We start from the raw sequence: 59,596 nt of genomic DNA on the forward strand, positions 1-59,596 counted from the left end.
ATTGACATTAAAATATGGACTTCATCAGTATAATCGATTGACTGAGTTGCGAGGAGAAGGAGGAGGAGTAAAGAGACAGAGAGAGAGAGAGAGAGAGAGAGCTTGCGTGAGTTGAGTATTCTCAAATTTGTGTTCAACACTTGGGGAATTTTTTTTTGCATCTCTTATCTTCTCTCTGGAAAAGAAACATGGCAGTGTAAGAAATATGGACATCAAATATATTTTGTATCCATTTGCATCACAATTGCACATGTTTCAGTTCAGTTCAGTTCACTTAACAATTAAGTGTTTTCTTTTTTCCACGCTTGCTTCTCTTTCTTGCGACATTTAGAAACAGTACGATTTCAGGCAGTAAATCAGGCAGTAAAGTGTCTGACTACCAACATAATTAGTCAAAGAGGTGCCATTATAATATCCCTTTTACCATATAACATGCCATTGTTTTTGCTCGCTCACAAATTGTAGATACATAATGCGTCCGCAAGTGTTTACATGGCACTAGACGTGTACCAGAATGATGGAAAATGAATCTTCTGTATTGAACTTTGGGAGGGTGACGCTAATTTTTTAATTTCTCGAAAGGGTGCCGTGACTTTAAAAAGGTTGAAAAACACTGGCTTATAGATCTATATAATATTGACTGAAGGCCTATCGATCTCTTTTCGTTTTCATGAGATATAGACCGTTTCACAATATGAGACATGAGGTCAAACATTCCTTCATGTTCGTTTCCAAGCAACCTGACAGGTTTTACGATAAGATGACATTCGAATCAAGGAGTCATTGTTTTACTTCCTTATACTCTATACCTAAGTCACACGATGGACCTACTATAAACAAGACCGACTTCACATCACCAGCGTACTTAAAGGAGGGGCAAGGGGGGGGGGTAATTGGCCCTCCTGACAAATTTCTGACCAGGAAAATGTAATGCAAATGTAAATGTATATACCAGAACTTAAGAGGTTTAGAAATAAATTTAATAAAGCCAACTTTGTATAGAAACACACGAAATCTAGACACATATTCCCCAATATTTCCTTTCGGAGGAAACCCCCCCCCCTCCCCTCCCCCTCATGAGACACAAACATGGGGTCCCCAACAAGTAGTGACGCAACTACTATACAGTACGAAACCGAGAATTATCGATGTTTTATCATGACTTAATTACAATTATAATTAATAAATGACACATATTTGGAAAGCTTAGATCCTCCTCTTTCATTTGATGCAACTCATATGATAATATCACTCATGAGTGATTAAAAGCAATTTGAAGAGAGGAAACCAAAAAGTCATTTGGCGGGCGGTATCTGAATTTTAAAAAGAAAATCACATTTCTAGAAAGTTCAATTTCTGCCCTTTCAAATTAATGATACCCCAATCAGGAAAACGATCAGCCATGCACAGAGATGACGAAAGACCTGATGCATGGCTGATCTTCAACTAAACGGAGTTAAGTCTTTTGTCAACTCTGTTTGTTGCTACGGCAGGTAGCCAGTGAAAACGAACTGCAAGCATTACTTTAAACAAACAGAACTTTGATATTCCTGGCTAATTATTCCTGATTGAGGTATCATATGAACGAACAGAATGGAACTTTCTGTGATTTTCTCCTTGAAATTCAGATACCGCCCGCCAAATGACTTTTTGGTTTCCTCTCTCTTCAAATTGCTTTTAATCACTCATGTGTCTAACTTTTGTTTTTAAGTGGCCCAAACATTGTGGAGCGTGTGTGCAGCGCTTTGTAACTGCAAGGAAAAGGCGCTATATTAAATATCTTATGGATTGGATTGGATTGCGTGAAATACGCATCATATACGAGTTGCATCTAATGAAAGAAGAGGATCTAACTTTCCAAATATGTGTCATTTATTAATCGTAATTGTGATTAAGTTATGATAAAACATCGATAGTTCTCGGTTTCGTTTTTTCTGGGAAGCACTGATGGTTTGCCCCTCTTGTGGCCAAGGTCTAGATACGCCGCTGTTCCACAAAGACTCCTCTAAGCCGACCGGTTCGTTACCATTCAGGCTGATGCAATTTTGGTTCGATCTCTTATCAGTCTTGTGTCAGTCTTGTAGGTCGGTTTGACTGGGGTAGTAGTTCAATCACATCGACGAGACCAATACCAGACCGACATGGCCTACAGAAACACCAAAAATGTACTTTATCTTGAATGGTAAAGATGTTGTCCGTTAATAATTGAGATCAATTTGGAGTTTGTTTGGCTATATGGAGTCTAAAGTGCTACCTCCTTGGAATCTGAGATGCTTATAGAGGCCTCTTATCCAGAATGCAGTTTTGCTATATGGCGATGTTAAATCCAACAGTTTCGCAACCCCCCCCCCCCCTCTTTCTCTCCGTTCCCTCTCTGTTACCGTTATTGGCATCACGTCCATGGTCCAAGTCCAAGTGATTTGCACGCCAACTTTCCCATCCTACCAAAACGGCTCTTTTCAGAGCCACCACATACCCAGGAAAGAACACTTGTCCAAATGCACTCATGAGATACTATGATTATGTGTAATGAAGAAGAAACCCCCCCCCCCTCCTCTTTCTCTCCGTTCCCTCTCTGTTACCGTTATTAGCATCACGTCCATGGGTAGCCATTGATGGGGCATGGGGATGGGTTGTTGTTGTTGTTGTTGTTGTTGTTGTTGTTGTTGTTGTTGTTAGATTATGTTTTAAGGCAATTCAGTAAAAAAATAACTATTTATGATGGGGCGGCACCGGTTTCACTATATAAGAAGATAAATGCGAGAGAACATGGTTATTAAGTAAGGAGAGTGTATTTTTCCTTTAAACTCATAATTAATATGGTAAGATGATGAATACTAAGGGAATGACTTCATATTCTGTATTGTTCATTTACGTCAATCAAAACAAATAGCACGTTCACCTTTCTGTTAGATAACCAAGACATTTCTTTTTCTTTTTTGGAAAGGAATGAAATCTGCAAGTGTTAAAACCATGACAATTGTCAGTGAGGTTCGAAATAATAATTGTTGACACCCTAAACATTTAATTGTATCTTCTCCCGTGGAGTTAAAAAATGAATATGCAAGAGAAGTAAAATAGAATCCCGACACGCTCTCTGTTTGTTCTTTAAAGTGGCGTTATCATCCAGCTAGAGTGACCGATTATAAATAATACGTTTTTAAAAAGCTACTACTAATGCAGTAAATGGGTTTATTTTATATCAAACATCTTGACTTATATGCTTTTTATCTCAGTGTCTATATAAAAGTACTGACAATGATGATTTGAATTCGCTGGACTGCAAATCGTTAGCGTACAATTTGAAGTATGGAAGTAAATTAAAAATGGAAGTAAAGTTAGATGCTGCTTGTAAGTATCGGCTTGCATGGTGATGTAGATATACAGTAGCCTACTGTAGAAGTAAAGTTGTGTTGGATAAAATATTTGTTCGTTTCCAATCAACGCCATGGAGATAATATTGTCGTCATAACCAAGTTAAGGCCTAATTAAAATGTGCGACGGTGCATATAGATATATGGAAAATAAAAACGCTAGCAAAATTAATATATGGTAAAGTATTGTTGTGTTTCGGATTGAAATTTCAAGGACCTAATCAACTTTCTTTTGTTAGGCCTATGATACGAAAGAGTACAGAGAGTCTGAGTTGCCTGATTACTTTAAATGGGAAGGAGAAAGAGGAAGAATAGGAGCGAGTGATTAAAAAATTGCAACAATTGCAAAATTAACATCATTACACACTTCACCATGGTAATATAGATCATTTTTTAAATCAATCCAGTGAAGGTATTAATTTATATTTAAAGGTTCCTTCAATCCTATAACTTCGTCTTATACCGTCTTTATATGTGATGAATTTGTTACACAGTGGCATAGATACATGATAAGGGGAACGTACCCCCTTCCCCACCCCATTGAGTGGTGAACAAATAAAAAGAAAGAAAATGAAAGGAAAGGGGGCTAAAAAGAAGGGAGAATAAACGAGCATAGTAGACATTCGGACCACCTCCTGCAACCCAATCAGTGGCCATGAACATTTGCATTTCATTTACCGAGTAAGAGCGGTGCCTCCCCCCCCCCCACACCCGCATAGTTCCAGCACCCCCTCAATGGATTGACTCCCGCTTTACCAATGATGGTAAAGAAAATGAATTGTTTGAGTAATGCTGTGAAAACCTCTATCACTAAAGACCTGAATAGAAGAATTAAGTTTCTACTTTCGAAATGATTAGCTACAAATGATTAAAATCTCAAAAGGACAGGTTGAATAGTCTACGTAAACTCGGAATTTTGAAATTCGTTTTCAAGATATTCATCACAATAATAACCCAAAATTACATTAATTCCCTGATATGGATTTTGGCAAATCAATAGTAATTTCACTCCACTGCCGTATTGTTTGTTCACGCGTGAACTTATTATGCACTCTTCCAAGTCTAGCAATTCGGTTAATTTCATTTAGCAGAAGGTGTAGCGCTCAACCACTTGATTGCGAAATCAAAATGAAATTTCATAATTCCAAAACTAATGAATGTTTATTGTATCTACGTCATTGTCTGGTACTGTAGGAAATCAATAGGGCATTGGGAACCTGAGGGAACAAACCAACAGCATGCAGCACAAATTAATTCGATGCGTATTGGTATCTGTTTTGGGCCGTCTGATAATGAGTACGGATCACGGTGTTTTATGACGAAAGTGGCCATGACTTCTTATAAAGAGAGAGTAAAAATTGTTATCATATTAAAACGCTCGGTGAATAATTATGGTTATATCAAAACATATACGCTGAATATTCATGGTTATGTAAATTGTCATGAACATTGTATGGTGTTGACGAAAATCAAGGTTGTTCAGAGTAGAAGAAATGGAATGAATTTAATTTATATATATATGAATTTAATTTAATATATATATATATATATATTTATATACTTTCAAATAAAGTATAAACATAAGTATATGAAACGAATTACCGGTAGGTCGTTATATAAAAAACGCATTAAATGGGATAGGGAATAAAGAGAGTCAGAGAGTCAAAGAGTCAGAGAGAGAGAGAGAGAGAGAGACAGAGTCCATATATTTTGAAGTGGTCCTGTTTTTTTCTGGGGTAGGTCGGCTCGGCTAATAGCACCCATAAAAGTATAAGCTGAAATATATCTCCAAATGTACAATTCTCTTCGCGTCCAAATCACATAATGCAGGCAACCCCTTTAGGAGTTATATTTGGATAACCCCCAAAGTCAATACATTTTTTCTTTTCTCGAAGTGCCCCTAAGCGGACACCGCCTCGCCCTCCGTGACGCGATACATTCATCCTCGTTAGTGCTCAAAATATTGCCAATTTTACATCATATGTAAAAGCCCTAGGCGGTGTGCAAAGAAACGCGATAGAATGGCAATTAATCAGAACTAAAGGCGTGTAATGGTGTTTGATTTTTGGTATACTCTTTCCGTCCCAGTCATATTTAATAGCAAAATAATCAAATATGATGGAAATCAAGCATGGGTGTCGATCCCGGGGGGGATGGGGGGGATATATCCCCCCCAATAATTCAGGTGGGGGGGATGGCCTGTACAATCATCCCCCCCCCCAATAATTCACCCTCAAAAAAAAAAAATTAATGATGAGAGCCCGATTAGAGTAGTTAATGATTATTGCTCGCAAGATGACTATCAATATACACATTTTGCTATCTCATTTTCATAATACATACATATATACGAAGTAAATGAGACAACCGTATATGAGACAAGAATAAATTGAATTCTCGCTCATACGGCTTCATCAGGAATTTATGAATTCATTCAATTTGTTCAATCAACAGCATCATAGAAATGCAATGCGCCAAATGCAAAGACGCAGCGTTAAAAAGCAACGAGCTAAATGTTAAGCGCGAAGCGCAAAAGTAGCAACTGCAATGCACATCGGACAATCCTGGACAGTGTAAACATAGATGAACTCTGTGACGAATTCGTGATGAGATCGGAGACAAGTAGAAAGATTTTCGGACATTAGTATGACTTATAAGATAGTTCCCTAGTTCTTGGTTATGTTGTTTCCGTTCACCCTTTTTAAAATTCACGTCATTGTATCTTTATTTTTTGTTTCACTCATTTTATTTCCTGATATTTCCTAAAACATTTTACATTTTTTGAGGTAAGATTATTATGTCACAACTTATTGTTGTTTTATTGAAAAGCTGATGTAGGCCTATATCACTGGCGAACTGTTAGGAGGGCTTGGGGCCCCAAGCCCCCCCCCCCAATAAAATCCAACCATGACTTATTTTCAATTTCATACAAGTGATTTATAAATGTTCGTGATATCACATGATTTTCAAAAAAATTCGCGTTTCTCCATTTCTGCCTTGAAAACTGACACATTCCCAAATAGCCAGGAAGAGCATAAATTTTGTATAGATCTAGTCACTAATCCTAATTACTGGCCGTTAACACCAACAGTAGTATATAATTCCTTTCCAGAAGCTATTGCGACAAGCACTGCCGGGAGATAACATGCTACCCACCACTCGGGCTGTGCATGCAAAGATTTGCAAACGAACGTTCTATACGTACATCATGTGGGGAAACTGAATTCAGACAAGGATTCATATAGAGAACAGTACAACGAATCGTCTTCTTTCTCTAATAATTTAGTGAAACGGCAAAGCTTCCGCGCTTTGCGCGGGAGGGGGGCAACTGAATTTAGACTAGGATTAAGAGTTATAATGAAATGAAACGTCAAAGTACACGATACAACGAATCGTCTTCTTTTTCTAATAATTTAATGAAACGTGAAAGCTTCCGCGCTACGCGTGATGGGCGGAAATGATTTCAGACGTGGATTAAGAGTAATCAATTGAAACGTCAAAGATTCTGCGCTTCGCGCGGGAGGGGGAAAACTGAATTCAGAGAAGGACACGATACAACGAATCGTCTTCTTTCTCTAATAATGTAATGAAACGTCAAAGGCTTCCGCGCTTCGCGCGGGAAGGGGGGTGAACTGAATTCAGACAAGGATTAAGAGTCGAGAATGGACATCAAATCGTCTTTTTTTCTTTAATAATCTAATAAAATGTCAGAGCTTCCGCGCTACGCGCGGAGCAAAGGGAACTTGATTCAAACATTAAGGATTAAGAGTCGAGAATAGTACATGTAATCGCATTCTTTCTTTTATAATCTAATGAAACGTTAGAGCTTCCGCGCTATGCGCGGAGGAAGGGGAACTTGATTCAAACAAGGATTAAGAGTCGAGAATAGTACATGTAATCGCATTCTTTCTTTTATAATCTAATGAAACGTTAGAACTTGATTCAAACAAGGATTAAGAGTCGAGAATAGTACATGTAATCGCATTCTTTCTTTTATAATCTAATGAAACGTTAGAGCTTCCGCGCTACGCGCGGAGGAAGGGGAACTTGATTCAAACAAGGATTAAGAGTCGAGAATGGTACATCGAATCGTCTTCTTTCTTTAATAATCTACTGAAACGTCAGCGCTTCCGCGCTACAGCGGAGGAAGGGGAACTTGATTCAAACATTAAGGATTAAGAGTCGAGAATAGTACATGAAATCGCCTTCTTTCTTTTATAATTAAATGAAACGTTAGAGCTTCCGCGCTACGCGCGGAGGAAGGGGAACTTAATTCATACAAGGATTAAGAGTCGAGAATGGTACATCGAATCGTCTTCTTTCTTTAATAATCTACTGGCTACACGCTTGGGGAGGGGGTGCAACCTGCCACACGCTTCTACCTCTTGGTTGCTTTGATCCATTGCCGAAAATATTTTGGCACCTATCATCCCCCCCAACCACGGATACAAATCGACACCCTTGAAATCAAGTGATTGTCATCAAAATTCGCAGAAATGTCAAAAGTCTTTACAAGTAATTGAAAAATACCGAGGGGATCCTCACTGGATCTATAAAAAAAAAACCTGTCATAGTTCAAGTTAAACCATCTGATGACATAATTGACTATAACTTAGAAGAAGTGGAAGTAAGTTGTGTCAATTGTTAGTGACCATTATATTCAATCTTCTTTTTTTTTTAATAAGAACTTATAGTGTTGAAAGACTATTTTGAATGTGACGAAAACTTGAAACTCACAAGCAGGGTTTTGTAATGGTTTATAATTTTAGTGGCTTGTCCATAATATAGTTTCATCGCGTAGGCCTAATATTTAGTATAAATGTTGATGGAAATGTCTTTAAAAATAATATTCATATTCTATACAAGACAGTAATAAGAATGACAATAATCAATATCATCATGATCATAACATAGAGGGAGCTGTAGTAAAGCCCCCTCCCCATCCTCTCTCCATCTTGGAGGCCATGAAAGAAGATATTTATAGATTTTTTGAAATCAAGTAAAAGAAATGTGTCATCGTACTCCGAAATTAGAACTAAACTAATCAGCAGTCATTCGTATTTTGTAATATGTACAAATTATGTAAGCATGTTTTATTTATACGTAGGATGTTGAATAACTACTCCGAATATTTATAGCCGTTCCCTGCATGCAGGCTGATGAATGCATATGAAATATTCATCATTTACGCCTCGTCGCAATCAATCTCAACTATTGAATATTAAAAAAGGAATCACTTATGTCATGTTCTTTAATATTTTATTTCTTTAAAAAAATGGACGGTACAACCTTTTCTCTCTGTCAGTTCTCCAACATCGATAAATAATTCTAGTCAAATGATTCGCAAGGGGTATTCGGTCGACCTTCATTTACCAAACGGTGATGTCATTAAGCGGTGCAAAAGAGCAATCGATTTTCCCTGAGGTAACCAAGGAACTCGTTCTGTTTTTTTGTATTTGTCTAAAGTCTACTGGTTTGTTTTATACCGCCAAGCAAGACCTTGCTTGCTGTGATACTAGAGGAATGAAAACACATGAACATGCCCTCCCGAGTGCGTGATGGTCTCTTAATGATGATTATGAATGGGTGGAAAATATTGCCGGTGATAATGTTTGTTTCATTATTGTAAGAGCTTGGTTGTGTCAACTGGGGATCAACCCCATTCTGCAATCAATCGGGATAATTATTGTATTGGTCGATTTGGGCGGATGACCGGAGCACGGGGGTACAGACAAAAACCAATCTGACATACCCCAAGCATGCCAAGTTTTTTTTAAAATCAAGTACACACAAATCGCAAATATTTAGTAAAACAATTCAAACTTCGAAATTGCGATTCAGTCTCTTTTTTTCTGAAGAAATATATACATGTCAAAAAATGTAGGCTATGGCAATCTTATCATTTTGTGTTGCCCTAAAAAGCAACAATGCACGAGACGTCTGTTTTTCGTATACAGTTTCCTTCTGCTATAGAACGTGAAAGAAAAATCCTATCACGGGCGCAAGTATACATATTATTTTGTTATAGGAGAAATATCAAATCGGACAGGCGAAAGTTACAGAGAAAATTCAATAAACACCTATCGAACAAATATAAAAAGGGAGCGGTCAAGGTCACCGATTTCGTAAAATGTTTTTTTTTCACCTTGATTATTTTTCGTTATACGGCTTCGTTATCCTACAACTCGAAGAAGGCCTTTTTTCCTTCCAAAATCCGGATAGCCCTATCACGGGCGCAATTTGTACCATAGGAGAATATCAAATCGGACAGGCGAAAGTTACAGAGAAAATTCAATAAACACCTATCAAAGATATAAAAAGAGAGAGTGGTCTAGGTCACAGATTTCGTAATCTTTTTTTCTTGATGCAGGCATATAATAATGCTGTCTCAACCACTTTTACCACAATAACGATTATCAGTTTTTAAAATGGCAAACTTTCTTTAAAACCCCTTGCCTAAAGCTTTATTTGTACCATAGAGCGTCCATGCCGACATTCCCTCATGATAAAAAGGAACTGAATTTAATGTCCTTTCTTTTTCTCAGAGGTATTTTTTCTACAGATTTTTCTGAAAATGCGTTAGATATTTTGTTGCCTGCTTGTTTCATTGGTTGCAGTATCCATGTAGGCACTTTCTGAGACCTACATGTATACACCGGTTGAAGAAAAAAAAGCTGTGACCCCACCCCTTGATGCAAGCAGTCAAACCTATCTACAGCGACCGCATAAGGGAAACACAGAAAGTGGTCTTTGTAGACAGGTTCCTTTAGGACATGTTTCAATGAGAAACCATTTTCAAGGGAAACAACATTATTGTGGTCTTTGTAGACAGGTGGTCACTAAAGCAGGTTTGACTGTAATTGAAATGAATAGGAATACTGCCACTCCTACCACATTCAAAACTATTTCAGTCCAATTGATTATATAAAAGCAAGAAAGAGACCATCAAATCATTGATTTACACATAGAACTTTAGAAGACACCCTCAGACATTATAATGATGACCTATTGGTTGGGTTCGGCCTTGACTTCTCGTAGACGAACAGTGTGTAATTTAATTGAACGTATCGATCGAAATTGGAATGTCTGTAATTAAATGACAAACCGTGTTTGAAGATGGTTAAACTATTGAATTAACCTCTCCCGTCAAATTGAGCCGGGCCGCTCAGTGGCAGGCGGGTTCTCTAATCATAAATGGTGGATAGCAATTAGGGGAAGGGGTGTCAAATATCCGCTAACATCGGTGGAGATCTAGAAATTTTCTAGATCTCGTTTTAAACGAGATCCCGTCTAATTTGGCAAACAGTCATTATTTTGCTGCATGGCGAGGGCAAGAAATCAATCAGACTGAATTCGAACGCAGTATTTGCATCTGTTTGTATAAGGATACTCAATGGCCCAAAGGAATGTTTATTTGATAATTCAATTCAGATTAATTGGGGGGGGGGGGGGGGTAAGTGGACTCGTATGTTCTGCAACATAATGCCGTTATATTAGGCTTCTATAAAATGTTAAAAGGTAACAACAACAACAACAAAACAATAATCAAAGAAAAACGGAAAAAGAAAAATCCCCCTTTCAAAGGGCTTAGGTCTTTCTAAGAAAATATCCTTCTGAGGTTGGGCAATTCCTCAGTACTTGTTAATTATTAGGTTCACATGCAATATTAAAAATATTAGCACATTATTGTAATCACCCATTTCTATATCAAATTCTTATTGATACCGCTTGTGTGAACATGTTAATTGCAAATGTGTGGTCGTTAAGGTAGGAAGTAATGAATTCAAATTACTTTGAAGATTTCTTGCTTTTGTCCTTGTCTGGAAATAGAATGTTGATCTTCAGAGGTATAGGTTTACATGTTAAACCAAAAGGTATGGTCAGACAGAATTATGATTCACTATAAATCAGTTCTTGGATCAGATATATTTATTTAGCTTTCGATATGCAATATCATATCGCATTCATCCCATAAATAGATACGCTTTTCTTATTCGGCAAAGGTATTTCGTCTTTGTTCAGCTCTTGAAAAAGCTGTAGGTTATTTGAATAATGCTTGTTTTGCTTGCATAGTTACAGCGTATCCTTCGTAAAGCACCATGGTCAATACAAAAACTGGCTTGACGAGATTTCAAATACGGTGAACGTTTGAATTGATAATATTCGAATTAAAACCACCAATTAATGAAGAAAAAACTGATAAAATTGAAATAGCAATATCAAGAATGAAAACGAAAAGTCAATTAATCCAATACTCGAAATGGATCTAGTAAGAATGGGAGAACGAGGTATTAAAACGTAAATACCGGCTTTAATCAGTGAAGTTAGTAACATCGTGCAAGTCAGATCAAAGAAGACCACAGATTAGTAATCCAATTTTAACCGGAAAGTAATTGGACCCTTTGTATTACTCTGTGGCTTTTGATCATGCCAAACGGGTTGAAAAATTGTGATATGTAGCGTTTTCAAATCTATTACTAAGTCAGCTCTTGACAATTTATGGAACTAAACTCATTACAATATACACCTCTGATCATATTGTGAATCGGGACCATTTACAAAGGTCGCAGCAGGCTATATAAAAACCATTCTGTTGTCATTATATTAATTTGCTCGCCTCCCGTACAGGTAAAGTCTCTTGAACGCTTCACTTACCATTTTAATTTCCATAATTGATCCCCGGGCTCTCAATCATTTTGCGGTCGCGAGGATGAAAATATGCATCCCCCTTTTTAGCGTTATCATGATGACGGCTGCGCAGAATTGCAAAATGAAAACGAAATAATAGTGCAATGATCTGCATCAGTTAGAATTGGGATAGAATGGAGGGGAGGGGGAGGACAATCGGCCCGCCCCCCGCCCCGCCCACGCTAATGACATGCCTTCAGTACAAAATACTCCACATTATTTTGTGCTTGTCAGATAATTTTTGAATAAAAAAAAAGCACAGCATAAACTTGGTCGGCCTTTACATTATTTTCCGTTTTTAGGCAGTGGAGAACATGGAAATTTGCACATTTTAGAAGTATTGGAATTTTTGGCCACATTTTATACAAGTTTCTGGAGCCACCCCTGCACCGTGTGAGGGATAAAGCTTAATGGGTAAGGGCTTTCATGTAAAGGGTTTCCATGTTTCTAATAAATCTTTAGACAGGATATTGAATATGCATGATGTTTGAATGAATAATAGATACATTTAATTTCGTAGATCCTTTGATAAATATTACAATTCCTAATACGCGTACTTCTGAACACACGAATGAAGCGAATTTTTACAACGAAATTAGAGAGTTCAGTCAATTTGAACTAATTTCAGTCATTCAAAAGTGCAACCTTTATAGGAAAAGCAAATCCTCCTAAAAGAGCTGCCCCAGCATGGTAACATTGGTTCGGTATCAAGCCCATATGCTTTTGTCTTCTCAACGACATTCGGGACTTGTCGATTTGCACGTCGACATAGAAGTCCCTATTAATATCGGTATTAATCTCTAATACCTATATAGGTCAAACATGCTCTTCTTGTTTTTTCCTTCCCTCTAAATATCTCTAACCACCTCTGCGTCCTAGGGGGGGGGGGGGGAGGGGGGCTGCGTATAGCAGTGGTGTCGTAAGAGGGAGGTACTGGGTTCAAAACTAAGCCGATGTAAGCATTCATCCTTGATTACTACAGTGCCTTGGATAGGTTGACATGATGTAGGTCCCCTGGTTGCTTATTCATAAGCGCAACACCGGAGTTAATACTTTCATACGATTTAAGGAAAATAAAGACAATAATAAATCATCATTACCATTTGTGTATGCTGGGTCATGTGCTTCTTAAATGTATTTCAATCATCGTCATCATCGAAATCAACCTAATAATAATAATCAGCAAATAACAGCAATTTAAGGTCATTTTAGGAGCACGACCGAAATTATCTTATCGTGATCTTCCTCTCCCCCTCGCACCGTACCTGAAGTCTGTGAAACAGAGCAAACACAAATGATTAAATTTCTCTCTCGGTATGAATACCTCTTGGGGTTTCAGAATGTTGAGATTACAAATCATTTCTTGGAAAAGGGTTATGAAAATATTTTAAATATTAACCTACCTTTTAGTGTTCATCTTTGTCTGAATTGGAGCGTTGCGCTGTACTGTGAAAAGTTCATTAATTTTTTGAAAAGTATGCGTAAATGCTTAAAATGGATATGAAATGATACAACGCAAAATGACAAAATGACAAATTTTATGAAAAAGATTCATAAACAAAGTTAAGAATGATTTTATTTTACACAAAGAGTGTGATGATTCAAGATTGTCTTTTTATAGTGTCGATATAGTGCACTAGAAGTTTCTTTGCGTGCATTTTTTACCAAGGCTTGTTTGATGGGCAATTACACATGGATATTAGGGGAATTACGAAGTCTTCTTGCCATTCTTTGCATAAAAATGGATCAGAATTACATTTCCACTTTTTGTAGGTCATGACTGTCATGACTGATTTAAAGATACGGTTTCTCTCACTTTTGTTTTGTGGACCTGAAATAGAATTCTGAAATTGTATAATATGTGACGAACAAAATTACATAACAAATTTATTCTGGTATTTTGTGGAGAAAAAAAATAACACATATCGCTAAAACGGGTAAGAGTACTTGGTTTTCATGTTTTGGCGCCTTGTCTATTTTTGCGCATGATTGTGTGTGGTAATAGTAATTACAAATCAAAAGTAAGAAGTTCGACGTTGTGTAATGTTAATCGACAGAGGGGCATGTGAGAAGTAAAGTAGAAAAAGAGAGTATAAAAGAGACATTTATCATGGATGCTTGATTGACATGGTGACCTGGATATTCATTCAAATATCATATCCGGACTTACTAAGTTAAGTTGATAGTAATATCAATTATTTATATAATTTCACTCCAAGCGTATCGGACAATTTGCCAGCCATCAGGAAGATGACAATCCTCCGTGAAAATTGGATCACTAATATCTCTCTCTCTCTCTCTCTCTCTCTCTCTCTCTCTCTCTCTCCCGTTGCAAAACAAGTTCATTTTTGGATGTTAACACAGGCGTCATGTTGTCATAGCAATGGACGCCATATCGCGCATGCGCATGGAAGGCTGCATATCGATATAGGTTATTCTGAGCAGCACAACACGAGGATACTTTATTAACGCCCCTCTAAATTATTGGCGAAACTGCCCTTAACTTGTTACATAATGTGAAAGAGGGTGCCATTTAAGACACGTTCCATTATTTATGATACAATTTAAGTGAAATTTGTTTGGCTCTCAAAACTTTACAGTTGGTTGGTTGGTTGGTTTTATTTTCCGCATAAAAATTCAAATACATACATGAATACAATTTACAAATATAATACAAATCAAACATTAAAAACGGCTGGAATGCTCAATTCAGAGACATTATCAAACTGGCTCTTTTCTTCCTAGAAGTCCAGCCCAGTGGCTTTAACATTTGGTTTCACTCTGTCGTTACCGCAAGACGGAAGAAATTACCCCAACCGGTTCGGTGTAGAACGGTTCAGATATAGATGATGTAAAAATGACAGAGGGAACGAAATCTTCTTATTTATAAACTTTCTCTTTTGCACCAATTTTGCGATAACATTCTGAACTTTTTTTAATCCATCTGAATTTTGTTTTAGCATGATTCTTCTGGGTGCTCTGTTTATGAGGCAGGGTATGATGTTAAGCTTTGAATGATACACCAGAGAATACTTCTAGATTAAATGGAACTTTCGTCCCTGCATACACTAATTTTTGCGCATGATATTTGTAATTTAATTTTTCAAATTGTATTATCTTGTCCTAAATGGAAATATGCACATAATTTAAATAGATTATAAACATCTTCCGTGCTCGCTTGCCAATGCCGGTTGATTAGGTTGCTTATAGTTTCTACTTTGTGTTTAACTAAAGGTCAGGGAAGATATTTTATAGCAACTGGAAGAACTTACAGTTCAGTGATGTTAACTAATTTTGTTAAGGAATCTTCTTAATAATCATTTAAACCTAATATATACTCAATTATCAGTCATTAATAGCATAAATTGATATTACATGCAGAATAGCTTGTGTATTACAGCAGTGGTGATGGTATTTCTATGGGTATTGTGATTATGATTATCATCGGAATCGATGACAGTATGATCTTTATTATAAGTTTGTTTTTCACGTTTCCCATGGCTTCCATCAAATTGTTGAATGATAGAACTTATAAGACTAAAACAATGCCATCTGTGTCCTTTTAATCGTTGTAATTATAATCATCATGACATTAATGGCCATTAGACTTGATAGATGTGAGATGATCATCATGAGATGATTTCAACGAATCCCATTATTAAGGTTCCATTTTTAACACGAGCTAAACAAAAAGTACAGGGACTTGCTGATTAGATTCTGGTATTACAACATGAACAAAGTAACACACAGCCGTTTCAAAACACAAATAATGGAAAACCTATCAAATTTATAACAATAAAGTGACAGTTTGCGGTATGAATGATGACAATAAGCAACCAATTAACGATTAAATGCTCTTAATATTAAAAGCTTGAAAGTCCTTCATCAAAAGCGTCATTGGAGACAAGTCGTTAATATAATTAAGTTGATTGACTCGAGCTAGCCGGCTGCTCAAATGAACGCTATAATAATTAATCATCGGGCAGGCCTTGGCTCGCATCAGGGTGGATGGGATGAAATGTGAATTGTGATGACCAACAATATACTTTCCCGCCTACCGACAAAACACCCGAAGAAAAGGTGCGATAGATTCCTAAGAATGGTTGAAAATAGACTGGGGTCTAGTGTAAGCTATGCACTCAATGAGAGGAGCAATGTTGAAAATGATATGGCAATTAACACAAAAGAGACTAGAGAATGCGAACAATAGAATGATGCATCACAGTATTACCTCCAGTCATCCAGTCACACCCAGTTGGTCACATCAGGGAGACCAGCTCGATAACAGATCGATCAGAAATTCACATTCATTTGTTTTGACGTGTACTATAGTTCTGTTTGGAAAAATAAAAAAATGTCATGAAACAAAAATTACATTGAATTGCCGAAGAAAGGTCGATTTGGATTCGAAGTGGAGTTAGTTTGACTGTGTGACCGATTTATACGGCAGAGAAGAGAAGAAATGATACATGAGAGAGAGAGAGGTACAGATGCAAAGAGGTTTGAGGTAGAGAGAGAGAGAGAGAGGGGGGGGGGGGGGGGAGGGAGAGAAGAAAGAGTGAGAGGGGAGGGAGGAGGGAGAGAGGAATAGGGATAAATAAAAGAAAGAGAGAGTACGAGGGGGTGGAGAGAGAGAGAGAGAGAGAGGGGGGGGGGAGAAATGGGGAAAGTGGGGGTTGTTATTTGGTGTTTATTGGCGTTTCATTGAATTATAAGAATATCTCCCACAAGAAAAAACCAAATGAGAAAGAGAGTAAAAGAAGGTTCGAGTGTGGTTAGAATTGAATCCATATGTATGTACTCTTTATAAGTTTCACTATCTATATTCCAGAAAGTAACGAATCTTATGCCAAATATTTTCTGTCGATATATTTCAACATTTTTTAAAAGTTTTGTTTATTTTTTGGATTCATTGATTTCATTTCTCAAAACTCCAATTCATTTTCGTACATAATAAAGTAAGTAAGCGTTTTCCAAATTAATAATTCATAATAAACTGATGATAATTGTAGGAAAGCTTTCTATCCTTTTGATAAACTCACATAATTACAACATAATTCGTTAGTTACAATTCTTACAATTCATGTGAATTTAATGTAATACGTTACATAATATTATGAACATATTCCCGTCCGTTATTTCTTGAAACTTAGATGAGCTGATCGGTGGTAGCTATGACAGAAAATGTCAAAGAAAGATGGCTTATGCATTTCAGCACGTCCCGCCGCTCCAAATAAGAAAGAATAAAGTTTGATTAAACCTATAATACTCAGCTGAATCGGCCAACGAGTACTGACATACGGATATTAGTGCAACCTTGAATCAATAACAAGCTTACGGATGGTGCATTCCAATTTCGTTCGACATACAAACGGATATTAAAAATTTGAAGTGTTAATAAAACAAGAAAGGTTCTAAACCAGCAATGTTTTTGTTGGAGACTCACAATAATCTAACATGTTTTGTTGTTTAGTTTAGTTCCGTTTATTTTACTGTTTACTCTTAGTTTATTAACTTTTAACAAAATACGAATCCTTCTATCATGATCTCGTCATCTCGCTATCTCGGAGTAGTTTAAACAGATTTGATTTGCAAAGATCGTGGGTTCAAATCCTAGCTCGGCATTTAATTTCTTCTCTTCACCCAGGTGTTAAAGGCCCACTGCACTACTTGTAGCTACTTGCGCCCTCTATATAACAAACAATGCCTAATCGGTGACCATAGGTCCCCCATGATCCTCTTTTTCTTATGTTAACTGAGAGCTGAGTTGATGAGATAACCACCTGTTCAGTGACCTTGTAGGGCGGTCTAATCCCTCCTGTAAACTATGGCAGATAAGCTTTAAATGGGTACCCGGTCAGATGCGACGCCTTTGTCAGCACGGCGCGTGCCTGTAAAATGACGACTGCTGAGGGCTAGCCATGAATTGAGTTGAAGAGCGTGCACATTGTTGGACTGCTATTATTATTACTGTTACATTTACTGTAAGCTATGCACTCAATGAGAGGAGCAATGTTGAAAATGATATGGCAATTAACACAAAAGAGACTAGAGAATACGGACAATAGAATGATGCATCATAGTATGATTGATTGATTGATTGATTGATTGATTGATTGATTGATTGATTTTTTCGTCAAGTATAGTACAATGAATGCATACATAAAGCAAAATGAAAAGAGAAGATACATTGACAGGATAACCCATGAAAGCCGGAAAAGGCTTATTTCCAACGGGGTCCTATAAAGTACGTGTACAGTACGGCATGAGAATAAAATATCACAACTAATAACTACTACGAATATTACGAGTAAATAATATAACATAAACAACAACAAAAATTTCTAGAACTTATAGCAAACAATGATCTACGGTATATTATGCAAGATTAAACTTAAAAACATGCGCTACACATAATGGACTGTGATTTAAGATAACTGATATTACTGTTCTTGAAGGGATTCATGCTTTAGGTATTGTTTTAATACACTTTTAAAGTGTGAAAAATTCTTAACTATTTTGACATGTTTTGGGAGAGAATTCCAAAATTGGATACCATTAAAATAAAAAGAGTTTCCAATTTGTCCTTTTCGCTTGGGTAAAACAAAATTAAAATGACTATTTCTTGTATCGTATCCATGGATATTTGAGACACGAGTAAAATTATTAGTAATATAATGATCTACATCTGAGTAGTATATTTTATGGACATGGTGTAACACGAGTTGTTTAGACCTTTGACCTACATAGAGTATACTTGCTTCTTCAAGTTCATTTTTCCCGACGTGTGTTCTTGGGCCTAAGCAATTAATAAATCTTACCATCTTATTCTGAATTATTCTTAACTTTTTCTTATCCATCTTGCCCAGACTACTGTACCAAGCAGCATTAGCATAATCAAATAAACATTGTATCAAAGCAAAACACAAAATACGTCTCGACTTCATGTTCATACAAGTTTGGTATCTATACAAAAAATTTAAGCGAGAATTAGCCTTTTTGGCAATTGAATCTACCAAACCTGTCCATGACAGATCACTAGTTAAATTTATTCCTAAATATTTTACTGAATCTTTACTCTCAATCACTTGATTATTATAGGTAACCTTGAAGTCACGTGTATATTTAAACTTTCCCTTCGAACAAAATAAAATACTTTCTGTTTTCCAGCATGTAAACTAAGCTTGTTGTCTGTCATCCATTCGATGCATTTTGCCAATTCTGCACTTAGTTTTTCTTCAATTGACTTAGGATTTGTATCTGAATATAGTAACACACTATCGTCAGCATATAAAAGTAATTTAGAATCTTTAACACAAGTACACATATCATTAATATAACACATAAAGAGAATGGGGCTTAAAATGCTCCCTTGTGGAACCCCGCATTTAATAGGCTGGGAATCAGATATTACCTTCTGCATAGTTACCACTTGATGACGATTAGTTAAATATGATCTAAACCATTTAACACATGCCGAATCCAAACCCATCACTTCCAATTTCTTTAACAGTATGTTATGATTTACAGTATCAAAGGCTTTTTGTAAGTCCAGAAGAACCATTCCAACAAAGCGCCCTTGAGAAACTTCATTCCTAACAAAATCCGATAAATGTATTAAACATGTTTCAGTGGAATATCCGTTACGAAAGCCGGACTGAAATTCATATATTAACTTTTTTTCTTGAAAATATTTCTCTATTTGAGCATGAACCGATTTTTCCAAATTTTTTGAAACTACGCTTAAAACACTGATAGGCCTATAATTACCAACGTCAGTTTTGTCTTTCTTTTTATGTAGCGGTGTTACTTTTGCAATTTTCATGTCGTCAGGAAAGGTAGAAGACATAAGAGATAAATTGATTATATAATTCAAAGGTTCATACAAATTTCTCGCCCCATCTTTTAAAAATCTGGCTGGTATCATATCTAGTCCAGTACTTTTCGATATTTTCAACTTGTTTAACTCATCTAAAACAAACTTTTCTGTAACTGGAGAAAAGTGAAAACTATCTTTTGAGATGTCTTTCTCGTCATAAAACTTTTGAAATCTTTCACTGTCGGCATGGAATTTGTTCGTGTTTACTGGTAATTTACACGCTAACTTGTCAGCCACAGTTGTAAAATAATTATTGAACTCATTTGCTATTCTTGATTTATCATGACATAATTCTCCCTGGACATTAATAACTGTTTCTTGAGCACTTTTCCCTTTGCCTTTTAGACCTAAACCCTTCAAATTTTTCCATAACTTCCTGGAGTCATGTTTATTTTCTTCAATTTGATCTTGAAAATATTCGACTTTAGCTCTTTTAACCTTTCTTTGTACTAGATTCCTTTAATGCTTTGTATTTTCTTGCGAGATCCAAATTACTAATATCCCTTTTCATATTTTTGTAAGCTACATTTCTCTCTTTAATTATCGCAATAATTTCATTGTTCATCCATTTTTCTGTTCTTTGCTTGATTCTTACTTGTTTAAGAGGTGCACTCATATTAACTATTGATAAAAAAAATAGTTTTAAAATTTGCCCATGCCATATTTACTTCGTTACATTCTGTTATTTTAGACCAATCGGCTAGAGATAAATTTAAATTTAAATCATCTACATTATAACTTTTCATTCTTCTAATGGATATAGTTTTGTGGTGCCCAAACACGGGCCTAATAAGCTTCCTTGAGCAATAAGTTAGTGAATGATCACTTATGCCAAGGTCAATAACGCCACTTTGACATAATTATATGCTCTTCCTTACTACATAATACGTGATCTATTAATGAGGAAGTCGTCTGTGAGTTACGAGTGGGCAGATTTATAAGTTGGTTCAAACCATTTAAATTCAATATATTTTCATATTTTCTGGATAATGGAGACTTTCGCAAAAGGCAAATATTTATGTCTCCTAAAACTATGACCTCATCGTCTTTTGTTAATTTATCAAAAGTTTCGGAGAGTCTTTCAATAAAAGTATGATCTTTAGGGGGTCTGTAGTAGACGCCAAATGTAATTGGTTTGGTTCGTGGTAAAAGGACATCGACCCACAATGATTCAACGTTTTCTAACATGAGATCGGCTCGTAAATTGAAGGCAATATCGTTTCTAATAAAGAGGCAAACCCAGTTGGTCACATCAGGGAGACCAGCTCAATAACAGATCGATCAGAAATTCACATTCGTTTGTTTTGACGTGAACTAGTTCTGTTTGGAAAAATTACCATTAATATTACTCATAGTTATATTACTATAACTATAACTATTACTATTACTCTTACTTTCATATTATTTCACAATGTCTTTTTATATTATAATTTTCAGCAGCAACGCAGTGTCAAGGAGTGGCTTTTGATGAGTCGTGTGTGTACAACCCCTGTCAAAATGGAGGCACATGTATGAACGTCTTGAGTAAGTACTTGTCAAATTGTGTTGAGTATGAAAGCAACATTTTTTTATTTTTTTTTAAATCAAGCCAAGCCAATATAAATGGTACTGAGCACCTCCTTTTGAAATGGGCAAACATTACAATGACCGTTGACGCAATCTAATGATGATGTATATCGCAAGTGCAATGAGGTATTTAAATTCTAAGTGACTTGCTTTTCTTTTTTTAAAGATCGTTGCGTCCTGAATGTAGTCAAATACTAATAGGCCTCTCTCAGCATTGGCTCTAGTTAGTTTCAGAACTGGGGGTGTTTCACAAAGATCCTAAGTCGAACTTAACTCTGAGTTGGACTTAAATATTATGGAGAGCCATTTGTAGCCTTAAAATAACATATATTCAAATCTCCTTGATAATAGAAAATATGAATGACTTGAATCAACATTTTATGCCTTTTAAAATAACTTTTACAAAATATTTTCAAAGATGCTAACGGCTTTCCATAATTTTTAAGACAAACTTAGGATCTTTGTGAAACACCCCCTCCCCCCGATCTATTTTTTAGGCTACCCTATTTACTCCGGAACAAACTGCCGTATCCTTCAATACGGGGATTATCATTATTGTAATCATACTGAATGAATGCAAATACTTCTCTCTCTGAAATTATGTTTTATAATTTATGACGTTTTCTTCTCTTTTTTTGGATTATTTAACCCACAATGGCTTATGTAACCCGATTATCATTTTTGAAAGTGATGTTCGTTTCATTTTACCATGGGCAATATGTTATTCTATGTATTTGTGTTTGTTAAATTTGAACAATACAGCAATTGCTGCTAATTACGATTTGGATTGAATCACGAATAAATGACCCCCAACATAGCTGAACACATCTATGAAATCAACGGTTGCTAGTGATAATTTGTGACTAGCATGTATAAAGTTTTATCGATTGTAATATAAGAATAACGATGATTACGAGGCTTAAACATTAATATATTAACCTATGGCAAAATTATACTCTACATGTATATCATATTGGCTTATCTTAGGTAAATATATATCTTCATGTATATTTTCATTTAACGTTTATTATTGGTAAAGTCTTTTTTTAACGTATCGGGACCACCTACCCCCTGCATGGACATCAACCCCCGGATAACCACCCCAGTCAACTACCCCCAAGGACAACTACCCACTAGGACAACCAACCCCAAGGACAACTACCCCAAGGACAACTAATCCCGGACAACTACCACCCGGACAACTACCCCCTAGGATAGTTGTCCGAGGGGGTAGGTGTCCTAGAGGTTGGTTGTCGTAGGGGGTAGTTGTCTGGAGGTAGTTGTCCGAGGTAGTTGTCCCGGGGGTAGTCATCCTAAAGGGTGGTTGTCCTAGGGGGTAATTGTCCTAGGGGGTATTTAGCTGGGGGTGGTTATCCGGGGGTGGATGTCCAGGGGGTAGGTGTCCTAAAAAAAACCTTTTTAAATAGGAATATCACTCTAATGTGTATGTTATTGAAACACATAGAGCGACAAGCCTGCCATTTACTTTACATAACTATAATTAAGCTTGTAATCCACGCACTTTGTTTTTCCGTCTGATCCTTTAATCTTTCCATCTTTCTCTCCACTCTGCTTCCCTCTCTCCATCTCTTTCTCACCCTCTCTATCTCTCACCCCTTTCTTCCTTTCTTATACCATTATTCCACTCTCTCTTTCTCTCTCTATTTCTTCTCTCTCGTTCATTCTTATTCATTCCTCCTCTTTCTGGATCTCCCTCTTTCTCTCTTACATCTTCCCCTCACTACTACTACTACTTCTCTCTCTCTCTCTCTCTCTCTTTCTCTATCTCTCTCTCTCTTTCTCCCTCTTGCTCTTTCAGGACCAGTTGATGGGGTCAGCATAGAATACGAGGGTGTGTTTTATTTACACGTATCCTCCACACCGATGACATGGGCTAAAGCGAACGAGTATTGTAAAGAAGAAGGTGGAGGACTCGTGGGGTTTGAAAATAAAACCGAGGAGACATTTGGAGTAAACGGTTTTCCCGTTAGCGGTTGTAAGTATAAAAAAAAGCCAAGAAAATAGTGGAAAATCACCATTAGGGTCCATTGCACTAATTAAATTTTTGAAAGTTAGAACTCAAAGCTCTTACCAGATATTAGCAAGCGCTCAAAACCTTATCTCAAATTTTATAAAGAGCAGCAAGATGAGTTTATGTAAGTATGTGCACACTTTCAGATCAAAAGACTCGTATACAAAACAAATGAGGTGAATAGAACATTGCAAATTTCAAATTTGAAATTTGAAAAGAAAAGACTGTATTTTGCTAATTAAGAATATTTTGTCACCATACGTTTAGGAATGTTATCAATTAAAAAAAATTCATAAAATGTTTGCCCTTTCACGAGTTTGTAGATTTTCAACGTGTAAATCCCTGCAGCGTTTAAGAGCAAATATATACAATTCACCTAGAAAAAGCTTAGATTAAAAGCTGTATAAAATTGCCATAAGATGCATAAGGTTCAGGAAATATACTAGACATTTCCATGATCGTTTGCACGTGGTATTTTTATCTCTAATATAGATATTTCATAAGTATTATCTTTTGAATATTTAAATATTGTATATTCTGACTTCAAGTACTCACATAATTAGTGGCCACAGTCATCCCATGCCCCCTTTTTGAATATTAATAATAATAATAATATTCCGTGTTTATATAGCGCTCAATACATCGATCCAACGATGTGCCTAAGCGCTTTTAATACAGAGATGTTATTACCCGGACATTGGATTCAGGCTTACCCGCACACAATGTACGCACATGTTCCACTCCCTGGGAGCATCAAGCCAGTCGCCATTTTACAAGCGCACACTTGCTAATCTAACCACATTAACTTTCACATCCTACCGGGTACCCATTTAACACCTGGGTGGAGAGTAGCAAGTGCAGGTAAATATCTTGCCAAAGGATATTAGTGCCGTGTCAGGATTCGATCCCTCGTCCTTCGCATCTCCAGTCGAGCGCCTTAAACCACTCGACCACGACACTCCCACAGTCCCACTGAATGTTGCATCTTAGGCCTAAACTAAAAAAAACATTGACATAATCCTTGTCAAGGCATCTGGTGTGGGTGAAGCGCAGATCAACACCATTGCTACCTCACCCCCCCCCCATCCCCCTCTCCCTCCTCCCCCTCCCCCTCACCGAGATCAGCTTACCAAAGATGATTTATTACGACGGGTAAAGAAGAAGAAACACAATCTGGTAGGCAACGTCAGATCCGGACAAGCGACCTTAATAGCTGGATGGAATGGTGGTGTTGATAATCATAGCATTACGCCATGCTTATCTACCATTAATTGAACGTATTTCATATATTACGACAAGAATGGTGTACAAAGAAAATCGACAAAAGTTTCTTTGTGTTTATTCTGAACACACTTTAAATGAGGTTCTTGGTTTTCTCATTCGAACCACCAGCAACCTACTGGGTGAGTGCCCGCTATCACGGAGCCAGCTCGGAGTGGAAGTGGTATCCGTTGAATGGGACATTTGACGCCGGTGTAGGGGATAGTGAGGACGGGGATTGTATGATCTACTCCAAGGGTATGACCGTCAGTAAACCACAACAGGAACCCTGTAACTCCACCTACGGCTTCATTTGTGGTGAGTATCAGGCGCGTACACAGGGGGGGGGGGGGGGGTTAAGTATTTTTTTGTGTGAAAACCCCCCTCCCCCTTTTATTTAAAAAAAAAAATATTCCCATGGCTGGCCTACCCCCCCCCCCCCCCTTATTCAGCAGCTGGCTGAGTCGTTGCGAAATTTTCGGCCCGATTCATAAATGTTAACCCCCCCCCCCTTGAAAAAATCCTGCGTATGCGCCTGGTGAGTATACATGCGTGCCAAGGTTATACAAGTATCTTATGGAAAGTTTTGTCGTAGCAAGTATATAATAAACACCTTAATTGAAATATTATGAAATAAGAATTGTACTTTATTACTTTAAAAAGAGAAAAAAAAGACACGAGCTCGCAAAAAGAATTGCGTTTGGTGACCGAGGGATAACGGATATCAATAATTTTAAAATAATTAGAATTTTATTGGGAAGAAGGTAAAACTCATAAACCAGCATTTTCTCCAAAATGCTTGCCTCTTGAACGAAATATTATCCTTATAGAAGGATTGAACCGGACCTGATTCAGCAAAACTTCAGCTTTGACATAATTATATCTAGATCATCTGGATGACCATGCAAATACATTTCATTTTTTTAAAATTCATTTTTAATAGCCATTTTGACGTTTGAAATGTATTGCATAATTTGTTCAATACATTCGTTTGCTGATAGACTTAGAAGTTTTCCATTGCCCAACGTTACTGATAATTATCAACATATTGCGGGAAATATTGTTTCCTGCTCAGCTTACTATAATGTGTCTAGTTAGTAAAATGTCTCATCAATGTCCACAGAGGGTTACGATGCTTGGGGCTCCCAGTGCCGGTGCCCACCCCAGTACTACGGGCCCTTCTGTGAGAAAACTGACGGGTCTGGAACATGTAAGTTATAAAGGCAGTTTGTCCAATTTACATCTAAACGTACAAATTTACCCAATAATATTTTTTATACTGCCCACTTTCGCATATTTCTTCTTAAACTCACTTAAACTAAACTTGATACAAACGCAATGTTGATTCATTTCGATTCTCTTTCGAAATAATTTGTTCATTAAAGAAGAATATGACTTTTATAACGGTCATCGATATTCACAAAGATATATATAAATCGATGCCTTATAAATGCAATTTATGAAAGTTAACCGTTTACATTTAGTTCATTAATAACATGTTCTCATTTTGTTTATATGTTATCACTAAAAATTTACTATTCATCTTCTTAAATGTGTTAAATTTACAAACCCATAGACAGCAAAGCGAACAAATTCTGCGAGGGAGAAAACATTCAGGTGTCATGCGCAGTCGAACAGAAGCGGATTCGCATAGAGTACGCCGCCTACGGTGTATTTCATGACAACATGACGTGCAATGATGGTGTAAACTTTCTAGGAGCTGGTCAGACTTGTTTAGCACGTACATCCTTGGAGAAAACAGCCGCTGCGTAAGTCAGAAATGTTGGTTATGCGAACTTATGTCTGTATTTGACAGTGAAAAGCTTGTAATTTAAGTGGTGAAAATCATTACAATCCGAGACAAAAGTCCGGCAGTACCTCGCTGCCTATAACTTTGTTCATGTCTATAGTATATAGACACGTATATTATTTTAATAAATACAAATCGTTGTATATAGTCCAGAGAAGAAGAAAAAAGGCCAGCAATATTTAGACTTTCCGAGGGATGACAAAAGAGAGGGTCGAATGGCCAATTGGATTTCCGAAATCATGCTCCAAATAAAATAAGATGGGAAACCACCCCCTCCCCGTTTATGACAATAATTTACCCGCCCTGAGACAGAAGGACCGAATTAGACAATTATTAAGAAGTTGTATTGGATAGAATAAAATAGCTGCTTGAAAATACAATAATCATGTCAACACAGGGGGGGGGGGGCAACATCGTCTCACACAATATGTCAACAAATATCCAATCATCGATTAACAATATTATTGAATCAGGAACACCAGCACCACACCCCACAACAACCAACAACAAAAACAACAGATTTTATATTTTACTTCTATATCCTATATAGGTGCAATGGGGAATCATTCTGCGATCTTACAGTAACTAACAGGTTCTTCCAGAATAACCCCTGTATCCCCCAGAAGCATCTGGACTTACGATACCAATGTGTGATAGGTAAGAAAGAGTTTTGTCAATTTAATCCTCGCTTTATCTATTTTCGTTTCTAGGGATCATATCGACAACGAAATGACTCTTGCATTTTGGGTCGATAACTACCTATAATAGTTGATTAAAATTGATACGCATGCTATGAATGTAATATTCACAGTCAATCCTGTGTAATACCAGTGTCCCGTTGTATATTAAGTGGGGTGTGGCTATTCCATTGTGATGGGAAAGGGCGTGGCGGACCAAATAGAGCGATCAGGGAATGTGGAACGTGTTATTACGCTTGAGCATTTAAATGTGAGGGGTGTTGCGGCAAAAGGGAGGGAAGTCACAATTTTTCTTCCGACAGCGACGGGTAAGCCAGTATGTCAAAAATGTGTACCTGGTATGATATTTCTCCTAAACGACACAATGTTACGAGAACAGTTACAGTTACCGGAAAATTGCTCAAGTAATACGAAAACGAAACATTACTTCTTTAAATAACTTCTGTCTTTAGATGACCCAGCCGTCTACAATGCACTCTACACGACAGCTCGAACAGAAGCTCCTATTATGTACTGTAGTGAGAGAGTCTACGTGAATACAACATATGAGGTTACTCCAGAAAATACCACTATCGACAAACCCTGCCCTCAAGGATTTACAGGTAATTTTTCATTTTCATTCGTCACAAGTACGTCTACCTCTTATCAGAAAGAGAAATGATGCCAAGTTCTCATATAACCCTATTTCCTCTAACACCTAACACTATTTCCTCTGCTTTTCCCAAATGAAGAATTCTCAACCCTTAATTTTTTTAAATAGGTCATACTTTTGCTCGAGAAATATGAAGAAGTAAAAAGTAAAGAATTACAAACTATGGGTTAATTTTGTTGATGTTGTCGTTTGTTTTTCTGCCTTTCGATTTATTTTTTAATAAACGATTATCACTGCATGCATGTTAATATTTTTTCATAGTATTGGGTCGACCACTGATAAAAGCTTCTCCTATTGGCTGCTATCAGTGATGTGTCATAATGAATCATGACACAAATAATAAAGGATAAACATGAATTCCTTAAAAAATATCAGCTCTCCTAACTGACTAAGAACGAGGCATTGCCGCATATTAATCCAAATATTCCATGCTTATAATCGTAAAACAACTTGGCATTGTTTACTGAAACAATGTTAAGAACACGTTTACCGATATCTCACGCTCCTATAGATGTCGGCGAAATTGAACTAATGATGGTTTCTTTAAACGATGCCGGCACTATGAATATGACTGACAAAGAAAGCGGACAAAATATACAGTTCCTCAGGTAGACAAAGGAACATCCCTTCACTGCTATTATGTAAAAATGTGTAGAACAGGTGTCACATGCATATTCACCTTTTTACATTAATAGCAGTGAAGGGATGTTCCTTTGTCTACCTGAGGAACTGTATATTTTGTCCGCTTTCTTTGTCCGTCATATTCATAGTGCGGATACGCCTATCGAGAGCCATTGATTACGGTTATGGGACATAGTACTTTTTAGCAATTAACTATCCTTGATTTACTCGCAGGGAAAGTGACATTCTCGTGTTTAGAAGGAGGCATGTGGCAAGACGACGGTCCCGATAAGTCCGGATGCACCGAAATTAGTGAAGCTCAAAAACTGGATGAAGTAATTATAAACACCTAGATAATTATGTGTAGAGGCCTATCATGGTAATTTTTAAAGTCAGACAGGTTAATGAAACTGAGCACTGTTTCATGAAAATTGTCATCAATAACACGGCCAGAGTTATAGAACAAATTTGCTGAGTAGTCAATCAAATGCCACGATTTTAGTAGCTTAAGTTTATCAATGTGTTTTGTTGCTGATATAAAACAGGGAACCGTAAACACGTTCCTGCTTAAAATGAAAGGAAAGACTGGCACCGCGCTGCGCCACTGCCAGTAATTAAAAATAACGGAGAAAATCACGGTTTTGTTGATGAAGAGTCTATTAATTTACTCAATACTCTCCGAAATTAAGTAACGATGAACTCTACGCAACCACAAGTAGTAATTTGGAATATATTGTGTCTTACCTTACCATGACACAAGCTCAGTGTCGAATACGGGACCTTCCGGATCAGTTAATAGCAGTGCTCGATCCACTTAGCCATCCTGCCTCCTAAGAAATCGAAACTCAGTCGCGATGGCTTAGTTGTAGAGCAATGATCTCGTACCATGCAGGGAGGTCCCGGGTTTGAAACCCAGTCGATCACCAAGGCCCCCGGGTAGGACTAGAAGCCGTCGGTTCCCTGGTTGCTTGCTTACAGCATGCTCTCTTAGCAATCAGGTATACATAAATATAAACCATGAAACCATAAAGTATTGAATGTATGGTTTCCAACAGAGGATTACGCGTTAAAGAGTGGGCCTGTATTTTAATCTTCCATCCAGCAAATTTTGGAGGGAACTAAAGAAGCGGTGGATATCGCGGCATCCATCGAATATCTACTCAAAGATGGCAGCACGAAGACGGAGTTAGAAGACAACGAGGTCGTTAATCTCCTGTCCGATTTGAATCAACTCCAGAAAAAGCAGCTGGGTGACTCAGAGAAGACTGATCAAGAACGTATCGATACTGCTACTTCATTTGCAGAGGTAAACATAATTATGTGGTGGTATTTCAGCTTAACGGAGATGATTATTCAGACATATTTTTGGTTTTAAGACAGTTTTAAAGATATAGACCGGTAGTGGTAAAATTGCAGTTCAAGGGATTTGGGTGCAAAATATCCATTCAATATTGTTTAAATATTGCCTTCAGACGTTTAGATGGCAATACTTCAACTTAAATTCGCAACAAAGCAGAAGTATATGCCCAGATGTTCAATATCTATCCAGGCCTGATCGATATGATAATTTACCAATTATATCAATTAGTAGGCTGTTTCTCGGCAAAATTTGTATCATCACGTATTAGTCAAAACATAATCTTTCACATGTAATAAGAGCTTCCATTTCAATTTTTGAGAGGGGGCGTTTCCAAAACTGGTCTACACAAGATCTCCTAAACTTATCTCAGTAAGTTATACAAACTTGTAAATGATACAGCTATTCTTGTTTTCCCTTCCTTTTGACAGCGCACACTGAGTATAGGCAGCGTGCTTCTTAGTTCAGACGGAGAAGATCAACAGAAAGTAAGTAAATCAAGATGGCTGAATAATTATGTAATAATTATGATAATAAATTCGTCTTATTTACCCTTCAACACAATCATGTAAACATTTACATTGCGTTTTAAACTGTCCGGAAGCAATTGAGAAAAGGTTGGTTATGTAATATATAGAAATAAATATACTTTTAGGTTTTGACATTGATTTTTTAAAAGAAATATGGACTTGCTCAAAATCGCATGCACTGCTCACGTGCCATGAAAGTTTGGTCCGAAATTGTCAGGTATTCCTTCAATTTCCTTGTCATATTTCGAATATGAGACTATTTGAAGAGTCATCCTGTTTTTAGGAAACAATTTTACTATGATATTTTTTCGAAGTGGCATACACAGGATGAGAAATATCACGTATTACCTTTCATCTTTATCGTAAATCATTGTTGTAGCGGTTAACAAAGGCGAATATTTTTTTAAATGATGACGTAAAGTGCAAAACGTTACACATTTCTGTATCTTATTATCACACAGAGCCAAGTGAAGACGAGTAAGACATTTGTTGCCCGCAGTTGCCATTTAAGTACGCATTAACATTTGAAAAACTGCGGCGGTTGACCGCGTCTTACCGCGTCTTACCGCGTCATGTCTGAGCGAACTTTAATTCAACCTTCATTTTAATGTCCCTTGTATGCTAATACAGAGCGTATCAGTCAACATCACCACAGTGATGGACGACGTCGCCTTTATCGTAGCTGAAGAACTCGAAGAGAACACTGCCAGAACAGTCTCCACCGACACTATCGGTAAGAAGGGACAAAAACAAAAACAAAAACAACAACAACAACGACAAGAATAATAATAACAATAATAACACAACCATGATTATAATAAATATAATCATAAATATTACTAATACAAGTTAAAATAATGAAAATAATAATAATATTTTGTGTAGAAATAATACCAATTATAGCACTGCTTCTATTACTACTACTACTACTACTACTACTACTACTACTAGTACTGCTACTACTACTACTACTACTACTACTACTACTACTACTACTATTACTACTACTACTACTACTACTACTACTACTACTACTACTACTACTACTACCACCACTACTACTACTGCTACTACTACTACTAATAATAATGATAATAATAAAAAATAATAATACTAATGATAATAATAGTATTATAATAATAATTGGCCACATCATTATCAATAATGCTCTTCCTGCGGACCCTGCAATTATCATTACCTCAGCCATTCATAAGATCCCATTTTAACTTAACTATAGAGAGTTGCAGGTGTGGATTATTGTCTTGCCAAAGTACGTTAGTGGCGGGCTGGGAATCGAACCCTCAACCCTAAGATTGAGAGTCAAGTGAATGAACCACTCTTAAAGCAGGGCTCCCACTTAGCCGAGTTTGAACCTCGAGTTGTGGCGAGCTGGAGCGATCTGATGGCAAGCCGTTTTATTATTAATTGATATCAATTCTTGATATCAAGAAATAATTTTACGTTGTAAAGCAATGGTAATTCTTGATATCAAGAAATCGAATTCGTGATATCAGGAATTCGATTTCGTGATATCAAGAATTGAATTCTTGATATCAAGAAATATGTTTTAATGATAAAACTGCTCACCATAAGATCGCGCCAGCTCGCCACAACTCGAGGCTCCAACTCGGCTAAGTGGGAGCCCTGCTTTATACGACATCTCCACATAATTCTTTGATACATACAAATTCCGTTAAAGTGCCTCGGTAACATCGTTGAAGGTTGATGAAAAAACTGCGCAAATTTTGTATGAAATGTTAACTGATTATATTCCTTATACTGTACAAACCCTCTAGCATGCAAAAAATCCTGAAAAAAAATTCTGAAACCACAAAGATTTTATAGTTTCTTGTGAGGCGTCACTGGTCAACACCCTCTAACAGTAAATTCTCCCAATCATTTTTGAATTTTACCAAACATTGTCCCATGAAAATAAGACAAAAGACAGGCTTTACAAAAAAAATCTTGAACACTTTAATGTCTGGGATGGTATATAGAGCCAATACATAGTTTTGTGACGTTTTACAATCACCTAAAATATAATTAAATTGTATTAATATAGTTGGGAGAATTGCAGAATCGATCAGATCAGTTTTCCCAATTGTTATCATTAATAATGGTCTGTTTTCACTTAAACTTTCAGAATATCTCTAACTGTACATTTATCATTGAATTCACTACCTTAGCACCATTTTCTCTCATCTGAACAATGTAACCAAGTCCCTTTAATAGTTCAATCATAATTTTTCTAAGCATCTCACGTAATATTTTGTGTTATTTTTTGTTTATAGACATGACGTGTGGAAGTGTACCGGCCGGCCGTCAGCAGTCTCTTTCATACCCTGGCGACAAGATGTTTACAAATACGAACATGACGAATACACGAGCTGTAGCCACCATGCCACCCTCGGCATTCGACGATGGATCCAATACAAGTAACTACTTCCGTACTATATGAAGGACATATTTGCTGAGAGAAGAACAAGATAACCAGTCACTTTTTATATGATAGTAATTAGCAGATTAGGGAATTATTTGAAAGTCAGTGCACGGAACAAGGAACCCACGAAATATAGTTTTTCCCTCCCAAAACACGTCATTTGGACGATACAAGCCCCTTATCATCTTAAATTGATTTCATCTTCCATTATGATTCGTCCTTGTCTGAATGATTCCAATAGTCTAAGTCACACATCCGGATTGACACAAAAACGTCTTCACCAATTAATTATATTAATGGAACACGCTTTAATGAAAGCAGATGTACAGATCCACTGTTAACCATGTTTTTTCTATATCATTTATTTCCTACATCAACAGAGAGTACACTCGCTCTATTGGAATACAAGAATATCGATAACATCGGAAACAGAATCTTTCAACCACAGTATGACAATTTTATATTCTTATCATAAACTCTCCAATCGCATACTTGCAATTGTCTTCACTAAGGGTCTGAAAGTATTTGACAATTGCATGCAAGAAGATCACGATAGCGACTACTTTTGAAAATCAATCTAACGCAATTTCGATAGCCTACCTATTGAAATGTGCAAACATGGCAATGACGTATTTCGTTATTCCAACATGATTTTTTTATGGAGCATACAATAGGAAAGTGAAATTTCCCTTGAGTTCATTTTTCGGGAACCAAAAGATGCAACCATTTTCAAGGGACTTCGTCAAGTTCGGTTGCATAAACTACTTGCAAAATGCTCAGATGACAATGTAAATCTCTCACCAAAATGGTAATGGTTATAGATTACTGCGTTTGTCTATTCCAAAATAAAAAAAACGAGCCACTATAACAGTTATTTTGATCGGTCATATTACTAAAATTTTATCTTTTAGAATATCAGGTTAATTTTTGTTGAGGAATTTGCTTACCCAGTAATAGTTGCTCATTATCATTATGAAATAGATTTCCATGTTTTCTTGAAAATATGCGAATATGTACATGTATATAAGTACTTGTATCGAAATTGACGTATTTATGTTTGTGGATCAGACGTTTTACATTCTTGGATTAAATCTATTCAGTTCTTTATCAAGGTGTAATGTGTTATGTTTCAGAAAACAGTTTGAACATTTCGTAACTAAACTGATTTTAGTTTTTGTCGTTTCTCTTAAGTATTCGTGTTTCTTTGTCTTTTCAAAACGGGTCTGATTAATATCTATATTTCTATTATTAAAGGTATGCATCAGATCTAGACGAATTGATCAACAAATCGGTAGTTAACACCATCGTCTTCGGGGCTTCAGCATCCAGGGGAAATACATCAGTCAAGACATTTGCAAGAGGAGAGAAATTCGAGTTCATCCTAAAGCACGAAAACGTAAGAAATCACCCTCCAAAAGTATATACCAGCTCGTATTCTTCGCTCATTAATTAACAAAAGTAAACTAATATTATTCCCAAATACACACTCTCATCTACCGGAAAACGTTGCACAGTGGCAGCATCGAAAAAGCAGGACAACCTCACACTTTGCATCGGTTGAACTTTTTTAGACCCTTTTTTGACCTCGATCGATTACATGTATGTGCCCCCCCCCCCCAAAAAAAAAAAAAAAACAAAAAAAAAAAAAAAAAACAAAAAACAAAAAAAACAAAAAAAAACATCAAACTCTGGCTACGTGCCTGCGTTTGCAAAGGATTTAAGAGGTTTATGTTAGATATTAGATCTGTTTTCTTTGGAAACGGACTCATCAGCATTTATCTAGATAAACGTTTACATATGTCTCTGATGAGTGGCTAGTAAGCTTAGGTGATTGGATTTTAAATTTTCATTTTCAGACAAACCTCACAGGTTCAGTGAGCTGCGCATTTTGGGACTCGACCAACAAGTAAGTAGGCTGGAGTATATCTTTGGTATCCGTCATCACACCTATGAACTTAGCAGAAAAGGGTTGATGAAAATCCTGGAGACAGACACAAACATAATTACATAATTAGTCAAACCTGTCTATAGCAACCGGCCAGGGGAAACACAAAAAGTGGTCTTTGTAAACAGGTTTCTTTAGTACATGTTTCAAGGAGAAACCATTTTCATGGGGGAAAAATGTGGTCCAAGTAGACAGGTGGTCTTTGTAGACAGGTGGTCACTAAAGCAGGTTTGACTGTATATTGAGTTTTAGCACAGTGTTCATTTTGCTCATGCAGGTGAATAAAAAGGATATCCAGCATATTCTCCATTTGAAGCTATTATTACTAGTTTTGCAGTCAACACAAAGGCTAAATAAATACGAATACCAAGGTCAATCCTTTCATCAAAGAGACGCATGAATGTCTGTCTATTCGTATTATACATGGGGTTAAATCAAAGTTTACTAAAGAACCCAGGATCAAGCGAGTTACAAGTGAGTTAGAGTTGACTCATATACGGGTTGTTTTTGGCTGGGTCCCGCCCCCCCCCCCCCCACTCATTGTTATTTAGGGTACGCATAATTATATGTTCCCTCCTTTTGAAAAAAAACCCTAAGTCCGGTGTGTAAAACGGGTTTTTGTGTACTATGAGCCGAACTTTGGTGCGTGAAAAGTACCCCTTTACCGAACATTTTGGTAACACGCATGGTATCCCTCCGATCACGGAGTGGGTGGGGGAGGCCGGGGGGGGGGGGGGGGTGGGGGCGGCGGCTGGGTAGGTGAGATATGTTTTCTGAATTTAAGAATATTGGTATAATGTAAAAATATATGTCAAGGATCAGTATAATGACAACATGTTGTCTTGTTCGTTGATATCACCGGAACAGCTGTGCTAGGCGAACAAGGCTATTCCATTTACACATGTTGTCATTTATGTAATATCACCAACACGTTGTTGTTTTTTTGTCGGTAAAAAAAATAATTTAAAAAAATTAAAAAAAATAATCAAATCAAATTTCAGGACGGAGACGCCTTCGGGCTCCTGGTCATCGAATGGCTGCGTGGTCGTCAAGAGTAATCGAACCCATACCACATGTGCCTGCGACCATCTTACTAACTTCGCCATCCTCCTCGACGTCACAGGCGTCTACCAAGAAGTAAGTGAACTTGTTGCGTTGACCATCTCATAACTAGTTTGAGTGATGGCAATGAGTGTGTGTGGGTGTGTGTGTATTGGGTTTTTACAGACGTGTATCAATCAGATAATGATATTTCGCAGTCGGTTCATAAAAGAGTTACATAGACAATGAAATGAGGTTTATTTGATTTAACACCATCTTGGAATTGTGAAGAAAATAATTGAATTAAAATGACATGAAGATCATGATAACATTTATAAAACTATCAAATTTCAATTTTAAATCTATGTACTATTATTTCATATGTTATATTTATAATGCAATGTAATCATTTATTGTTCAGCCAATGAACAAGATATACATCAATGTTGGTCATCGGATTTAAATTGTTGTTCCTCAAGAATGAATTGGTCTTTTTTTTATGCTTAAAATGAAATTAGATTTCAATATGCATCATAAAGAATGTCACTAAAATCGTGTACTAAGTTCCGAATCTCGGAACATGTTCATCTTCTTGTAACAAAACAAAGTGTGCACGGTTGACACTTTTATCTCTTTATAATCTTCTTCTAGATATCTGATGCCCATATCACAGCTCTGGAGATACTAACAATCGTAGGCTGCTCTGTGTCCATCGGTTGTCTTGCTATCTGCGTCTTCGCCTTCAGTTTCTTCAAGTAAGTCAGTTCTTTCTTCATATCAAAAGGTGCGGGGTCCGAAAACCAGCGCAGCACCATTCCTTGGGCCGTGTTGGAAAAACATTCCTTTACATTTGCTACTCTCCACCCAGGTTTAGATGGGTACCTAATATGCTTGAGCGCTAGTGATGTTGGCTTCGTGGCTCCGCTTTAACTGGGACAATCAGGTCGAAGCGGCATGAGCTCCAATGCGTGACGGTTAAGAGCGCTTAATTATTATAATATTTCAGAACTGATATTGTTGATTTGTCCGCCAATGCAGGCCTGACGTGAGACGTTAATAGTTAGCGGTCTACATACGAATATAATTAGTGTTACTTATACTTATGTACGTTCTTTTATTTGGCTACATTTTGGACAAACATCGATTTATTTTCTGATCAAACATCAAATCCACGGAAGCAACAATTTCCATGTGTCTTATACATTTTTAGAATATAAACTTTCCCCATACGTCAGTTCTTTTATTGGATTGAAATATTAATATCAAATCACAGCAAAACAACCACATATGCGTTTGGTATGTAAGCCTACATATTTGCTTTCTGGTCAAAGATTTCATTCCTCGCATTCAAAAGCATCCCTATATTCAATTTGATATAGCACCGACTGAACTAATTTTTGTATTTCTTCCTCTCCGGTTTAAAGATGGAAGCATATCAAGTTTTTAGGGCTTGTTTCTTTGTTTAAATTTACTTGAGTGATGACTCAACAACAAACTATTTATTGCATTTCAATGTTTTCTTTGCTTGCATGCTATGCTTAGCAGTACTTTCTTATTTTTCTTCCAATCTCGTGTAATCTGCTCTGGTATAATGTTAATCCTAGTATTTTTATACCCTTGCTTGCATGTAGATCACTACGGAATACCCGAACAACAATCCATCGCAATCTGTGTATCTCCCTCCTGACGGCTCAACTTCTCTTCTTAGTCGGTGTGGAGAGAACGGAGAACGCTGTGAGTATGATAAGGCATCGAAACTTATTGTGCCGTCCTCAACACAGGACACTCAGGGGCGTCGCTAAATTAATAATTTCTGTTGGCATATTACTGTTTGCACTTCGTTCAAACATAATACATTATAACTGTATACATTTGCTGACCCTTTGTTCGTGTTTGGTTGCTTGGATAATGTTCTGCTAATGTATTAGCAGTATTGATTCGATTCCCTGCTTAAAACCATTTACAATGATTTGAAATGTCTTCTCTTTGGTCATTTTAGGGACTTTTAGATTTGCGTCGACTGCTACATGTGACGCTCTTTTAAGGCACACATAGCAGCCCACGTTGTCGTCGTGCAAATCTAAAAGTCCCCGTTAGTACTGAGAAGACATCTACCCTACGTTTAAGCTTATCTGAAAAGGGAAATATGTTATTTTGGGTCTCATAATTTTTCTACAGGAATATATCTGTTTGCTCTTTACTGTATGTTTATAAAAAACAGTTTATGATTATCTTGAAGACGGCGCGTTACATTACCCCCACATTATTGTTTTGCATCCATTTAAAGCTTGAGCAGTTCGAAATATCAGTTCATCTCCTACAAATTGAATTTGTTTACACACTGTAGCCCTAATTTAATATGTAATCACGTCTTTTTTACTGCACACGTAGAAATATAGGATACTATATGATCTAAACATTTCACCTAATCATCAATTTTACTCTTTTTTTTAAAGATTGTATGCTCAGTGATTGCCGCCATCCTGCACTACACCTTTCTGTGTTCCTTTGCATGGATGGCACTGGAGGGTATTCAACTATACATCATGCTGGTACACGTGTTCTCAACCAGTAGTAAGGTGTTACCATACTACCTGGCAGGCTACGGTAAGTGCCAAGTCGGTGTAAGTTGTGATGAGTGTTAGGTGTTACCCTTTCTACGGTAAGTGCAAAGTCGGTGTAAGTTGTGATGAGTGTGAGGTGTTACCCTTTATACCTTTGCATGCTGTGGTCATCCGAGACAATTTGACAGTCAGGTCATGTTGCAGTGGAAAGGATGTGTTAGCAAGAGCATTGCCATTTTCTCCCTTCTCTTTCTTTTCCATGGGGGGGGGGGGGGGGAGGAGGAATGGGGGGGGGGGGGGGTCAACAAAGTGAATATAATGAACAATTTAATATGAATAATTAGTTGACAGTTTGACGAAATGCTACGAGTGCTGACAAATCTCTGTAAATCCGATGAATACTATTATTTTAATATAATTTACGCCTTTACTTTTTTTAGGGGAGGCGTGACCTCCTATTCTCCTACTTCTTCTACACGTTGGTAGATTTCATTCGTTTTGTTGTTGTTGTTGTTGTTGTTGTTGTTTTTTTTTTTGGGGGGGGAGCTAAAGTCCAATGTTTATTACTTGTTCAGATATTTTCTTTCTTTCATATAATTTTATATCCAGGTTTGCCCGCAATCGTGGTTGCTGTAGCAGGCGGGATAAGTAAGGGCGAAGGGTACGGACAAGAGCAATAGTAAGCAATCGATTAATTCTTCTTCTTCTTCTTCTTCTTCTTCTTCTTCTTCTTCTTCTTCTCCTTCTCCTTCATCCCCTCCTTCTTCTTCCTCCTTCTTCTTCTTCTTCTTCTTCTTCTTCTTCTTCTACTTCCTCTTTCTCTTCCTCTTCTTCTTCTTCTTCTTCTTCTTCCTCTTCTTCTTCTTCTTCTTCTTCTTCTTCTTCTTCTTCTTCTGCTTCTTCTTCTTCTTCTTCTTCTTCTTCTTCTTCTTTTTTTTCTTCTCCTTCTCCTTCTTCTTCTTCTTCTTCTTCTTCTTCTCCTTCGTCTTCTTCTTCTGCTTCTTCTCTTCCTTTCCCTGCTTCTTCTTCTTCTTCTTCTTCTGCTTCTTCTTCTTTTTCTTCTTCTTCTCCTTCTTCTTCTTCTTCTCCTTCTTCTTCTTCTTCTTCTCCTTCTTCTTCTTCTTCTTCTTTTTCTTCTCCTTCTTCTCCTTCTTCTCCTTCATCTCCTTCTTCTTCTTCTTCTTCTTCTTCTTCTTCTTCTTCTTCTCCTTCTTCTTCTTTTTCTTCTCCTTCTTCTCCTTCTTCTCCTTCATCTCCTTCTTCTCCTTCTTCTTCTTCTTCTTCTCTTCTTCCCTTCTTCTTCTTCTTCTCCTTCTTCTCCTTCTTCTTCTTCTTCTTCTTCTTTTTCTTCTCCTTCTTCTCCTTCTTCTCCTTCATCTCCTTCTTCTTCTCCTTCTTCTTCTTCTTCTTCTTCTTCTTCTTCTCCTTCTTCTCCTTCTTCTTCTTCTTCTTCTTCTTTTTCTTCTCCTTCTTCTCCTTCTTCTCCTTCATCTCCTTCTTCTTCTTCTTCTTCTTCTTCTTCTTCTTCTTCTTCTCTTCTCTTCTTCTCTTCTTCTTCTTCTTCTTCTTCTTCTTCTTCTCCTTCTCCTTCATCCCCTCCTTCTTCTCTCCTTCTTCTTCTTCTTCTTCTTCTTCTTCTACTTCCTCTTTCTCTTCCTCTTCTTCTTCTTCTTCTTCTTCTTCCTCTACTTCTTCTTCTTCTTCTTCTTCTTCTTCTTCTTCTTCTTCTTCTTCTTCTTCTGCTTCTTCTTCTTCTTCTTCTTCTTCTTCTTCTTCTTCTCCTTCTCCTTCATCCCCTCCTTCTTCTTCCTCCTTCTTCTTCTTCTTCTTCTTCTTCTTCTTCTACTTCCTCTTTCTCTTCCTCTTCTTCTTCTTCTTCTTCTTCTTCTTCTTCTTCTTCTTCTTCTTCTTCTTCTTCTTCTTCTTCTTCTTCTTCTTCTTCTTCTTCTTCTTCTTCTTCTTCTTTTTTTTCTTCTCCTTCTCCTTCTTCTTCTTCTTCTTCTTCTTCTTCTTCTCCTTCGTCTTCTTCTTCTGCTTCTTCTCTTCCTTTCCTGCTTCTTCTTCTTCTTCTTCTTCTGCTTCTTCTTCTTTTTCTTCTTCTTCTCCTTCTTCTTCTTCTTCTCCTTCTTCTTCTTCTTCTTCTTCTCCTTCTTCTTCTTCTTCTTCTTTTTCTTCTCCTTCTTCTCCTTCTTCTCCTTCATCTCCTTCTTCTTCTTCTTCTTCTTCTTCTTCTTCTCCTTCTTCTTCTTTTTCTTCTCCTTCTTCTCCTTCTTCTCCTTCATCTCCTTCTTCTCCTTCTTCTTCTTCTTCTTCTTCTTCTTCTTCTTCTCCTTCTTCTTCTTCTTCTTCTTCTTCTCCTTCTTCTCCTTCTTCTTCTTCTTCTTCTTCTTTTTTTCTTCTCCTTCTTCTCCTTCTTCTCCTTCATCTCCTTCTTCTTCTCCTTCTTCTTCTTCTTCTTCTTCTTCTTCTTCTTCTCCTTCTTCTCCTTCTTCTTCTTCTTCTTCTTCTTTTTCTTCTCCTTCTTCTCCTTCTTCTCCTTCATCTCCTTTTTCTCTTCTTCTTCTTCTTCTTCTTCTTCTTTCTTCTTCTTCTTCTTCTTCTCCTTCTTCTTCTTCTTCTTCTTCTTCTTCTTCTTCTTCTTCTTCTTCTTCTACTACTGTTAATCTTCAAAGGGCTATCTCAACAATATTGTATTTTATTTACCAATCAAGTATATCGATTTATCTACCACTAGTTGCTGGCTGTCTACCGATCGTGGATTCATCTGGAGCTTTGCTGGACCTGTCGCTTTCATCATCTTGGTAAGGAATGGATTTCAAATTCTTTTCATTAAAAATTAAGTGACATTTAATCATTTAATTTATGTATAAGAAATTAGTCAATCATTGCCAACAGTTGTTTCGAAAATAAAGAACCCTGTGGAACGTGAAAAAAAAAAAATCATTGCCACTATTGAAATCATTTGATCGTAATATTGAATAGTATCATTTCAAAATCTTGAAATTAAAAAAAAATGATGAGACAAAAATTAATAGGATTAAGTTGAGAAATTCTCCTTTCATTTAGATGTTTACAATTTGTATGTGTACAACTGCCATGGTCGTACAGATGCATGGTGAATATTTGCTATACCAATCAAATAAAATAAAAAGGAATCATGATAATATTAGCGATGACATGAGATTATCTTTTGTTCAAAAAGAGGTTTTCGAAGTGGGTGTACATGTACATGACTGACTGGTATCACAGTATATTTATTTTTCTTTTCCAGGTGAATTTCGTGTTCTTGGTAGTGTCTATCCGTATCGCCTACTCTGGCCGTGCTGCAGTCAGCAAGGACGCCACCAACTCACAGAATATCAAGTAATTTGAAATAAAGAGTTCATTTCAAAAATTGGGTTAAAGTGTGGTACGGTATGTCAATGAAACAGCTCCCGTAAGATTTTTGTTCCAAAGTTGATTTTTTTTTTTTTTTTTTTTTTTTTTTTTTGCCTTTTTGGATTCATTGGGGTCCAAGCTATCAGAAATTGGTGGGGTTCAAATTTTCCCGAAGACACCAAATTTCCCTATTGCGCGTTATATATGCCATTTTGGCGCCCAATATGGACCTCCCAGGAAATGAAGGAGGGGTCTGACAATTTGAACCCTGTCATTTTGGGGCAATTGGGACCCTTTTGAAGCCAAAACAGCAAAAAAAAAAAAAAAAAAATCAACTTTGGCAAAAAAATCCTACGGGATTACATACCATACCGCACTATTAGGGTTAGGATTAGGGTGAGGGTTAGTGTCAGGGTTAGGGCTGCATACCACGGTGCTTCTGTGTTTGTTTCGTTTTTCGTTTATGTACATCGGGGGTAGGGTACCTTGAAATGCTAGAGCGCCGCAATGGCAGCACAGCTAAAGCCGGGGTAATAATCTCCAAGTTTGGAAGCGCTTAGTGATTCTAATAAGCGCTATATAAAAACTGAGTATTATTATTGTTATTAAAATGTATTACGGGCAACAACAATAACATTAACAAAAATGTCCTGATATGGACTATCACATGATAGTTAGCAAAATGGAGGTTCAGTTTTTCTTACAAGCAAGATTCAATAATAACGACAAAACAAAAGTAACAATGAATAACACAACATAATCATTACTGTACAGTAATGATAATTATTTGTTCGATGTGTCGATAATGCTGAACAATTCAAACGGATGATAATATAAACGTTTCCAATGCTGTTAAATGGATCGAATTGCAATTTCCAAAATTGTTATGAATTAGACATTGAATGGGTTAAGTTTCACTGCTATATATACTTGTGTTTGATTGTCCTCATCACAAAATCTATCATTGTTGATTGTGGTAGTCATTAGATTAATTGTGAGATCAAGTCAGTTAAATCATTAGTCTTATCAAGACCCTGTTTCATAAAACTTGTTATCAATAACAAAATATGCTTAAATCCTATGGCAAATTAGCTCTCTACCAATCAGCTGGCATGATTACGGTAGCTTATAACAGTTAAAGTAACTTGTTATTGAGAACAAGTTTTATGAAACAGGACCCAGATTGATATGATGATTATGAACCAAGTGAGTTGCATTGATGTAATGCTGTAAATGATTTGTCTGTATTTGCAGGATATGGATCAAGGGGGCAGTGACTTTGACCTTCCTCCTTGGAAGCACATGGGGTGTAGGGTTCTTCTTTTTGAGCGGGGCATCTATACCCATGGCCTACGCCTTCGTCGTACTCAATTCCTTACAGGTGAGGACACGCCCTTAGGTTACGATGTCAAATGTGTGCATGTAAAACATCATCTGTATACCAGGCCCCGTATTCAATTCCATACTGAAGTACTAAATTTAAACTTTTTACTTAGTATTTGGCTTAAGTAAATTACTTAGACAAAATTGAGATTCAATTAATTTTCAAGTATTTTACTAAAGTAAAGTATGATTTTGTCTTAGTAAATGACTTAAGTATTTCACTTAAGGTTGGTATTCAAATCTCTTTCGTGAAATGATGCCCAGCAGCCCAGGACCCTGTCTTATAAACAGTTGCGATTAATCGTAACTTATTTGCGATTGATATCAATCGCAACTATGAACATAAGAGATAGGAGAATGTAAACTTGCGATTGATTGGAGGACTTGCGACGGATTCGAATCAATCGCAACTCTTTATAAGACGGGGCCCAGGGCATCATTTCGCGAGACCGTCGTAAACCAGGCGCGGATCCAGGATTTCTTGGGGGGGGGGCCAAATTTGAAATTATGCGAGCCAAATATTGGTACGTTATGGTGACCAACAGTGACGTAATGCGGGGGGGGGGGGTCGGTGCAGGGGGGGGCGAGTTTCCCCCTCCCAGGCTTTGACGTTTCATTATATTATTAGAGAAAGAAGACGATTCGTTGTACCGTTCTCGAAAATAAATCTCGTCTGAATTTAGATTTTCTCCTCCCGCGCTAAGCGCGGAAAATTTTACGATTTATTAAATTATTAGAGAAAGAAGACGATTCGTTGTACAATTCTCGACTCTTAATCCTTGTCTAAATTCAGTCCCACCCCCTCCCCCTCCTGCGTGAAGCGCGGAAGCATTGACGTTTTATTAAACTATTAAAGAAAGAAGACGATTCGTTGTACCGTTCTCGAAAATAATTCTCGTCTGAATTTAGTTTTTCCCCTCCCGCGCTAAGCGCGGAAAATTTTACGATTTATTAAATTATTAGAGAAAGAAGACGATTCGTTGTACAGTTCTCGACTCTTAATCCTTGTCTAAATTTAGTCCCCCCCCCCCCCTCCTCCTCCTCCTGCGCGAAGCGCGGAAGCTTTGACGTTTTATTAAACTATTAAAAAGAGAAGACGATTCGTTGTACCGTTCTCGACCCTTTATTCACGTCTGATTTCAGTTCCCCCCCCCCCTCCCGCGCAAAGCGCGGAAGCTTTTACGTTTCATTAAATCATTAGAGAAAGAAAACGATTCGTTGTACAGTTCTCGACTCTTAATCCTTGTCTAAATTCAGTTCCTCCCTTCCCCCTCCTGCGCGAAGCGCGGAAGCTTTGACGTTTTATTAAACTATTAAAGAAAGAAGACGATTCGTTGTACCGTTCTCGACCCTTTATCCTCGTCTGATTTCATTTCCCCCCCCCCCCTCCCGCGCAAAGCGCGGAAGCTTTTACGTTTCTTTAAATCATTAGAGAAAGAAAACGATTCGTTGTACAGTTCTTGACTCTTAATGCTTGTCTAAATTCAGTTCCTCCCTTCCCCCTCCTGCGCGAAGCGCGGAAGCTTTGACGTTTTATTAAACTATTAAAGAAAGAAGACGATTCGTTGTACCGTTCTCGACCCTTTATCCTCGTCTGATTTCAGTCCCCCCCCTCAAGCTTTGACGTTTCATTCAATCATTAAAGAAGAAAACGATTCGTTGTATAGTTCTCGACTCTTAATCCTTGTCTAAATTCAGTTCCTCCCCCTCCCCCTCCTGCGCGAAGCGCGGAAGCTTCTACGTTTCATTAAATCATTAGAGAAAGAAGACGATTCGTTGTACAGTTCTCGACTCTTAATCCTCGTCTGAATTCAGTTTCCCCCCTCCCGCGCGAGGCGCGGAAGCTTTTAATCTTCATTTAATCATTAAAGAAGAAGACGATTCATTGTACCGTTCTCGAAAATAATCCTCATCGGAATTTAGTTCCTCCTCCATCCCGCGCGAAGCGCATAAGCTTTACGTTTCATTAAATAATTAAAGATTCGTATTACCGTTCTCGCCTCTGAATCCTCGTCTCAATTCATACCCCCCCCCCCCTCCTCCCCTCCTGCGCGAGGCTTTGACGTTTTATTATTAGAGAAAGAAAACGATGCGTTGTACCGTTCTCTATACTCTTAATCCTTGTCTGAATTTCAAAGATGTTCTTTGTCTGCTCCTTTTTCTTCCTACGTCCTCTTTCGATTGGGGGGACCGCCACCCCCCCCCCCCCCCCCCCTGGCTACGCGCCTGCAGTCAGATAAACACATCTTGATACCTTGTCCGACCCCGCAAGCTCAGGGGTTTAAGGCAATAAATTACGGTCAGATAAGCATTCAGGGGCCCGCCTTAGGGTCCCTGGTGGGGTCGAGGCGGCGGAGCCGGCCCCGGAAGCTCAGGGGTTTTAGGCGTTTAATTAAGGTCAGATGAGCATATTTTTGTGTATACCTTATTATTTTGTGACACTGGCAAGTCACTATTTGGCGTGGGGTCCAGGGGGCGGAGCCCCCCTAAAATCAAAGGTTTTAGGCATTAAATTACCGTCAGATGATCATCTAAGGGCCCGCCGTAGGGCCCTAGATGGAATCCAGGGGGTAAAGCCCCCGGAAGCTAAGGGGTTTTAGGCATTTAATCACGGTCAGATGAGCATATTTTTGTGTATACCTTATTATTTTGTGACACTGGCAAGTCACTATTTGGCGTGGGGTCCAGGGGGCGGAGCCCCCAAAAATCAAAGGTTTTAGGCATTAAATTACCGTCAGATGATCAACTAAGGGCCCGCCGTAGGGCCCTAGATGGAATCCAGGGGGTAAAGCCCCCGGAAGCTAAGGGGTTTTAGGCATTTAATCACGGTCAGATGAGCATATTTTGATGCCTCGAGGCTCTCGATCTCGTACCTCGGGCCCTGACATGTAGGAATCTCAAGAATCATATTTTTTGCCTGGTTGTAAATTTAGGAATTTTGTTATTTTCCAACAAACACATACAAACGTATAATTTACTAAAAAGTGAGGAAAAATTTCGGAAATTATGTCATTTCAGCATTATTTGTAATACACCGTTGTGGAATCAGAAATAAACCACGTTTGAATTTGATTTCCCCCAAGCCCCCCCCCCCCTCTATCAGTACGCCAGTATCTCCTCTTTTTTTATTTCCCTTTCCTTCCTTCTCTCTTATTTTTTTTTGATGGGGGGGGGGGGGGGGTTAACAGCCTGGGAGGCAAGGCTCTTTCGCCCCCCCCCCCCCGATCTCCTTCTTCTCCCTTTACTTTTATTCTTCCTCTTCTTTCTTTTCCTTTTTCTCCCTTTTCCCTTTCTCCCTTCTTTCCCTTCTTCTCTCTTTTTTTTTTTTTTTTTGGCGGGGGGGGGGGGCCAAGGCCCGCTCGGCCCCCCCCCCCCTGGATCCGCGCCTGCGTAAACTGTACAATTTCGGCTACCCCGAATGATAATGTTATGGTATTTTTTTATTTGTTCTAAAACTTGACGTCTGTGATGACTTTAAACGTGATTATTAAGTCGAATTTATTAAACATCAAGTTAGACCAGCCATAGTTCATATTAGTTCCTTGGGCTAAATATACACTCGGGTTAAATAAAGCTTAAGAACAGTCTCGAGTTTGATTTGATAGAATAAGGCCTTAAGGCACTCTATCAAAACAAGTATACACTCTGAAATATGGATTGGGTCCCATTACAATATCCAAATCACGTCTCATAGTATTTAAAAAATAAAAAAACAATATGGAAATGTGATTTAAAATCATATCAATGTAGGGACATCGTTTTGTTTAAAAAGGTCACTTTGCACTGTAAAATAGGAGTTTCATCGCACTATTAAAATCCTTAAATTGTGCACTGTTGCTATTGGAATCATTTTCAAGTTGAGAGATAAAACTGCTCAGGTCTACCTTTGATATGAATCGTCTATCTCCTTGATGTTTTTAAGAGACTGAACTTCGACCTCTTATAATTATTATATGATATTTTTTTCTCTCTTTTTCTCAGGGAATGTTCATCTTCATCTATCACTGTTTGGGTAACGACCGAATCAAGAAGGAGATGGCCAAGTTTCTACTTCGTCAGCCATGCCTGCCTGATTGTCTAAGGGTCAGACTCGAAGTTGTCGCTCGCGTCGGTAGCAATGTGTACAGCTTAACTCAAAGCTCAACAGTATCGGTAAGATAAAGACTGGACAACACTTTTCAAATCATTCCTCACCAAACTATCTTATTTCCCCTCTTATAATCCATTTTACTTTCATACAAAATACTCTTCGTGGGAACTTCAGTTATTCCCCTTGGTAATGCTGATGGCATTATTTTGTACAACCTTACAGAACTCCACATTAAATTGGATTCATGAAAAGATTTTCCTATTTTTCGCCGGGACATAATTTTGTGGAGAAAGAGCGGCAGGAGGGAGGGGGTCGATCCACAACTTTTGATAAACACAATACGTTATTCAATCGGAAATAGAAAATATTTATTTATTTATTATCAATGTCGGTTAGTGTAATAAATTGGTATTTTCCGGCCCGTTTAAACTTGGATGGCCGGAAGCTGCATATGGGTGCTTTGAAAAAAAAATATGTTTGAAATCTTATATATTTATGTTTTCTATCAAAGACGGTGTTTTTCTCCAAAGGGCTTACTCCTGTCTGTAAGTGTTGTGGACTTCAATCTTTGTTCCCACTGAAATAAGTTCAAATCACAGACGACACAGAAACGAGACAAACTTTCGATCTGTTTCCTTCGGGTTTTATCGTCTCATTTCCCTACAATTTTAAACATACGTTTTATCCATTATTTTTTTCTTCCTCTTTTCTTTTCTTTAACCCATCTATTTTTACAGACCAACAAGAAACCTGACAGTAAGTATTCTACGACTCATGTTCTATTCATAATGATTAAAGGACACAAACAAATAATACAAAATGAAGCTCTCCATTATAATTCTGCCAATCATTTACGAGTCACTACAACCTGTCAAAAAATGTATATGATAAATATACATATCTATATTGTTATAGGATTTGTGTTATTGTATGGTCTTTACAGTATTAATCTTGGGTTGGTGCAGACTTATATAAATTATCATTTATTCACTATTATTTAATTTGAAATAAACAGATTAATAGATTATAACTAAAAAAATGAAAACACGACAACTTAAAAAGGGCATCCTCTGATCACCTGCCTTGCTGCTCAAAGACTATCATGAATAATCATTGAGGTGGTCAAATCTAATATTTTTTATATCTTTTATATTTTGTTTGCATTACAAGAGTAAAAGGAAGTTTCAGATAGTCAATGAAGTAGCGTGAATACACATGCCATGGATGGGACACGGCATGGTAGGGGATGATAATAATAATTTTGTTTAACCAGGGAGGCCCCATTAGCATCAGTCCTGTTCTTCCTAAGGGCCAGGCGCGGATCTAGGGGAACCGAGCGGGCCTTGGCCCCCCCCCCCCCCCTGACCCTCCCCCCCCCCAAAAAAAAAAAAAAAAACGGATATAAAGGGGGGGGGGGTAATAAATACAAAATATCGGCCGGCGCGATTTTTCAAATTTTCGGGGTCAAAATAGAAAAAAAATAAGTGCTCACTATAGGTAGAGCAGTGGTCTCGTAATCTGATGACCCGGGTTCGAAGTGCTCTATGGTAAGGGATTAATCCTCAATACCAGGTCCGTCGGAGAGGAGCTAAAGCCTTTGGTCCGCTGGTTGCTTTCTTAGCAGTCAGGTATTAATAAACACCACTACCACCACCACTAGATTCCTTGAAAGTGTTTGCAAACGTGCCATACTAATACCTCCGCAATATTTTGTTTTGCAGCTGTTGCTCTTTCAGAGAAGAAGAAAGACGTGGTTCATCCCGTGGTCTGTGTACAGGACGTCGATGAGGATGATGGCAAGCCCAGGTCCTGGCTCTACAACCGTAATGGAGCCGAGGAGACCAAGGTGATTCCTCCCTCCGACTACCCTGAACCAGACTACTATTAAGTCTACAGCGGAATAATTATATCCAAATCATAAGACCCGCTTTTAAACTGTCCAGACTCAAGACTTACCTTTTCCTTACGTTTACCTTTCCTGACAAGTGACGATTCTAAAATCAGACTGCTGTGAACTCTTCAGATAAAGTGGTTATCCTGTCGTTGACTATCCCTCGAGCAGGACTATTGACCGCTCTTCAACTCAGTCACTAGTACTGACTGCCCTGAATGAGATTGTTTCAGATTTGTACATAGACCAAGATTATCCCTGTAGCTGACTATAATTTATAGCCGATCGGACTTTGTTTAATTCGACGGTGGAAGAGGCCAGGGATTATCCCTGCCGCTGACTATCTTGAACCAGATTATTACGCTTTCTGAAAATGTAAAGATACCAAATTTATTCGTGTTACTGAACCCACGAAGGGACTACATACCGCTGAATAGATCTTAGTGATCAGAGCCGCTGACTACCAACTCTTTAGCTGAAGAGATTGTGGATATCCTTGCAACTGACTACCCTGAAACAGACTATTGCTGAGTCTGCGGAGAATATAGCCGACTACTCTGAACCGGACAATAACCAGTTCGTCACAGAACAGAGTTATCCCTTCGACTGACTTTTCGGAATCTGATTGCTACTGATTCTTCATGACTATAAGTTTATCCCTATAGCTAAGTGACTACCCCGGATAGGACTAGTACCAGTTCTCTATTCGACGAGACAGAGCCACCCCTGAGCCTGACTACTCCGAATCAACTGCTACCATGCCCGTCTTTAAAGAGCAAGGTCATTCCTACTACCCCTGACCAGACTACTACCACTACTACCAAGATACCTTTGCTTGTAGTGATGCCCTGACTATGCCGAATTGTCTAGGTATAGGGGTGTATGATTTAGGCGAAGAAGCCAAAAGTATTCCAGTGGCTGATTTACATCGAGCCGGGACTACTCAAAATCAGTTTAGCCGCAAAGACCAAGGTTAATTTTGTTTACTATCCCAAGATGGACTACTACCGATTCTACAAAAGACCAAGTACATGCGACTGACTGTGCCTACTTCGAGCCAGACTTTGACTGAAATTAGAGCTGAACAAACGTAATTGAACTATTACAATACCCAGAGAAGTTACATGTGCAGACCTATAGATTGATGTCATCAAAAACCTCGGGGTAAAATTTGATTTATACGAAAGGGTAGACAGTACCGGGATGCTTTTAAATGTTCGCAACAATGTGCAATTTTGTGATAATTATCGTTCTGTTTATGATATGAGAACGGTTATATCTAACATCATGGCGAAAATTTTGCAAAGAAAGTACACAACAACTGTCACTGTCTAAGATATTGTTTATTGGCTTTGACCAGAAAGGGACACACTTTTTTTAAAACAAAGCAATTTAAAGAGGTGATGTGATTTTTGAAGAACAATGTTGTGTATACTTGCAATACTATTGTAACATGTATAATTGGAATATTAGGCAGCAAACGCAGTACTTTGGAAGCAATATGGTTAACTTATTGATAAGAAAGTAAAATTCGGGGAGGTTGCGTTTTTTTATCTTTGTTTTCAATGTTTGCAGTGATAAAAAGCAGATTCGTGTGATTTTTTTTAAAAATTCATTTAGTTTGTGTACATATCCTCCTGTATATCGACCTTCTGTGATATATGACTATGACCAGCTCCCAACCTATAACTATGGGACTGTGATTTTATTTTCGTCTCGTGTGAATTGAATATATATAGAGAATTTGTTTGATATTTTTATATTGCAAGTTGACAAGCAAAATAAACATACATCATATGATCAAGATGCATGGCAATATTTTAAGCATCTCTTTTGTATATTGGAAGTCAATTGCAACCATATTTGCAAAACCTTTATGTTAGCAATATTGTTGGTACATCAATTTATTGATTTATGAAATAATGTTACATGAAATGAAATGAGGGTTACACGCTAGAAATATGAATGCTTTGTAAATTTAGTATTTCCTTTCATCATTTTGGCTTAAATCTGTGATAGAATTTGCTTGCATTTGCTGTGGAAAGTCAATTTTTTTCACTAATCACCTTTTGAAATAATTTAGTGACATTCCTTGTGTATGTACATATGTCACTTAGGCCACCGTTTAGTGCTTTGTAAAAAGTAGAATTTTTAAAATTACAACTAACTCCAAAAGTAAGTTTATATAGCAATGTAAGTAAATATCATGTATAGCTTTATCGATTGTAAATACAATTTTGATCATTCCAGTTATAAACGTACGTGTTGATATTTTTGTGGCAGGAAATTGTCTCTAATGTCAATTTATTCTGGTCCATGTGCCAACCTTTTGATTAAATGATGTATTGCAATAAATGCGAGGCAGTTTATTGAATGGATAGAGAGTGCGAAATAGAAAGAAAATATTGAGACAGATGTAATAAGCGTGCCAAGTGAGAAATATTGTGGATCATATAGGATAAAACTAGGAGTAAGAAAAGGGGGATAGATATTGACCGAAGCGAACAAAAAGTTGCAAGCATTAATTGGTTTATTTCACAAGAAACAACATCGCAAATACTTTGGAGATATCAACTTAGGGGCAATTTCAATATTCTATTGTTTTTTTCCACGGAAACCATGTTCGGATGACGTAATAATGTGATCGTAATCATTCGCACACGGCTGTTGAATTTGGCTTAGGTTGAATTTGGGAAAGTGTTTTGCGATCGGGTTCAGAATAAGGACACCTTTTTTTAACAATGTAAATGTGGTTTCCTCAGCGATATATATTTCCTTTTATAAAGTTAATAGAGACCGTTATTGCGTGCATGATGTTGCATAATTATCAATGCATGTTTTGAGTGATAATGTTGCTATACTTTATTGACTGATTGAAAGAATTGAAACAATGTTTATATAGATTTCTGTTATCAAAATAATCGTTTAATGACTCTGTATGGGATTTGTATACCTGAACATTTTTATATAATGTGCTGTTTGAGAGGGGGGTCATTTTCAACCATCTAGGAAGCATCTTGGTTGCATAGCAATCCATTGCGCATACTCACTTCATCACAGAAAGAATTGCACAATCATAAATGATTTAAATATGTGAATTTATGATGTTTTGTGGCCAAATGTACAGTACTCCGTACCAGTACTCCAACACCAAAACATAAATGAAAAGAAAATACCATGTCCCTGAATGCATTTCATCTGTAAAGAATTGGCTTCAACGTTGAGAGTTGGCATGCGGTTATGTGATCTAATTGAAAGTTTGACATTGAAGGAAACGTGTTTTTTTTTCTCCACATTTTTTGTTTAAAAATTCAATTTTGGAAAGCGTGAGATAAGAAAAGAGAGAACAAATTTATTTTCTGATGAAGATTGTTATGCATATATTTGATAATGTCTTTGAAAAGAATTGAAATAGTTGATTTAATTCATTTTAATTATAAAGAAGTGCGTGCCACATGTATATAGCTGTATGCGACTCATCAAAGTCTTTCTAATATTTGTAATATACTTTTGACTCTAAGTATTTTGATTGTGTTATAACCGCCTTCGAGATCATTGGGATGAGACGCTATACGATTTGCCCTCATTTTAAGAATGTCCAATTATTTTTTAAAGTGGTTTATTTAAGATAAGTTCAGTCGCATTTCGACGGTATAACTTCTATAAATTATTTTTCAAATTCGCCTTCATTATGAGAATATCCTTGTTGGTTTGATAATGGCTTTAAGGCCAAATAAAAACAATATTTTACTTTGTCGTTCCTTCCTCCTTCCTCGATTCAATTTTTTTGTTTTGTTATTATAATTTTGTTCTGGAATTAAATGAATACTAATCTGAAAACATCTTGGCAATATAATGCAGTTTTACGTTGTTTTTAGCATCTTTGGTGCACTTGCTATGAGATTTGAATTGACAAATAATTTTCTTTGTATAATTACATGGATTTGCCTCCTCTTCATTTTGGAAAAAAATGTCGACGAAAAACTAGAAATCAATTTAAATTGGCCTTATTTGAGGATGAAATTTAGTCGAGAAGGTGTGGAATCTTTGTTTCGATTCCTGTCAAACAGGAAAGTCTGACTTCTGACAAGTCGAAGAGTTCATATCGGTCACCGAGAACATGGAGACCAGTCTTCTTTGCTTCGAACCTCGTCACATTTGATTTATAATGTAGAAACATTTCGCTACTATATTCTGCCAAATTATCATATTTTCAATTGTGGAAATTCATCTGTTTTCAAATCACAATCGTGCAGGCCTCATGGCTAAACAATCCAAATTATTTCAAAAATACTAAACAATCAGTTAAAAGGCAGATAATTGAATTACTTGTAATCGAATTGCTTGTGAAGTCATTTCAAACATATTTAAGACATGATTGTGTTTCTTTCAGAGAAATTTAATGTTTCAAAATTTGCCTTAGATTTAAATAAAGCTAAAATGAATAGTCGACCTCAAATACTTGTTTGATGCTTTTGTTATTTGCAGGCTTACAGTCTAATAGTAATAATTTATTTACATGAAAAAGACAGATAAAGAGATAGGAACACAGAATGTGAGGTGAGGAAGAAGAGGGAAATTGAAGAAAGGGCGAGAGAGAGAGAGAGAGAGAGAGAGGGACGAGAAAGGAGAGACGGGAGAAGAGAGAGAGAGAGAGAGAGAGATACAGACAGATAGACAGGAAGTGTAAGTCAGGAGAGAGAGAGAGGGGAGAGAGAGGGGTGAGAAAGGGGAGAGGAGAGGAAAGAGAGAGGGAGACATACATAGAGATACATAGAGCGTGTAAATCACTGAAAAGGAGAGTGATAGAAAAAGAGAGGGAAAGAGAGAAATAGTAATGATAATGATAATAAAAACGTTATAAAACGCTTACCCCCGAAGTATCAGAGCGATATAAAAAATTTAAATAAACATGCATCGGCCGGGAATCGAACCCGGGTCACCCGCGTGGCAGGCGAGAATTCTACCACTGAACCACCGATGCTTCACGAAAGAGAGAGGGAGAGTCCACTTGTCTTTTTTTTTTTAAATTGTTTTATTTATTGATGTAAACATCTATGATATTAAAGAGAGACGGTGAAAAGTGCCTTTGAGCGGATCTAGAGTTCTTAGCGATGTTTAAAAAAAAATGAAATGTAAATAATAAGTATTGAAGAATATTGAGAGATCAATGGGGCACGTTCCCCGCCCCACAACACCCCTCCGCCCGCCAGCCCCTTTCGATCTGCCACTGATGTTTTGGCAAATAGCGGTGAACATAATAATGTGATTATAATCTTGTAATCACAATGTTAAGGGAAATGTTTCGTTGATACAAATTACAAAATCCTCTTAATTATATTGAAGTTCTGCTTGGTACATGTGAAACATTCATTTTAAGATTGTATTCAACGTTTGATAAGTTTTTTTAAAAAAAATCGCACCCCCCCCCCCCCTACAACAAAAAGGGAGATTAAAAGTTAGCTCGTCACAAATGACGTCACCGAGAGTTGGGAAACCACATTTAGTTTAATCATTGAAATTCAATACATAACTGTCTCCCTTATATTTCCTGTGGCCCAACCCGCTGCAATAATTTTCTTCAATTTAAGAAAATTGTATTTCATGGTGAACCAGAATACAAGAATTGCTCCATTGCATTTGGAAAGGTCAGACGAGGTGTAGAATAATTCGTTTATTTTTATCGAAACTTCAGTTCCAGACCTATATTTGGATTAGACATAGAAAGGAAACAGACCTCAATGCAAACTAATGACAATTACATCAGTGTCGGAAATCTGAAATTCAAGACTGGAATAGCTGTTTCCTTAATCGTGGATTTGTGGTTTATTTCTAGTTTATCTTATTATTTCTGGTCACTCGTAATTCTCGTTAATCAATTCACATCTGGGTTCTACAAGGGCACTTGCGGACAGTCAATACATCGATTTCAATCAAGAATTTACGTGCAAGATGTTAAGTGTACTAATTGATAGCAAGTGTTTACTTTTTTAAATACCTCAATAATAATTATTTTAAAGTCTTGTTATTCTACATTTAATACTGTTGTTTCAAGTGCCGTAATATTTCATACACTGAATAATTCACGGTAATAATATTGACTGAATTAAGAAGACGGACATGTATATAAGTTAATGTGAAGATTTGACGAATGTCACAGATTTCAGAATTCTTATTCTAATAGTAAAGATTTCAAATTAATAATTAAATTAAATTACAATTTTTAAATTAGATTCCCCATGGCAAAACTAAAGTAACTCTTGGGGACCGTACTTTTGCTATTGCTGCCCCCAAACTATGGAATAGCTTGCCAATAGAAATACGAAGCACTCCATCTCTCAATGTTTTCAAATCAATGTTTTCAAAAAAATTATTTGTTCAACTGAGAGATCTTATTTTGTTGAATTTAGTAAAAAGGAGCTCTTAACCAGCGCAGCTGAATATATTTTGTATAAAAGCAGCGCTATATGAATTTATTATTATTATTTTTTTTTTATTAAAGGTTAGATAGAATTTTCGTTAAATAAACATTCCGTACCGTACCCTACCAAAATCTGCTTGTGATTCTCCAGGCGACAATTTATAAGGCAAAAAGCTTTTAAAATTGACTTCACCTTTAACTGAACGATAACAATGCTTGCATACACCGGATATTGATAGGTTCATGGGAAGTGCAAAATGATTTTTTTTTTTTTTAAGTAAAATAATCCTTGATGACTCATTTCGTCCACGTCATAACGTCTGAAAAGTTACAGATACATGTCATTTTCAGAAGGTGCTTTAACTCGGTATCAACCCAAAGATGTTCTTTTTATTGCATCGAAGTGTCGTCCTCCTGGAAATATTAAATCATATCTGTTTTGGGAACTAATTGGCGATGAATATTTTATGATTATCTGAGAATAAAGCTGGCTGCATTCATGAGAAGGATCAGATATTATTAAAAGGGTAGATGTAAGGGGAAATAGTAAAAATGTGATTGCAGGTTGTCATGCATATAATTATATAGTTACTCACTCCTGCTACTTTTCCAAGATTAAATTTGGTCAAGAATGAATATTTCCTCTGCATCAATCCATTACAATTATACAAGTACAGCCTTTCTCCTCCTCTCCCGTATCATTACAATTGACATGACCACTATACCACCACCATTACTATCATCATCACCACCATCATCATCACCACCACCATCATCATCTCATCTTCTGAGATTCACTTGAACCTAATTTGGTCTGACCAATAGTACCCTCTTCTGTTTTGAGAAACAAACCAAAGCGAAGTACGGGTGACTCTACCAAACTGTGGGAACGGGTCGACCCTCAAAAAGGGAAGTCTTGTTTCTCTTAAATCAACCGGATACTGGCGAGACCTTTATACAAATAAACAAAAAACCAAGTGAAACCAAAAACAAACGAAAATACACTTACAAATTTTACTGATAAATATAACACAGTATCTCTAAAATTAGAACATTATTTAGGGAGTTGTTTGTTGACTGTGAGCGAATCGGCATAATTAATTAATTAATTCTATATATTTCTGGCCCCATAACCCCCATCTAACTCTCCTTGTTGGTGCCACTGCACCCTCCCCCGGTAGGGTCAGTGTCGTAACCCCTTGTAGCGCAACTATACATAAATTGTAATTGATTTGATAATAATCATAAATCTATAGTGATCTTTACTTAAAATTTACCTAGTACTTTTCTTTGGTTATGTTCATACGGTGCCAAGATACACTATCTCTCTTCAGCAAGTAAACAAAACAAAACAAGAATGACAGGTTGACGAAAGATTTAAGTATGAGATCATATTTAAAACTATAAATTGGAGCTGCAAAATGTAAATATACACATAAACCTTTCAATTAATAATAACAAATCATAATGAATTACATATATAAAGCGCTTAATATAATGTTTCTAGGCGCTGACCAAAACAAGATTAGGCGTGAAGTAAACGTACAACAATGATAGAAAATAATTCTGATAATAACAATTACAGAAATTAGCAACTTACTACGACTATGAAACAAGAAATACTTCAAACTTTCCTTAAGCGGCTCTACGGAAGGGGATAGACGGATACCAATTGGTAAACTATTCCATAATTTAGGGGATGCAACAGCAAAAGCATGATCACCGTAAAGGGTATTGGTTCGGGGACCAGGGCGTATTGGAAATTAGCATATATCATTGTTGACCGTAATGAACTTGATGGAACATTAGGTTCAAGAAATTAATCTATTTTATCTGACGTTAACAGTTTGGACCATAATTCTCTTTCAAAATATCTGGACATTGGTCCTTTATCAAAAGTAATAAAGGAATTATATTATACAAAGAGACGATTTTGATAAAGAACTTAGTGTTCATTGGTACCACTGTAGATTAACAGTTGGATTGACTAATTTCGTTTCTTAAATGCCTTTGGATACTGTCAAAGCAATATGTACATCAATTATACAAAGTCTTTACATTCATTTTATTTACACAAGAGGTATTCCTGAGACATGAATGAGATGATAAAGTTAACTTCTTTTTACAGACAATAAAGCAATATTACAGAACTCCTTCTTTTAACATATTTTACTATCTACAGGATAGGGATGCATCATAGATCAAACAGTTAAGAATTCCTTTTCAGTTTTATAGTGCTATAGTAGACTCGTTTGATTACACCCATAAAAGAGTCCTGGGTAACATTTGTCCTACGCATATTTCGTCCTACACTAATATAACCCAAATCTTTATAAGATTCACATTGAGCTAAGCATAGCCCTAAGCTCTAAATCTGTATATTGGTCCATCGATGGGTGGGACAAATCTTCTGGACAAATGGTACATAGGACCAATGCAAATCTAAGGCAAATGGTGGGGAGCACCCATGGGACTTTCTCGACTAATCAATATTCATCAACAAAGTCGTTTAACTGCCTTTTTAACCATTAAGACGTATTTAACATTACATTCATAAAGTGTGATCACCAATAAAGAGTTGTCTTTAAAAAGAAAGTTCCTATCAAATAAATTGCTGCATTTCTGTTCATTAGCTGTCACCACTCAAATAGCTACATGTACGAATAATACTAGTGTTAGAGACATGTTGCGGGGACCGCATAGATTTAATGATGTTCTCAAAGTATCTGTATGGGGCTGTGCCGAATAATTTTCATAAGATGACCCTTAATGAGATGGAAATGCTATTACTTTGTTCCGGTAATGGCAATAACAATCGATTTATCGTCAAACTATGTGTTCTTCAAAGATCTTGCTTTTCCGTTTGGACCGGGGTGGAGTGATAGGTCTCCCGCTAAGGTTCTCGTAGATACTGTTCGGGCGATGTACACCCTGCATAGGCCTACTACTCCTAGGCAACATGCCCGATGGCCCAGCTATAGAAGAACGAGGCGAGGCATACTGAACATCAGTAGGCCTTATGGTATCCCCTGTGATCGTGGAATAGAATTCACTTTCGTTCAAGTAGTTCCTATGATCCTGCATGTCTATGTATTCCTCGTTACTAACACCGCTACAAATAGATGGGACAATGTTGTTGTCCTGGTCTCCATCATCGTCATCATGCATTTTGGATCTTGCTTTGAGGAGCTTGTAACCTAGCCAGACGTTCAGGACTGCTGATATCAAAAGCAGCATCATGACAATAGCAAGACCAACTCCCAGTTCGACAGACTTACCACGCTCTTCAATAGGAAAACCTTTTTCGGATCCATCAAGTCCTGGGGTTGCTGAAGGACCTGGAACTGTCAGTGGAACTGCGTTTTCAGTAACATTGGCAGGAATCGTCGAAGGAGTTGTCCAAGGAATCGGAGCCAATTCACTGAAGGCTTCATTTTCAACATCGACCGAGTACTCGCTAAAGCTGGAGCTCGAGTAGATGGCATCGGTCTGGATTTCACCTTGGATTATTTCAATTGGTCCAACCTGACAACTAGACGTCAAACCAATAAACACGTTTGCATCGCTTGAAACCTCACAAGTGAATACCATACCATTGTGTGTTGAAGATGCCTGGAAAGTCAAGATGTTGTAGATGAAACTTTCACCACGGTTTTCGTGAGCAAAGAGGACCATGTCATTGGGACCCTTCCATCTTGTCCTGACGACCGGCTCTCCGGGTTGAACCTTGCAGACGAAACGAACGTCCGTCCCGGCTACAAATATATCCGAAAAGCCATCGTGGAAGCAACGAGGATGACGCGGGAAGTACCGTACTGTCAAGTCTACCGAACTGCTCGCTCGCTCAGCGGGGACCTCCGGAAACCAATCACGTACTACTACCCAGCATACATACCGTCCAGTGTCGTTCCGATTGACGCGATCGATGTGGAGAACGAAATCCCGACGATCGGAAACTCCGGCTATCATTGTTATC

At 37.3% G+C, this 59,596-nt stretch overlaps 2 protein-coding genes and 1 non-coding gene across 3 annotated transcripts; 2 read left to right on the plus strand and 1 right to left on the minus strand.

Moving 5' to 3' along the window:
* The first annotated feature begins 23,391 nt into the window (after positions 1–23,391).
* LOC115928484 lies at positions 23,392–32,930 on the plus strand. The gene is made up of 11 exons (XM_030995717.1): positions 23,392–23,503; positions 24,932–25,117; positions 25,923–26,009; positions 26,376–26,568; positions 27,160–27,266; positions 27,760–27,909; positions 28,815–28,915; positions 29,683–29,886; positions 30,369–30,425; positions 31,098–31,200; positions 32,759–32,930. The coding sequence occupies exons 1-11, from the start codon at positions 23,392–23,394 to the stop codon at positions 32,923–32,925; spliced, it is 1,467 nt and encodes a 488-aa protein (XP_030851577.1). The 3' UTR covers positions 32,926–32,930.
* Positions 32,931–33,250: 320 nt separating this feature from the next.
* Positions 33,251–49,309, plus strand: LOC115928485 (adhesion G protein-coupled receptor L3-like). The gene is made up of 14 exons (XM_030995718.1): positions 33,251–33,354; positions 34,162–34,303; positions 34,764–34,813; positions 35,854–35,989; positions 36,545–36,648; positions 37,525–37,627; positions 38,350–38,500; positions 39,067–39,136; positions 41,192–41,258; positions 41,729–41,820; positions 43,090–43,216; positions 47,200–47,370; positions 48,046–48,064; positions 49,030–49,309. Exons 1-14 carry the CDS (start codon positions 33,251–33,253, stop codon positions 49,194–49,196), a joined length of 1,503 nt encoding a protein of 500 aa, XP_030851578.1. The 3' UTR covers positions 49,197–49,309.
* Positions 49,310–54,112: 4,803 nt separating this feature from the next.
* Positions 54,113–54,183, minus strand: TRNAG-GCC. Its single transcript has one exon. It is a non-coding gene; the product is annotated as a tRNA-Gly (tRNA).
* Positions 54,184–59,596: the final 5,413 nt, after the last annotated feature.

This window comes from Strongylocentrotus purpuratus, unplaced genomic scaffold (genome assembly GCF_000002235.5).
Source record: "Strongylocentrotus purpuratus isolate Spur 01 unplaced genomic scaffold, Spur_5.0 spur5_scaffold_3, whole genome shotgun sequence".
Classification (NCBI taxonomy): domain Eukaryota; kingdom Metazoa; phylum Echinodermata; class Echinoidea; order Camarodonta; family Strongylocentrotidae; genus Strongylocentrotus; species Strongylocentrotus purpuratus.

Bases quoted from the DNA above. Each gene is read 5' to 3' on its own strand.
- LOC115928484 (XM_030995717.1), top strand. From the start codon at position 23,392: ATGACATGGGCTAAAGCGAACGAGTATTGTAAAGAAGAAGGTGGAGGA. The intron at 25,118-25,922 runs GTGAGTATCAGG...CAATGTCCACAG, and splicing joins CACCTACGGCTTCATTTGTG to AGGGTTACGATGCTTGGGGC. The intron at 29,887-30,368 runs GTAAACATAATT...TCCTTTTGACAG, and splicing joins CTGCTACTTCATTTGCAGAG to CGCACACTGAGTATAGGCAG.
- LOC115928485 (XM_030995718.1), top strand. From the start codon at position 33,251: ATGTTTTTTCTATATCATTTATTTCCTACATCAACAGAGAGTACACTC. The intron at 35,990-36,544 runs GTAAGTGAACTT...ATCTTCTTCTAG, and splicing joins TCACAGGCGTCTACCAAGAA to ATATCTGATGCCCATATCAC. The intron at 43,217-47,199 runs GTGAGGACACGC...TCTTTTTCTCAG, and splicing joins TCGTACTCAATTCCTTACAG to GGAATGTTCATCTTCATCTA.